Source organism: Manduca sexta, chromosome 1 (assembly GCF_014839805.1).
Source record: "Manduca sexta isolate Smith_Timp_Sample1 chromosome 1, JHU_Msex_v1.0, whole genome shotgun sequence".
Classification (NCBI taxonomy): domain Eukaryota; kingdom Metazoa; phylum Arthropoda; class Insecta; order Lepidoptera; family Sphingidae; genus Manduca; species Manduca sexta.
In genome coordinates this window covers 5,068,143-5,129,090 of record NC_051115.1, presented here as the reverse complement: position 1 = coordinate 5,129,090, position 60,948 = coordinate 5,068,143, and the positions used below count along the sequence as shown (strand labels likewise).

Genomic DNA, 60,948 nt, shown 5'->3' with positions numbered 1-60,948 from the left:
GTAAGCCCCAGGAAGCACCAGACAAAACCCTAAGTAAATTGAGATGTTTTTGCAATCTTTCAACTAAACAATTAATATACTGATTCCACCGCAAAGATCTATCCAACCATGTCCCTAAGTACTTGTAATTATCTACTACCTCTAATTTACAATTACCCAGCTTCAGCTCTATTTGCAATTTCCTAAATGTTCTATTAAAAATACATATTTTGGATTTAGATCCTGATAACTCCAATCCCATTTCATCCAAGATTTTACAAAATGTATTTAACGCTATCTGAAGTTGATTTTGGCTTTCATTAAGATCACTAGTTGAAGAATATAATACAAAGTCATCGGCATATTGGCAAATTGACACATTATCAATTTTGTGAGTTAATTTTGTTGTTAATATATTGAAGAGGATAGGGGAAATTGGATCACCCTGTGCTAATCCTTTATTTGTATGTCTTATAAAGTATTTGTTTTGTTTGGTTTCATCGAAATGCGAAAGTTTTTGAGGATGGATGTGTTTATTCCTGTTTCACGAAATAACGACTAAACGGATTTGGATGAAACTTTACAGTAATACTGGTTATACATCAGAATAACACAGACTACAATTTATTAATTTTGTGTAATTTGGTCATAATATAACGATACATATCTAGTCGGAAAAAAATGTATCCCCGAAAACTCCGTCACGCGGGCTAAGCCGCAAGCATAAGGTAGTACGTACATATATGCATAATATACAAAAAATACATACCTACATAAAAATATTAAAATATAAATTAGGTAGGTAGTTCAATCCGAACCAAGCCGAGATGCCTAGGTCGATTTCCAAGCCAAATACATTTGCATTAAGTTGGCACAATCTACTACCAACATAAGAGTTACCTATTGATCGGCAAACCGCGCAGACTCCGAAACAATTAATTTAGTCAAACTCTATCATCGGTTCATACCGGTGCCAATATCACAGGCACGTCGCGAGAAAATGCTTATGCCGTGAAATAATACCGAATTATTTTGTAATAAGCGTTTGGAGTTTGACAAAACGGCTTCAAAAGGAGATATAGTTAAAGCGAAACCAATGTATACAGCGGCTGAAGCCGTTCCTGATCGAAGTGCTCACCTCGGCTCCACGGAATCCGAAAACCAAGTACACATCAAATCATTACCGCCGGATATTGAAACATGTCTTTGCCACGAGAGTTTAATTTTAATCAGGTGAGTCTATATTTTGGCCTTTAAAGTATACTTAAAGTCCAGTAGATAGACATCATAGTACTCTAATCAGGTGAGTTTATATTTTGGCCTTTAACGTATACTCAAAGTCCAGTAGATAGATATCATAGTAATCTATACGCCTTTTCTCTAGTTAGGACTTTAAATATACACATACGTTTATTTTTGTTAGGTAAGGTTTTTAGGTGAGGAAACCTACGTTCCTGAGATTTCTTCGTAATCGAGCCGTCGTGGTGGACTGAGGCCTAAATTCTCCCGCAAGAGCATTCCCGTTTTCAGTAGTCTGATAGTACTAATATTTGCTTTTGCTGGGATTAATGTTTTTTTGATTTTTCGTCGTAATTGTTGGTTTATTTATGACCGTAAGAGCTATAATAACTTTCTATAAATTTCTCTTTAAATCTCTGAGGTGGACTTAAAAATAGATATTTATATCTATAGATTTATCTTAAATGTTGTAAGTTAAAAATAGTTAATAATCTTAGCAACCTATGCAGGTGCCTACGCAAAGATCCCTTTGGCATTATAAGCAAAGTCGCTACTAATTTTAGAACTATAGCCTACCTCAAAATTAACTCCTGTAACATCCAAATATTCAACTATGAATTGCATTATTAATTTTTAGATTTTAATAGGTATTTAAATGCGGTTTATTGTGAAACTAATATTTGGAATCATTGCTTAACTCAGGCAAGATAATATTTATAAATTCGTCAATATATTTCAGTTATGTTGCAATTTGAGTACGTCATGGCGATCGGGGCGCCATCTAGGGCGGAAGGAAGTGCGCTGATTCTGATAGTTGTACACCTGTGTGCCTCTGGTGTGATGTAGGTGTGTATAAATAGACTGGCAGGGACTTGGGCTTTGTTAACCAACAGGGCTAAGAATGCCTTAATACATATTATTTCTTTTTTCTTGTGATTCGAAATAGGCTTTATTATCTTTAACATCATTTTATTTCTTTCCCTGCCAGCCCGAGCTGGCTTCTTTGTTTACTATTTTTTCATTTATTTTACTTTCAATATAAATTATCTTTGTTTATATAGGCTAATTTAATTAAGTAATAATTAAATGTTCTCATGTTCCTTGACTTATCATAAGTGCAACTATGTTCGCCAACGCGATGAATAAAGCATTTTATTTTAACATATAAAAACTGTGTCTCACATAGGGTGAACGGGGGGCGCGAGGGTCCGCTATTTGATACATAATTCATCCCTCTCAAGATTATAGTATTGGAAATAAAAAAAATAATAATAACTCCGTTACGTTAGAATTAAATTACTTTTCGGATTTCATCGCGGTTTTTTATATTTTAGTTTTCTCTCGACGTTTCGAAGACTTAGCAGCCTTTATGGTCACAGGGGGGACTGAGGTGTTGTTCATCTGCAAAGTCAAAGTTACAATATCTTCCTACATTTTACAATTATACAACTTTTTAAAATTTTAGCTGTTGGTGGTCCGATCTACGCAGAATGAGCTCACAGTGTCTTGAAGTTCATTATGTATTGAAATGAATGTGTTTAGATAGTAGTGGTCGAAGTGTGCGTTCCGGGATGAGCCTGTGAGTATTCGGTTCCTATATTTCATAATTGTATCCACTAATATTAATATAATATCAGCCCTGTATTATATACTTGCCCACTGCTGACCACGGGCCTCCTCTACTACTGAGAGGGATTAGGCCTTAGTCCATCACGCTGGCCTAGTGCGGATTGGTAGACTTCACACACCTTCGAAATTCCTATAGAGAACTTCTCAGATGTGCAGGTTTCCTCACGATGTTTTCCTTCACCGTTAAAGCGAACGATAAATTCAAAAAGAATACACACATGATTTTAGAAAAGTCATAGGTGTGTGCCCTTGGGATTTGAATCTGCGAACATTCGTCTTGGCAGTCCGTTCCGCACCCAACTAGGCTATCGCCGTATTGTATCCACTGAGAAGTTAGTCCATTTTTTAAGCTTCCGTCGCGTGTGCAACCTTAATGGTTAAAGCTACACAGAAGTCATGTATGACGGAAATGTTCTCCTTAAAATTATATAAAAAATATCCTACGACAGCATATGTCTATCTTTTATGGTTGACTCACAATAACACCTGTAACTCCCGATAGCTTAGCAGTTCGAAGCTTTCTCATTATATTTGTCTACTCTTACGTTTAAAACACTCTCAGTCAACCCTAATTAAAAAAGCTAACATTATTAATCTATCTATACTTATAATAAATCTGTAGAGGACCACCTGCATACCACCATACATTAAAAAAACATCCCGACAAATTGAGCACCTCCTCCATTTTTGAAGTCCGAAATCCACGCGGGCGAAGCTGCGGGCGAAAGCTAGTAGTTACATAAAATGTAGGTGGTAGGTCCGTCTGGGTAGGTACCACCGCAATGTTTATTTCTACCGCCAGCAGCGTGTAGTCACTGTTGTGTTCCGGTTTGAAGGACATTTTAGCCAGTGTAACTACTGGACATAATAATTAACATCTCATGTCTCAGGATGGCGAGTACAGTGGAATACCAAACACTTTGCAACTCAAGGTGTCGGTGTTTCTACTGTTTATAGGTATTGCTTACCATCAGGCGAACGGCAAGCTCGTCTCGTCATTCAAAGCAATAAAATAAAAAGGTAGATATTTTAACTGACTTTTCAGACCACCAACACCTCAGTCTCTCCGTGACCAAAGGCAGTAAAGTCTTTGAAACTTCCGTGAAATTGTTTTGTTTCGATGGAAATACGCTTTTTTCTCATTTTCTAAGAATGGTAAGAGTGACGCAATAAAGTTCAAAGAAAACAAACTTTGAAACATTTGTGTTATTGGTTTATTGTAATATTACACAATATTACTTAACAACTTACGAAACGTACAAGCCTGATTAACTGTAGGTAATAATACCTTTCTACAAGTTTAAATAATAATCGCTAATTAGTTTGCTTGCTTTGAAACCTGCGTACCTGAGAAGTTCTCTATAAGAATTTTGAAGATGTGTGAAGTCTGCCCGCACTACAGCGTGGTGGACAATAATCCCTCTCAGTGGAGGCCCGTGTATCAGTGGGACAGTATATAATACAGGGCTCATATTACATATTTTTACTAGCTAACCCGACAAACGTTATCCCGTCTTAACTATGAATTTGCAGCGCGCATTCTGTCAATCGCTGACAGTTATTTCAAACAATTGACAGTTATATAAAATTCATATTTTGGTTAAGCTTTCTTAAATGTTCTAATTTTCCGCGCAATTTTTTGAATTTTTTCTTTCATAAGAACCTTCTCCTGACAATAACAAACAACAAAAAAAAAATTATTGAAATCGGTCCAGCCTTTCACGCGTGATGGCGTGACCAAGGGAAATAGGGATTCATTTTTATATATACAGAAAACTAGCTTATCTAGTTGTAAACGTCCCTATCCTTAAGGTTAAAACGCCTCCTTAGTTAATTATTTTGTCTCCCGCTTTGCTATGGAGAGAAGTGGACAATTAATATTTCCAACTCCCTATCTTTCTATTTGATTATTTTCGTTGCGGGATAATGACAAGTGTTCCCTGAGACTCGGCGAGCTTCACCGCTCGGTGTCACGCGTGCCGCTGCTGATCCTCACAGGAGTTGTAGTGGGTGTGAGGTCGGAAGTCTCTATCCCGATATTTGTGATTACTGACTATAGTTCTATTACGTGCGTGGTATGACTATCGCGCTGTCTTATTTATTTATTTGGGAAAATAACATTGTTACAATAAAATATAACTTAATAGTGTAACTTTATATAAATTAAATTAGCTAATGCAACAACCACAGCAATTTCCACGTATTATGTAAAGAATATTATAAATGATTATAACCGTAGCTATGTTTAAAACGTGTGTTATACAATCATACTATGTGATCTAAAATAATAATAAAATCAGCCCTGTATTATATACTTGCCCACTGCTGAGCACGGGCCTCCCCTACTACTGAGAGGGATTAGGCCTTAGTCCACCACACTGGCCTAGTGCGGGTTGGTAGACTTCACACACCTTCGAAATACCTATAGAGAACTTCTCAGATGTGCAGGTTTCCTCACGATATTTTCCTTCACCGTTAAAGCGAGGGATAAATTCACAAAGAATACACACACATGATTTTTTTAGAAAAGTCAGAGGTGCGTGCCCTTGGGATTTGAACCTGCGGACATTCGTCTTGGCAGTCCGTTCCACACCCAACTAGGCTATCGCCGCTTCATCTATGTGATCTGATTAAGCTTATTTATTATTTGTTTTTTAAATGTTAATTTTGATCCTGTGTAAATATCTACATCTGTTTTAATTTCAAATCCCGGGTCGAAATTAATATTAGGTTTTTCTTCTTTGAAATTTGAAATTAGACCTTAATTTATAGTCACTTCTTATCATAGAAAGGACTTAAAGACCAAAAGTGGAACTAGAATCGTCCCTGCCTACCCCTTCGGGTAACGTGTGTAATATTTTAACCAATATGCAGCATTAGACTCATGCAATAGCCTTCGGATACGACCTAGCAAAACTAGATCGTCCGATGACCTAAATACATTTGGTGCATTGTGATCTAGGTCGCTTGCGTACATTTTTGGTATTTTAACGGGGTTTTGTGGAGGAAATTAGAGCTGGGTTTTCGAGATCTTGAATCTCTATAATATTTCTTTACTATATGGAACATCAACAGTACATATATTCAACAATCTAATATACTTTACACAGGCTTAATAACTAATACTTGCACCGATTAAAGATGTACACAACATTGCTTGAGAAAATTGCATACTTAGCTTAACCGCGAATAACTGAGGAATACAATATAATATAAATGTTATAACAGCCATTAAAAAGAACTTCTACATTTTACATTTTATAATAGATAATATTAGCTCTGTTTATTTACTGTCCCACTGCTGGGCCTCCTCTACTGAGAGGGATTAGGCTTTAGTCTACCACGCTGTAGTGCGGGTAGACTTCACACACCCTCAAAATTCCTTATAACTATCTTCATGCCTTCTCCGAGGCAATTCTTATTCGCTCGGTCTCCACATGCTCGCCCGCACGGAGGGACATTTATCTCTCTAGGCACACAGTTCAGTGTGTATACCTCATGGTTGTACACATTGAGGCCTATAAGGGCGAATATTTCCTGGATTTCTTCCCTATTCCCATCCTAAGAGGTTTCCTTATCCTTCCCCCTCATTTTCTTCCTAGTGTTACGGTTGTGACAGACGATGCCCCGCCAAATCCTATATTATATTGACGTTCCCCTGCCGCCGAGTCCTGCAGCCATGGAGTGGGCAGAGCGTCAATAAAAGCCAGTCATGCTATTTTTTAGTCATACTGTCTTAAACAGTGATAACTGAAACTCTGCCCGAGTTTTATTCTTCCGTTACTAGCTATCACCTCTCTACTTTCCTCCAGGACCCTGTAGTTGCTAGACCGAGGGATTGCAGTATTCCCATCACAGGTTTCTTCCGATATTGACTGCGAGATCCGATACACAAAACAAAAAAATATCTCAATACAAATTTTCATCGGAATTCATTCGGCAGTAGTTTATCGCATTTTTAAAAATGGTGTTGGCGAGAGACTTTGTTTTATATAGGTTTACTAGCAACCCGCCCCGGCTTCGCACGGGTGCAATGCTGATACTAAGTACACTACAGAAAAACTGTGAACGTTGTATATAAAAACATAGCGGCCCGCTCTGGCTTCGCACGGGTATAACATAACAAAATAACAGTATTTCTCCTCTATTTAATGGATGTTATTATACATATATAAACCTTCCTCTTGAATCTATTAAAAAAAACCGCATCAAAATCCGTTGCGTAGTTTTAAAGATTTAAGCATACAAAGGGACATAGGGACAGAGAAAGCGACTTTGTTTTATACTATGTACTTAGTGATTATTTGTAAATATTAATATTATAGTAAGAAGTAAAATGACATCTTTGTCTTCTGTCAATTAACGTTGATAAATGCAATGACGTTTTACAAATAGACACGTCATAGACTAACAAAATTGCACATAAAAACAGTGTAATTAAAACATCTTAGGATAAATGCTTTTGAATAGCCAACGAAGCGTGATTTATTAAGTTCCCTTCTCGGAATACAGTTGTGTACCGATTCCGTCTGGCAGTATTGATCGTGACCTCTTTTTAGATCAATAACGGTGCAGTTGGTGCCATCTAATGTAAAATATAGATTATTGCACTGAAGGAATAGTAGATAAATTAGTTATTATAATGAGAAAGAGAGTTATAATATTGGAGTCATGATTATTATTAGATTTGAATTTCGAATGCATATCAAGAACAGAACGATTTGGATTTCGAATTGTAATTTTTGATGATTGATATCAATTTGAATTTCGAATGATTATCTTTTTAAATACGATAATTTCTATTTATCTTTAAAATGAGAAGGCTAAGGTTCTCAGCCATTCAACCTAGTCCGCCATTTCCTAGTCTTAAACAAAGGAATTAAAAATAGGAATGAGGATCGATGGAGAGTGTTGTTCAACTCATATTATGATTTAGTTTTAAATTTTGAATTTGGCTTACACTTTAGAAACCAAAGTGTCTATTAAGCCGAAAGTAGCTTGGCTTAGGGTAAAAAATAAAAAAAAAGCATTTATAAAGAAACTGTTTTTCTAAGTATGTAAGTATGTTTTTTTATACATCACATATAACGTACTTGCACGGCAAGTTTTTGTATTTGACAATTTTTTAGTTATTTTCTAAAATCTGTTTTATAAAAGAGGCACCAATTAATCGTTATAAATACTTTTCTATCAAAACAAAACACTTAACGGCCCAAAAAATAATTCATAAGCCTATTACATCGAGATCTTTGACCATTATCTGAAAAAAATACAAAAGATTTCAATTTAACTAAATATTAAAACGTTACTAGGCAGATATGAAAACGCTATGAAAGCAATTTTGTATCCATTCAATACATTAATAGTTCCAGGAGACCTTTGACCTTTCTCTTTTAATAACTTCCTTTGCTTTTAATATTTTTTGGATGCATTCAACTTTACAATTTTAAATATAGAACAGTATTTTTAACCGCTTCGCTCGCGTGTAATTTGTTTATTGAATATTAAAAGAAATATTGTATAATGATGAGAATAACATCTGAGAATAACATCGATATACATATTATGTACTACGTATTAGATTTGGCGTGCCGAACATTCACTGTGTTCAACTGAATTGTACTGTAATCCATTCAAACTGACTTTAGTATGGTGTCAATATTGATGCTTTTGCTTATGTACGGAGTGGCGCTCATAATATAAAAACGCGAGTTTGAGTGCAAACCTGGATGTGAATATAAATATTGGTCAAATAAGTAAAATTATTTGTTGTTAAAGTGAACAAATAAGTTATAACAGTGACGTTTTGCCATTTTACTTCAGATTATGAACAAATAATTTATATGAACTTTCGTGTCTATAGAATATACGTCAATGAAGAATAATGGATTGAAGCGGCGTTGACTCGTTGGAAGTGAAACGGACTGTTAAGAATATCCGCAGTTTAAAAACCCAAAGAAACCTCTAAATTTTCTAAGGTTATGTGTGTATTCTTTGTGAATTATCGCTTGCTTTAACGGTGAAGGCAAACATCGTGTGGAAACCTGCATACCTGAGAAGTTCTCTACAGGAATTTCGAGGGTGTGTGAAGTCTGCCCGCACTACAGCGTGGTGGACTAAGGCCTAATCCCTCTCAATAGTAGAGGTCTGTGCTCAGCAACGAGACGGTATATTTTATTACCTTATTTTTGAAATTGTATCAATGTTTTCTTTTTAATGAAATATCTTCTACCGAACTTTTCCATCTACGAAGTAAAAGGACCGAGGCCACAAAAATATGTAACTGAAGATAAAATAGTTGTCTCACTCTAGAGAGAGACAGAAAATTTTCAGAGACGACCGCCTTATTGAGGTTATTTGAGTTCACATTTTATTTTCATAGATGTTTAAGGTAAGGTTTTAAAAGCTTTAGACGGTCATGACAAAATGACGCCACTATACCTCATGGCAAGTGGAGTGCGGTCGATTGATGAGAGATGATTACCCCTTGACAGTGAACACAATTATGCCGGCCTGTTGGAACCAGATATACACAGTCTGATCCCGGAACGCGACACTTACGTGGACCACTATGGCGGGTTTTAATCCTTTTTTGTTTTTTTTTTCGCGTTTTTGCTACCACCCTTGGAGTAGAATGTTATTTTGGTTTCACCGGGCTTACGGCCCAATATCACTCGGGAGTATAGCATCCGAGCGAGCATTGGACCGAGTCCCTAACCCCTGTATACCACCAGCACCAACCAAAACCCGCGGTGACCTTCGGCGCATACGGGACGGCCTCAGGGTATCTTGTTGCACTGAGATAGCTGCTCGGAAACTACCCTGGGATTTTAACACCTTGTGTACGGTCGCTATCCGGGATATAAAATATATCCTACCACCAGCGACTGACGACAGATTACCGCTCGCTAGTCGACATAATTATGCCGGTCTGTTTCATAATTATGTCCACAGGTTGGTCCAGGAAAGATTACATCGACCACTATTCCGGTATTAACACAATCAGTCTTACTTATAAACTTGTTTTAGCGTTAAGAGGTGATTGAGAATCGCTTAAATAACTGTCAAAAACATCACCGGTTCCTAGTTTAAATTAAAAGACAAGATGGCGGGTGTTTACTTACAGCTGATCGAGTAAATGTTTTAACTAAGCATAGTGTTACGCGCCGCTATCCTAGTCGACGACATCGGGCGTTTCCGGAAGTATTCGGCTAATTATTATATACAGTAGTTACACTGGCTACAATGTTCAAACCGGAACACAACAGTGACTGGTCACTGGTGGCGGCAGAAATAGACATTGCGGTGGTACCTACCCAGGCGGACTCACATATGAGAGACCTACCACCAATAAAATAAAATATAAGTTGTCGGGTTCCATTTTAGAAAATTTAATTCTACGCCACTGATGCCTTTTATTTATTGATGATTCTCCAATGTAAAGGAATACCAAAGAGAATTATAATATATATGGAAAAGGAATACTAATATCGGATACAAAACAAAAAGAGACTAAAACATATCCTCGGTGTGACACGTTTCAATCATAGACAATGTGTATTGATTTATTCTATTTCAGGCGAAGGTCGTTACGTATTCCGCCATATCGATTAGGGTGTACGAATTAAATATATAACTAGCTTTTGCTCGCGGCTTCGCCCGCGTGAAGGAGTTTTCCGGGATTAAAGTCCCGCTAAAAAACGTATCCGATTTAATTATATTTATGGCTCACTATTTTGGTCATAGTGGCTTCCAAATAAAAGGTATATGCAGTCGTGTACTTTTATTTAGAACTTTTTTTTTAAAATCTTTATGGACCTTGGTATTTAGAACTATTTAAGACAAACAATCTTACCGTACATCATCTTTGTCTAACTCCAACGGTTTAGGCAGCGTACGCCAAGATAACATTTTTTCCGACTTGATATGTATTGTTATTCTGACCTAATTACACAAAATTATTATAAATTGTAGCCTATGTGTTATTCTGGTGTTATAACCAATATTACTGTAAAGTTACATCCAAATCCGTTTAGTAGTTTCTTCTTGAAAGAGGAACAAACATACATCCATCCTCACAAACTTTCGCATTTATTATATTAGTAGGACTTAAAAACTTCGATTGTGGATTGATAATAAAGACATTTCAATAGCAATTAATTAATTGCATAACGAATGTGTGGTTCTTTTTTCTTTTTTTGAAAAGTTTATAGCGGATATTGCGACACTTCATGTCTCTCCAACGTTTATTTATTTATTTATTTAAGGACCTCCAACAAAGGATACACGGCATATAATAAATACAATGTCGTAATATTGGTACAATTAACAATGTGACGTGCTTCTTCAATTATAGGAGACCACAGCATGCAAATTTATATATTAGTACAGCGACAAAAATAATAATATTTGTTACTAATATTATTTAGAATAACATGATACCTTAGTATGATTCATTGCTTAGTTAGTCATAGTGGCTAGCTTCTATGAGACGTTCTGTGAATCATTTATGATAATTCAGATTCCGCGAACTTCACTACGCCAGTCTGAATATTGTCGCTAGATATTTAATCAATAGGTTGCTTTGACGATGGTATTTAGATGCTATAAAGAGAAATGTGTTTGGAGTAACTCAAACATATAGCAATCTTTCAGCATATAAAGGACAATATGTTTTATATCATCGATATATATGTACTACGTACTAGATTTGACGTTCCGAACATTCACTGTGTTCAACTGAATTGAACTGCAATCCATTCAAACTGACTTTAGTATGGTCAAAACAGCTTGTGGTTGTGTACGGAGCGCTCATGATATAAGAACTCGAGTCTAACTGTAAACCTGGATTTGAATAAAAAATATTAGTCAGATAAGTAAAATTATTTGTTCAAGTGAATAAATAGGTTATAACAGTGACGTTTTGCCATTTTAGTTCAGATTTTGAACAAATAGTTTATATGGACGTTCGTGTCTATAGAATATACGTCAATGTCTTATATCTATTTTTTGTTACGGAAAAGTGACCCCACTGCATCTGATGGTAATAGAGTAGGGTATATTAATATTATTATTTAGGTATTATTTCCAACTCCTCCGTATCTTTCTATTTGATTAATTTCGTTGCGGGATAATGACAAGTGTTCCCTGAGACTCGACGCTTCACCGCTCGGTGTCATGCGTGCCACTGCTGATCCTCCAGGAGTTGTAGTGGTGGGTGTGAGGGCGGGAAAGTCTTGTAATAGAGTAGAGTTTAATAGAAAGTCGACTGACGAGAGATGAGATGAAAAATATAATTGTTAAATAGGTAGCTATTTTCTTTTTGGATCACCAAAAACTCAGTTTCTCCGTGACCAAGAGCATTGCTAGCCGATGGCCTAGGGGGTGCAAGTTGACATGAGTATTCAACGTCCCCTAAATACCATAATATAGAATTTGGAAACTTAAGTATATTGGTAAGCGAATCTTGACTTCGCCATTCAATTATTTATAGTTTTTATACAACACCATCTATTGGCGTATCTATGAGAATATTTATTCATAATTAAAATTAGTACATGATTGGACAATGAGGAATGAGAAAACTATGAATTGTAGGTTAAGTCGAGAGCACATGTTCCTCCCCTACTCCCTCTCGGCCGCTTTAACAAACAGAGCGTGATTGAGCGTACGGAATATTAGGAATGGAATTGGTGAATACATTCTAGTTTCGACGTACAGGAGTGATGGATCAAGCAAGTCAAGTAAAAGACTTAGAACATTGGTTACTTTATATTTGACAACTTTTTTAGAATCTCAGGGGGGGGGGGCGCTGCTCCTTGTGCCCTCCTTGGTGACGCCCTTGCCCGTGACTACGAAGGCTGCTGTCTTCGATATATTGGAAAAAAATTGAGATGAAAATTTGCTCACACATTTATTTATTTGTTTTTAACTTAATATTGTGTAAGAAGAAGCGGCGATAGCCTAGTTGGGTATGGAACGGACTGCCAAGACGAATGTCCGCAGGTTCAAATCACAAGGGCACACACCTTTGACTTCTAAAAATCATGTGTGTATTCTTTGTGAATTTGTCGTTCGCTTTAACGGTGAAGGAAAACATCGTGAGGAAAACTGCACATCTGAGAAGTTCTCTAGGAATTTCGAAAGTGTGTGAAGTCTACCAATCCGCACTAGGCCAGCGTGGTGGACTAAGGCCTAATTCCTCTCAGTAATAGAGGAGGCCCGTGCTCAGCAGTGGGCAAGTATATAATACAGGGCTGATATTATTATTATATATTATTATTAGTAATTAAGGTACATTGTGTTTGTTTATGCGACTGTGACTAATAAAACGGTTTTCTTTCTTTCTTTCTTTCACTTTCCACCATACCATGTTTTCTGTATTGCTAGGTCTGCCTCGGGAAGTAGCCCGTCTCCGCCTTCGACCGACGCGTTCTTCATCCATCTTGCATTCAGTTGAAGACCTGTCCAAGGACAGCACATGCGTTTACGTTCCGTATTCAACATAGCGATGTTTCACTCCTCGGCAATTCTTGTGCGCTCGGTCTCCCACCTCGTGCCCGCACGGGGGACATTTGTCGTTCTAGGCACACGGTTCAGTGTGTATACCTCATGGTTGTACACATTGAGGGCTATGAGGACACGCCAATATTTCCTGGCCTTCCATCCGCTCATCCTAAAACGGTTCCTTTGATCCCCCACAATTCCTTCCCATCTATCTCTTCCCGCTTTCCTCCAAGGTCATGCAGTCGCTAAGCTAAGGGGAACCAGTATGCTGTCCCACACGATTCCTTTCCAACTAACCCCCCCTCCAACTTTCCTCTGAGGCCCTGCAGTCATTAAGCCAGATTCCATTCGCAGGTTTTTCCCAGTGTTGACTCCGGGATCTTACACAAAAAAAAGATGGCGAGGTTAATTTTCTTGCCAAGCTATAATATTAATCGCGTTACTATGGCTTCGAGGTTTAGAATCCGTTCGAACTTGAACCGTAATGTTATGTAATACGAATTATGGATTATGATTCTAAACACTACTTTTGAATATATAGTGTCGTCATTGGGAAGATTGTTATATAAAAATTGCACGCTCTTGCGTTGGTTACTCAATCTATTGTGAAATAGCAAAACACCAATGTTAAATACTTAATATTTTTTTCCATATCGGGCACAATAGTGAATAACTAAAATGTTGGTTCAACTTCACCTATATAGGCAGATTATATTGATGGGGGTCGTAAGGCACGGTGACTCTAACATAACTGTCCAGACCGGCGAAGGCTGGACGTTCGTGGTAATGCACTTTCTCCGTGAAACTAAAAAAGGGTCCAATGGAACCAGCACAATGCTGAAAATGGTCTATGGGAAAACGAACCTTAGGAACCTCTGCTCTAAGGTATATGTTTAATTCTGTTTCAGGAGTTGTCGAAGCTGGACGGGCAGATCCTGGGCACGTCGGCCCCTCCAGGCTCCACGGCGCCGCTCTCCTGCTCTATCGACATACCTACAGATGCCATCACTGAGGTAACTCATTTATACTACTGTAAACTGACTTCAATGCACTTTTTTTTTCTATGAATGACGAGACGAGCTTGCCTTTCGATAGTAAGCGATACGACTGATAAACAGTAGAAACATCAACATCTTGAACTACAAAGTGTTTGGTATTCCACAGCGCTCGCCATCTTGAGATATAAGATGTTAAGTCTTATTATGTCTAGTAGTTACACTGGCTACAGCACTAGTACCTGTAAGCTTAGCACGTTTTTATGTTGCAGTACATTAAGTTATAGTTTTGTTTATATGATATTTTGTTCTCTTCTTACTAAAACCACGCGTGGTATGCGAAGTCACGGTTTGAAGTTTAAAACCATTACAATCCGAATCAAATAAATTTATTTACTTACCTTTGAGTTGTACTTCTTTAGCCTAATGATAATGTTAAAATAAACTTGTGGAAAAAAGTGTTGATTTTAAATATGTATGAAACAGGGATGATATTATAATTGCAAAAAGACGGATTCGCCCCTACAGACGGAAAAGGACTTCATAACCTCAAATAAAAATTAACAAGACCTTGTTAGCCAGCGATATGTAGAAAATGAACTATTAAGTTTGTTTTGCAGGCTTCCCTGTCTCCTGACAAGGCGGGTTCCTTGCTGTCGGTGCAGTCAGCACCTCCGGAGCAAAGGGAGCGGCCGGCCAGCCTCCTGCTTGAGTTGCCACTAGCTACGGTAAGTGGATCATGGGTTGGACTAGTATTTCTCAAATTAAGAGATAACGCCCTCCTTTGGGCGCTGGAGACTTTCAGGACGGTAAAAGGTCTAGAAGAAATTGGGGTTGATGAAGTGATACCAAACACCTAATTACGTCGAGTAAAAAATTGTTTTTTTTATATTAAAATTATTAGAATTATAATAGGGTAGTTGACTTATTTTTATTTATAACTTTTAGAAAATACGTCGTATAAATTTTAAAACGGAAGAAATTATTCAAATCTGGTGAAAAATATACAAGTTACTATTAGAATTTGGTTGTAGGGGTTAGTGTTAATAGAAAAGGGACGAAACACCTGCATGTGACGTCATCGGGAATAACGATGCGTGCGAAAGAAAGAGATGGAGCGATATCTCCACTTCGCACCCATTCCTGCACGCAGCAATATTTGAAATATGAATTACTGCCTCATTTCTTACCGAATTTTAATGCTGTTCTCACAGAAGGATTTCTTTTTTGTTTCCTTTTTGTACTTATTGCTGTTACTTATAAAAAAAGCACAAAATCAAACATAGTCAAATATCCTAAGAAACATAGTTTATAATGTGACTTTTGCATTTGATCGGATTATACATTTATGTCACAAGTAATGTTTACTTAGAAGTGGAATCAGGCCTAACCCTTCTCTCGCAGCAAGTAGGCGCGTATCTATCGGCGATGTCCCCGACGGAGCAGGAGGAGGACTCCCTCTTGACCCTCTCGTCGGTGACGGCGCGCCCGCTTCTCGCTGCTTCCAGGAAGCTGAGGCCGCAGCCGGAGTCCACAGAGTAAGTTTATATGTTTAAGTTGTCGGAGTGGATCGTGAGCTCAAACCGTGTGAGGTTAGGCATGAATGAAATGCTGTATTCATCACGTAAGCGAACATAATTACTTATGATAAGTCAAGGTGCATGATAATATTTAATTATTAAATAAAATAGCTTATACAGAGTCATTTTGACATTGCGTTACTAAATGAAACCACATACTCGTCTTCCTTTGCTGACATTGGTCCAAAAATCATCCATTAATAATGAATATTTTCACCAAAAACGTGGTTTTAGTTTTCTGATTTTTTTATCATTTTGTAGTTTAATGCGAATATGGCGTGTGTGTGAGTGTATTTCTGACTGAAAGTATGATGTTGCCGCTGCAACGAATTCTCTTAGAGTAGTAGTAGTGGCTTTAAGGCGCGTAAAATTAAAGTGACTTTTTATTAATATTTATTTTGTTCGTTACACTTTTTTATTTTACATCTACGGCTCAAGTAACTTATTGTAGTGTTATTTTCAAGTAGATAAGTATGTGGTTACATTTAGTAACGCAATGTCAAAATGACCCTGTATAAACCAAAGACAATTTATATTGAACATCAAATAAATGAAAGATTATAAAGTAAACAAATTCAGCTCGGGCTGGCAAGAAAGAAGAAATAAAATGATGGATATAATCTAATGAACGGTGAAGGAAAACATCGCGAGGAAACCTGCACATCTGAGAAGTTCTCTATAGGAATTTCGAAGGTGTGTGAAGTCTACCAATCCGCACTAGGCCAGCTTGGTGGACTAAGGTCTAATCCTTCTCAGTAGTAGAGGAGGCCCGCGCTCAACAGTAGGACAGTATAAAATACAGGGCTGATATTATTATTATTATTATATATAATCTTTATAAAGATAAAGGGAGGAACGCGCCGCGATCCTCACCGGACAATAGGAAAATGGATTTCAATTAAACTAAATTGTGATTTCATCGCAATTTATATATCGCATTCTTAATAAAATAATGACCCATTTCAAAATTACCAATTTGTGGAAATCGTCAAACAACCAATTTCTGTTTGCGACCTTTTAGTTTTTTCCCTTTTTCATGCTATAGGTTTCATTTTTTACCCATCTTTAATAAGCTCAATTTTATAGCAACTTCAAAAAAGGTAGCAAACAAAAATTTGTTTTCCGACGACTGCCACAAATTAACAATTTTGAAATAGGTCATTATTTTATTAAGAGTGCGATATTATGATTTTCTACCAACGTTTCGAGGACTGCAGCCTTCGTGGTCAAGCGGTTTCTCTACTCTTCCGTTTCTTCATTTTTATAATTGTAAAATGTAGGTTGATATTGTAACTTTTCGGATGTCCAACCAGGGCCGTAGCTAGACTTGAATTTAAGGTAGGGCAGCTGTTGTTACAAGTAGGGCGGAAGTAAAAATATTACTAGATCTGATCTGGTCAAACGATTTTTGTCTTTCTTGACTTGTGAACGTGAGTGACTCAGGTTAATACTTATGTAATTGTTAGGGTAATATACAGATTATAACAAAATTTCCTTAAATCTCGAAAAGTGGTTATTCCACCCATCAATACGAATAACTCTTACTATGGGCCCAACTTCAAAATCGTGAAATAAAAATCACGCTGCTCCATATATTTCGATTGAGTAGTTATGTAAAATTTTGTTGATTATTAAGGTAGGGCATTGCCCCACAATGCCCCCCTCTAGCTACGGCCCTGTGTCCAACACCTCAGTCCCCGTGATCATGAAGACTTTGAAATGTTGGCAGAAAATTATAATTAAAAAACCGCGATATAATCCGAAAAATAGTTTTATTTTAATACCAATTTTTGTCTAAATATAATGTTATATCTTCCCAGTGTGTTATTTGTTTTAAAGCCTTGTGAATAGTATTATAAAAATCCAATTCAGAACTCCTTTTGGAGGTTAGTTAAAAATATATCAGGCTATACTGCCGTGCTAAGCGCAAAAGCGGTATGTCAGGGAAACCTTATTTCGAGATAATCGAAGTTTTGTAAATATAGTTTTGTGTAAAACTGAGATAGAGAAACTCTTTAAGGTTTATTAATAAGTTCTAAACAAGATACCGTTATTTAGGTAAGTTCATTGGATGGGTATATTTTTAAGCTATCTGACGACATAAAAATCAAGATTTTGATTTTGTTGAGATACCGCTTCTGAGCTGGGGTCGTTCAAGTATTACTTAAAGCAATTTTTGAAGATTTTTGACCCTCCCACCCCCCATGTAACGCGCCCTAACGTTTTTCTGTACACCTATGCTCCCCGTCCAAAAGTTATGTAACTCTTAAGTTATTTTTTTTCTAATATTCACAATTATTTTACGCAAAAAACCGGAAAATCGCTAAAATATCTAATTTAAAATAAAAAAAAAACAATGTTACATAACGCGTTGTAACCCCCTCCCGCCCTTTGTAACGTATCGTAACATTTCACAACCCTTCCCCGCAAATTGCGTTACGTAACACTTGAACGGCCCCTTATCAGTATAGTAATTATATTTATTTTCCCAAATGATTCGAATAAGTACTTTTAATTATAGAAATTGGTGGATTTTTTTTTTTTATTTATTTATTTATTTCCACATACAACTATTTTACAGGTAATACTCAATACAATAGCGTAGTACAATAGTTATTATAATATTTTATTATTACTTACTATTACATAAGCGGCCGATGTGAATTCCGTCAAAGAGCATGAAAATATATCAATCTGGTTGGACAAAGCATTGAGCACACGCAGCGCGCGCGTCAATGGTGCATGCCGTAATTAGTTGGTGCGAGCTCGCGGCACCGAGAACAGTCTCACATAGAGGGGGGGGGGTTCCGCTATTTGATAAGTAATTCGTCCCCCCCTTTGTACAGAAGCATCAGCCCCCCAGACGGCGGATACGGTTGGGTTGTGGTATTCGGAGCGTTCATGGTCCAGTTTTGGGTGGCGGGTCTGTTCAAGTCGTACGGAGTGCTGTACGTAGAGATCATGGAGACGTTCCCGGACTCCTCGGAGTCTGTCGCGTCCTGGATACCAGCCGCGCTGTCCACACTTTGCCTTGCACTTGGTAAGTAACGCTAGGTAATAAATAAAATATTTTATTTATTTGCTTTAACGGTGAAGGAAAACATCGTGAGGAAACCTGCATACCTGAGAAATTCTCTATTAGGAAATTTCGAGGGTGTGTGAAGTCTACCAACCCGCACTAGGCCAGTGGGCAAGTATATAATACAGGGCTGATATTATTATTATTTGTTACTTTATTTATCACGTAGGCGAACAAAGTTGCACTTAGTATACGTCTAGACAATGTATAAGAATAATTATTATTTCTAACTAACAATTAAAATGACTTATATAACTATGGACATTTTAAAATAGGGATAAAATTTATAATGAAAACAAGGTACAAACTTAAGTAACCAGCTTGGGCTGGCTGTAGGGGGAAATAGAAGGATAACTTAATAATTAAAACAAAAACATTTACAGAAAATATGATAATATGCGCATTAATAACGTGCAAATCATGGTAAAAATTTGAAGTATTTTATATTGATGTTTTACTTCACAGTAGATTAAGTAACCGTCGCATGAATGTAAAATGTTTAATGGAAATCTCCCCAACGTCCGCTCTTTGTTATCTTAAACTCTTTGGTTTTACCTTTTTTTATTTATTGTTTTTTGCATTCTGTGTTTGCTTGTAATCGGTTGTGCAACTTATATTAAACTAGAGTGTATGTTTAGTATTTAATTGTTACAACTTGAAACAACCTAAAGGAAAAAAATAGAGAACTTTGCCCTATACCAGGGATGGCGAATCAATTGCCCGCGTGCCGTGGTGGCACGTGACATGGGCGCCAGGGGGAGGTGCAAATAGGGGCACGTGCACCCCCCTGCCCAGGAAATAAATCAAAAAAGTCATTGAATAAATCTGCAACACTAGAACTATCGATCAAAGGATTTTTAATAATAAAGTATTAAAATAATCCACGAGGTTTGAATTTAAAAAAAAATATTATGTAGGTGTAACTCCAGATGCACTTCCCTACGACTAATCTTCGCAGCCCCCCTGCACGTTACAAAATAATTCAGAAACACGAATAATATGCCAAACATTGTATACGATTTTTGGGCTTCACTTCGCTTAACATAATGCAGTGAAGCCAATACTCCGAGCACCAATAAAAAAAAAACATAGTTGGGTCATAAACGAGACACTTTGATAGATAAAACTGGTCCTAGATGACTCGTTATGGGTTGATTCTTTAAATAATACCACGTTAACCATTAAAGTTTTGCCATCCCTGCCTGTATGGTAAGTATTTGGGTGAATTTCAACAGGTCCATAAAAATCTTCATTTCCGTGGATTTTTTTATCTTTTAAGTTGTTTAAAAAATATTTCGAGTTTATTAAAGTTTTTTGATAATGTATGTATTATTGCTTAATATCCAGCAGAAAACTTAAATAACTAACGAGATATACCAGATGAAAAATTTCGTGCCACGGCGATGAAACGTGCGTGCACGGAAATGAAACAAGCGTCCACAGCAATGAAAAGTCTGTGCCATGGGAATGAAAGAACCAATCCACGGAAATCTCGTCGCTTTTGTTCGGCCAATCTTTTCCTCTCCTTTCTCTCCTTTTCAAATAATTTTGGCTTAGGCATCTTGGCATCCTAAAAATAAACAAATCATTATTAAAATCAGACTCTTGTATGGGTGTATGTATGTGGACGAGTGTTTGCGCATGTGTGTGAGTGTATATAAGTGTGATGGAGTACCAAATGTTACGTCATTTTGTAAGGTTAGTTGACTGTATGTAAAAAACTCAAAGTCTATCTTTAAGCTTTTATCGTATTGCAGAGGGTAAACTTAACGAGTTCTGTACTGTCAGTGTTCTATACTAGCTATATAGGTAAGATGTTTTCTTTGCCTAATTATACCTTGGCGATGAAAACATAAGTCACGGAAATGAAACACCTGGTCACGGCAATGAAACTAAATTGTGTTACTAGGCATGGCAATGAAAAAAATTTCATTGCCGTGTCTTTTTTTTCATTGCCATAGCAAATTTTGGCCACGGAAACCGTGGCAATGAAAGGACGGCGATGAAAATCAAGGCAAAAATATAACATAACAAAAAATCTATTAATTATTCGAAGTAATTAACACTTCACAAATAAACATAAGAGAAATGGCGTTCTATCTAATGCTTAATCAAGAGGACAAACTTTTTCAAATAGAAGTTACACCTATCCACGGCGATGAAATAAAAAATGTCCAGTAATATAAAAACGGAATACTTACATTTATTGCTCGAAATCGCAAGCATGTGCGTACATATTTTCACGTCGAGCACGTAGGCGGCACTATATGCAATGTTTAGCGCACAGCAAGGGGGGACGCATATCGTTAGATAAAACGATATTCTTAAATATGTTTAGACAACGGCGATGAAAGGTAGTTCTAGGACAAATGCATTTTTATTACCATTCGTTGTATTATTTAAATATCTGAATAAATGTATACCGTAACAATACTTTAACTATTCACGTATCAAATAAAATTCGATTTTAATATAAATAACCAATAGATTTTTATCAATGAGGTATAATATACATCGAGGTTACGTGTGGACAAACACGGTAATGAAAGATTTCGAGCTTTAACTTTTTTTTTTGAAGTACCTGCTAATCATATTAATAAAATAGTTTGTGCTACACATAGATTACTATTTCACCTAATCAGAAAAAAATGTTATAAAATTTTATCTATGTTTTTTATTACCGATTTCATCGATGCCACGCAATTTTTGGTCTCGGGAAATTCACCCATTTGTTTCGAAGATTCGGGATAGCCTCCGTTTCAAACTTTATTAAAGGTTTAATTAATTCATTTAATTAATTGATCAATTAATTTATCTTTAGTCTCTGCACCACCCAAAGGTTAACTGGTAGAAAATGCCTTTGGCATTAAGTCCGCCTTTATACTCTTTGTATAAAAAGTTACAAAAAAATAAAGTCTTAATGAAGTGACACGGCATTTGTTATTATTAACGAGGAACGAAGAGAAGAAACATTCCCGCTGCCCATTCTCATAGTGATATTGGGCAGTGTTACCTGCCAGTCGTACTATGAGGGTCGACAGAGGTAATGAATAGCAGCCAACCGCGAATCGAAGCGATCAAGAAAGAAGACATATTTGTTGAAGATAAATAGGGTATACATTATCCCCCTTATTCATAAACGTTATTTATCTAAGGACGGAGCATTGTGGTAACAAGTCAGTTTCTCAGCTTTGTTTATCTGACAGCCAACTAGATTCATATTCATATTCATCTCAATATTAGCCAATCACAACAGCCATATGTCTACGCACTGCGAAGGCTGCCATGCCGTCAGCACTGAGAAACAGACTTGTTATCACAGCAATGCTCCGTCCTTAGATAAATAACGTCTATGAATAAGGAGGCGTGATTTTACAGTCGTTTTGGGACCAAAAAATACTTAGAGCAATTTGCAGGACCAAAAAATTATAGTGAATTAATTGTTTTGTTTTTTCTGTTGATAATTAAAAACAATAGTTTTTCATAATATTTTTCACTCGGGCGAGTTTGACAATTATAGGAACGTCGCGACAATTATATTATGAATGGCACCGATCGTAGTGACCGTAGTAGTACGTGAGATTTAATTGCATTACCACGTGTTCTTATTTATTATTCGTAAACATTAATTAAATTTTTTATAAAAAATAAATATTATATTGGATTTTTTCAAATTGTAATATTTATACAGAATTTAAAATTTTCGGTTCAAAAGCGACTATATAATCACGGTGTATATTTGCGAATTTCTATGGAGGTTACTAACGAGTGACTGGCATTAGCTGGTGGTCGGATATATCCGCCCGAATAGCGACCATACAAAATGTGTTAAAACCCGCCATAGTGGCCCATATAAGTGTTTTAGGATCAGCCTGTGTATATCCGGTTCCAACATAATTGTGTCGACTGAGGGGTAATCATCTCTCGTCAGTCGAAATTCTATTGGACTCCACTTACCATCAGGTGCAGTGGGGTCACTTTGTCATGCCGTACAAAAAGCCAGTGATTTGTTAATTATAAACAACTTTTGCGAAGAATTGAAATGTTCAGAAAGCATGATAGCTTGATATGATTATATTATAGAATTGTCCCCGTTTTCATAGACGTTTTTTATCTAAGGACCGAGTAAAGCTGTGATAACAAGTCTGTTTTCAGTGCTGACATGGCAGCCTTCGCAGTGCGTAAACATAGGGCTGCTGTGATTGGCTAATATTGTTGTATTTGAATATTAGCCAATCACAACGGAATGCCACCACCTTAGCCTTCTCCTTTGGGCTGTAGCGGTTATGTGTTTGTTGTTTCCAAGACAATATGAAAGAATAATATGAAAAACTACTGATGATAGGTCTCTCATATGAGAGTACGTCAGGGTAGGTACCACCGCAATGTCTATTTCTATTTTTGCTGCCAAACAGTGTGTAGTCACTGTTGTGTTCCGGTTGGGCATTGTAGCCAGTGTAACTACTGGACATAATAAGACTTAACATCTCATGTCTCAGGATGGCCAGCACAGTGGAATACCAAACACTTTGTCATTCAAGGTGTTTGTGTTTCTACTGTTTATCGGTCGTATCGCTTACCATCAGGCGAACGGGAAGCTCGTCTCGTCATTCAAAGCAATATAAAAAGACTATGTGAAAAGTGACTACTACTCTAAAACTGATTTCTTTAACTACGATTTATGAACCTAACTTTGACAACTTACTTTAAAATATATACGTAATTCTGAGTATGCTAATGTTTGAATTAAATAAAATTACATTAAATTTACGTGCATGAAATAATAATACATTTTAATTCCACTATTTACAAACTATATCACATTTTTTATAAAGGTATACTTTCTCCCTTTCTTCTATGTTGCCATGTGCTACAGGATCCAAGATTATGTACTTTATAATTTGTAAAACCTATATTTTAATAACTGTGGTGTGCAATAAATTGAAACATGAATTTAAAATAATTTTGTGTTCCAATTTTTTTTTGTAATGTGGAGTGTCATCATGGGACAATGTTGCTGGCGATCCTCATAATGCCGCTGGCAGTCAATCTGCTACTGACAGTGTAACCCACCACTGTCAGCGTCACCTACGACTAGCAGTGCTTTCTGCCTGCAGCATTGTGAGGATCATTAGCGACATTGACGAACAACGACTCTTATGGAGACACGAAGCGAAGATCAAGAAAGAAGATGGAAGTAAGAAGAGTTAAATCCAAGGGCAACAGTATAGTAAGTTATAGACTGGATATTAGGACCAAATTTATGCTTAAAAACTTACAAAATGGTAATATTTCGTTGTCTTATTTGAAATATCAGTGTGACAAGATATCATAATGTTACCTTATTCATAGACGTTATTTATCTAAGGACGGAGCATTGCTGAGATAAGAAGTCAGATTCTTAGCTTTGTTTATCTGACGGCTTGCTGTTTGTTCAGCTTTGTTTATCTAACAGCCAACTAAATTCAAGTTGTATCTCAATATTAGCCAATCACAACGGCCCTATGTCTACGCACTGCGAAGGCTGCCATGCCGTCAGCACTGAGAAACAGACTTATCACAGCAATGTTCCGTCCTTAGATAAAAACGTCTATGAATAAGGGAGTTTGGTTTTAACACAAAAATGGAAAAAAAATGCGATCTGATTTTATAGTATCTTTTTGTTTTATATCTGCTATGATTACTCGACATTGGCAAAAGCACCGATAAATAAACTGTAGCAGCCATTATATAACAGAAGAAGAAAATATTTACAGAAAACATGCTAATTGCTAATATGATAAAGCGGCGATAGTCTAGTTGGGTGTGGAACGGACTGCCGAGACGAATGTCCGCAGGTTCAAACCCCAAGGGCACACACCTCTGACTTTTCTAAAAAATCATGGGTGTATTCTTTGTGAATTTATCGTTCGCTTTAACGATGAAGGAAAACATCGTGAGGAAACCTGTACATCTGAGAAGTTCTCTATAGGAATTTCGAAGGTGTGTGAAGTGTACCAATCCGCACTAGGCCAGCGTGGTGGACTAAGGCCTAATCCCTCTCAGTAGTAGAGGAGGCCCGTGCTCAGCAGTGGGCAAGTATATGATACAGGGCTGATATTATTATTATTATTATGCTAATATGAGTATTAAAAATGTGTAAATCACTATGTGGAAAAATATATTTTACATTGCTGTTTTGCTACTTCACAGTAGTTTGAGTAACCATCGCATGAGCGCAAAATTGTTGTATGACAATCTCCCTAATGTCCGCTCTATATAATTTTAGAATCAAGGGCGTCACCAAGGGGCCAGGGATAGGCAGCTGCCTAGAGATTCTTAAAAGTTGCCAAATGTAAAGCAACCACAGTCCTAATATTTGACTTTAGTTGCTTGATCCATCATTCCTGTACGTCGAAACTCGAATGAATTCACAAATTCCATTCCTAATATTCTGTACCCTCATGCTCTGCTCTGTGTTATTGTTAAAGCGGGAGAGTGAGTGGGGGAGGAAAATGTGCTCTCGAAATTAGCTATAATTCATACTTTTCTCAGTCTCCATATCAATTTGCCCCCAATGGGCCTTCGGCTGGCGACGCTCTTGTTTAGAACTGGTTTGTTTGTAATGTGGACTGTCATCATGGGACAATGTTGCTGGCGATCCTCATAATGCCGCTGGCAGTCAATCTGCTACTGACAGTGTAACCCACCACTGTCAGCGTCACCTACGACTAGCAGTGCTTTCTGCCTGCAGCATTGTGAGGATCATTAGCGACATTGACGAACATCGACTGTTATGAAGAAACGAAGCGAAGATCAAGGAAGAAGATGGAAGTGGGAAGAGTGACATCTAATAAGTATATATTATAAATGACGTTACGAAATTCAATTCACTGTTTTTTGAAAGAATAATTTAATTATTTATTTTAATAATTTATTACTGTTGATTGTTTTATTGCGGTTAATATTATATTGTATTTTGTTTTTATTTATTGCTTTGAATGACGAGACGAGCTTCCCGTTCGTCCGATGGTAAGCGATACGACCGATAAACAGCAGAAACACTAACACCTTGAATTACAAAGTATTTGGTATTCCACTGCGCTCGTCATCTTGAAACATGAGATGTTGTCTTATGTAGTAGATACACTGGCTACTTGTATGGTGGTTTGCAGTTATTTGCCTTATGTTCATTGCCATAGTTATGAATTTTTTTCTGGGGGTTCAATATGGCGAGTGCAAAAAATCTCGCCGAATTCAAGGAAAGGCCTGCATCGCTTGAGGCCAAGATTTTTCCAGAGTGGGCAAAGATGTTTCTAAGGTGACCACCTTCAATACATTTGTATAAGACTGAATATTCGATATCTTTACATATCGCCGTAACTTGTGTTCCGTGAATATATGGAACGAATCCTCAAGGTTATTTGCTCGAGGGAGTGCTTTAAGAGCCTATTTTATAATGTGCAAATAAATATTATTCGGCACTTAACGTATTTTTTTATACGAGCACGGCTAAATGACTCCATTGAACTTGATGGTTATTGCGGTCCAATAGAATGTCGACTGACGAGAGATGATTACCCCTCGACAGTCAACACAATTATGCCTGTTGGAACCGGATATTTTTTATTTTTATTTTGTAGAAGGCTTACAGATTAATAAACAAAATAAATGTATAATATCAAACATAACAACTATTGCTAATAACAAGCCTCCGCATTTCAATACAAATTAAATATGCACAAAGATTGTTGAATATCTTATCTCGTTAAATATAGAAAGAAAGAAAGAAAAGATTTTATTATTGCACACAAACAGTATAACGTGCACATAGTAACAAATAAAGAATAAAAACATAAAATTAAAAAAATATATTATACCTATTGTGCCAACAATGGGAACCCTCATTCAGCTTCTTGCTGCAGTACCAGTCTAATACTGCAGCGCTGATTTTCAATGAGGTACCCCGGGTGACATACGGACATATATATATTTATATTAGTTTTTGTTTTTTTTTAAATATACACAGGCTGATCCGGGAACGCAAAATACGTGTGCCACTATGGCGGGTTTTAACACCTTGTGTACGGTCGCTATTCGCAATATTAATTTATAAGACTGTTGATACGAATGTGGTCTTTGTTTATAATTTACTAGCGTTTCCCGCGGCTCCGCCCGCGTTATAAAGTTTTTCAGGCTAAAGTTTTCCGTTATGAAAGTAGTAGTTTCCCGGGACCCTATGTTCTTCCCCGGGTCTCACACTGTCTCCATACCAAATTTCATCTTAATACGTTGGGTAGTTTTTGAGTTCAACACGTTCAGGCAGACTGATCCATCGGGAGACTTTGTTTTATAATACATTTTTTAGAACTTTTTAAGAGGAACAATCCCGTCATACATCATTGTTGCATAACTTTAACCGTTTACGCAGCGCACGCAACGGAAGCTCTCAAAACTAATAAATTGTCCCCGTTTTTGCAACATGTTTCATTATTGCTCCGCTCCTATTGGTCATAGCGTGATGATATATAACTAAGAGCACTCCACAAACAAAGGGCTATTCAACACAAAAATAATCTTTCAGTTCGAATCGGTAGTTCCTGAGATTAGCCATTACTGCTCCGCTCCTATTGGGTATAGCGTGATGATATATAAGCTATAGCACTCCACGAAGAAAGGGCTATCCAACGCAAAAAGATTTTTTCAGTTTGGATTGGTAGTTCCTGAGATTAGCCATTACTGCTCCGCTCCTATTAGGTATAGCGTGATGATATATAGCCTATAGCACTCCACGAACAAAGGGCTATCCAACGTAAAAAGAATTTTTCAGTTTGGACCGGTAGTTCCTGATATCAGCCATTACTGCTCCGCTCCTATTGGGTATAGCGTGATGATATATAGCCTATAGCACTCCACGAACAAAGGGCTATCCAACGCAAAAAGAATTTTTCAGTTTGGACTGGTAATTCCTGAGATTAGCGCGTTCAAACAAACAAACAAACTCTTCAGCTTTATATAATAGTATAGATTGGGAACTTGAGTATTGTATTTGGTCATCGTATTCTATGTGATGATAAACGTGTATTCAAGGCTGTATTAATAGATGCAACAGTTTCGCTCTCAAGTGTGACATCAGCTGAGACGCTGTCAAATTAAAGTCAGCATCTTCAGGTCTCCACTATTTAATCAACATCTCAGATAATATCTTAAGTCGTTAATTGAGCGTGAAGAAGTAATTATGCAGGCCGGCATGACTGTGGCGACCGTCCGGAGATGCTTGTATCTTGTCGGTCGGCAGTTTCTTTGGACTTCACTTCTTTTAACATCAGATGCTGAGAAGCGACTTTGGCGAGCTTTTATATATAAAAAAATGGCGGATTTTGATAGCTGAGCTATGTTCATCAAAAGCTAACTCAGCTGACAACAATCTCTTAAGCGACATTAAGTTTTGTTTACCAAATAACTCAATAAATGACGTGTACTTGAGATTCTACTGAAAGATGAGTTTGATTAGTTAATACAATATATTGTATTTATAAGTAATTGATTTATTTATTTGATTTGTTAATAACTACAATATATTGAATTTATTATTTTATTCATAAATAGAGCCTTGTGACATAGTGTACATCTTAAGAAATTAAAAATATTGTAAGCATCTTATCCATAATTTCGTTAATGTATACATGGAGCGTAGAGGCAATGAACACCATCTCATATGGGGAAACAGTTGAAAGTGTTCAGCGGTAAGCAAATTACAACTCAAAAACCCTCCACAAAAGCGCTAGCGTCGCAAAAGGGTATGGCGTGAAGTTATCAGCTGTTACCGGAGTGTGAACAATTATCTCTGGTGACTAACTGTTGCACAAAATGTAAAACTAGTGTTTTAAACACAAAGAGAATTGATTAAACGTCAATTATAATATAATGGAAGCTTTTTCTTGTTTGTTTTAAAATTTTACTCTAATAACTTTTGGGTCTATGTTAAAATTTTACCTACTTGTTACCACCATGACGCTGTTCTACGGACACTTGTATGGTTTATGGAGCTCATGGGGTTTCCATATTATCATCAACTCCACGTTTAATAAAAACCTTGTCTTCCATATAATGACGTTAATTGGTTGAATCACAATCACAGGCAACAGTATTAATTTAATCAAGTCAAAACGTCGCGTGCCACGCGAGGTTCACATCTGACGCTCGAGCCTACGCCGAACCCCAATGTGTGCGCAGCGTAGGCTTGGGCGCGTAATTTGAATCGGTGATCGCCACAGGTTCTTTTGCCTCTACCCTCCCTGGTATTGAAATTGAAATGCTTTTTTGTGTACCCTGTTAATCTTTGCTGAATTTCGTTCATTTTAGAAATATATTTTAGAGTTAATTTGGACGTATAGAATGTATTTATGCTGTTCTAGGTACAAAACCCTTGACATGGTTCACCGCATAAGCCGCCACGCTGTAGGACTGAAATACTTCAGATACATTCAATTTTTTGTTGTTTCTTTGCTAACATGGTCGTGTATATTTTCGGAAACATAGCCTAAATTGAGACCTATTTCTAGCGCCGCTGTCGTCTGCCCTGTGTGAGAAGTATTCCTGCAGGCTCGTGGTGTTCATCGGAGGTCTCTTCTGCGCCACTGGACTCGCGCTGTCCTATTTCAGCACTGGATTGTTCCATCTACTGCTGAGTTTTGGAGTTATGACTGGTAAGCACTATAGTATCATTGGGAATCTTCGTCTACAACTGCTAGTAAATACTTCTCGGCTTGCCTTCAAAAGGAGAGTACGGCAGCTTTTGTTAAAAGAAGCAGAAGAGTTGTCACTTTAATTCTAAACTTTATATTATTAGAATGTACGAGTACATATTATATATTTATGTATTTATAATATTACTTATATTATGTTTGTATTTAATATAGTTATACATTATAGTTACTTTTATGTATGTTTATGTATTATTAAATATCCTTATGCACCTACCTTATTTATCTCTGCACCACCCTTAGGTTGACTGGGAGAGAATGCCTTTGGCATTAAGTCCGCCGATATACATATTATGTATATAAAGTGCAAATAAATAAATATTGACCCCGTATACATGATCCGGTTCCAACGGGCCGGCATAATTGTGTCGATTGCCGGGGAGTAATCATCTCTTGTCGATGCGAAGTGGGGTTCAATAGAATGTCGATTGATGAGAGATGACCTCTCGACAGTTAACACAATAGGGTAGTTTCGTATGTTTGATATAGTTTATTATTTTATATGTAACAGAACATAAAAAGATTTTTCGGTGAAATCAGCATCAAAATTGATTGAAAAATAAAGCAGTTATTCATATTTGAAATATTGTAAGCAAAAGTGGGGCGTGGTGGTGTTATCGCGCTGTCCTTTTCTCACTCACGCAGCATTATGGCCAGTGGCAAAGGGTGACGTCACATTTCACTATTACTATAATTTGACAGCTACCCTTTCCACCAAATTTCAAAGCTTAAATTATTTATTATTGCGTGAATTTTGAAAGTTCTTTTTCCGATTAAAAAAAAAGTCAACTACCCTATCACGCCTGTTGGAACAATACTAACCGACAAAACAAGTGCAACTGTAGGTTTTTTTTGTTTCCCAGGCATTGGTGGCGGCCTGTCAACTACACCGGGAATCGTCATCGTTTCTCAATATTTCGACAAGCACCGGTAAATTAACATTAAAGAACCAAGTTTGTATATTTGTATCTTTATTTAACGAAAGTTTATAGATTAGGCGCCGCGCACACGCTGTCCTTAACCTGAGGCTGAAAAGGTTACCTTTTTATCACTGTAGTCTTCGAAAAGTTAGTAAAACAGCGACAAAGTTGTTCTTCGAAATGTCGGGATAAAATAATGAAAAAAAAATAGCGATCAAATTCAATAGTTTTGTAACCATAACAGAGTGCGCGGCGTCTTAATGTGTCTGTATGTCATATATGTATACAGGGTGTAATTTAATTCACTGTTATTCCGATACATACGTCAGTTAGTCAGTAGCAAACCTAACCGACGCGTACGCAGGCTTTAGGCAAAACCAAATAATATGACGCAAAACCTCGAGCGAAGCAATGAAAGAACCCCGGTTTTAATAATTTTGTCAGTAAGATCGTAAAAAATAGTCCTCTAAGGCCTTGAGGGCTCACCTCCCCCAAAGGCAGCTTCTAATAGTAAATTATATCAAACTATACTTTAGCATTTAAAAAGCAAAATGAAAAAGATAAAGCAATCAGTGGAGCCATTTATTTAAGGGTTCTGTAGCCCAAAGGAACCCTTATAAGATCACTTTGTTCATCAGCAGAGGCGACTCGAGCTCATGTGCCGCCCGTGTGCAAAAAATTCCTTCGCGCCCTCTAGGAGACAATGTAATCTCTAATTTTGATAATATTAAATCAAAAGTTATTGTGTAAAGTAAAGAAGCCGCTCGCCGGCCTTAGCGCGGGCGCAGGTTGTTTGAGAGCGCCAGCGTCGCGAGCGACCATTAGGTGCTGTGGGATCACTTTGCCGTGCACATATAAAAAAAGGAAATCTTATACTTCCCGATGACGTAGCTTTAATCTTTTTTCGTATATAGCAATACTAGCGACCCGCCCCGGCTTCGCACGGGTGCAATGCTGATACTAAATACACTACAGAAAAACTGTGAACGTTGTATATAAAAACATAGCGGCCCGCTCTGGCTTCGCACGGGTATAACATAACAAAATAACAGTATTTCTCCACTATTTAATGGATGTTATTATACATATAAACCTTCCTCTTGAATCACTCTATCTATTAAAAAACCGCATCAAAATCCGTTGCGTAGTTTTAAAGATTTAAGCATACAAAGGGACATAGGGACAGAGAAAGCGACTTTGTTTTATACTATGTAGTGATACATCTTATATAGTCTGTTTAGAAAGAGAACAGTCGTGGTCGAAAAGTGAACTAACTTTTTAATTTTACATAGCAACCCTTCCCTGCCATTTGGTAAATGTTACACTAATTGTCATGTCGTATTGCTTTGTTATAAATGATCTTGCGTGTTGTTTTTAGGGATTTTTGTATAGAAACATACTGAAACTAAACAAAAGAGGTAACTAAGCACAGTAGCGACCTCAAATCCTACGACGGTTCTTGTTCTGAACAGAATATACTTCTCGTTGACATAGCTTTTTGAAAAAATAAAATACTTTATTTATCACGTAGGCGAACAAAGTTGCACTTATGATACGTCAAAACAAAGCATAAGAATAATTATTATTATTTCTAAACAACTATTAAAATTACTTATATAACTATGGACATTTTAAATTAGGGATAAAATTTATACAAAAGACAAGGTTCAAACCGAAGTAACCAGCTCGGGCTGGCAAGTAGGGGGAAATAGAAGGGTAACGCGTCGCGATCCTCACCGGCGAGGACATGAGCCCTAACCTAGCTAACCTACCAGCCTTTCACTAACTTTAATCTTTTTTCGTATGCATTATACATTTGTGACAGTGACTGAGTGCGTGTTTCGGAAAACAATGTATTATACCACCCTGTGTATATACTGTGTACATAATATATGTAGTTTTGCCAGAGACTTGATTTTTTTCTTAATATATAAACATCTATCATTATACAGCGTAATCTGGATTTTTTTTATCTTCTCGCTTACAAAGCTGGGGCAATATAGTTGTACCTCTGCCTACCAATAAAATGTAAACAGTAATAGCAAACTGTGACGTCACCGAGTGTAGACGCCATAACGCTGCGTGTGTGAGAAAGAGATAGCGCGATAACTCCACGCTCCTACATTCGCTCATAATATTTAAAATATGAATAACTGATTTATTTTTCAACTTAGATGACGAATTCACAGAAGAATTCTTTTTTCGTATCATTTTCTCACATACATCATGCATTTATCCCCGAAGGGTTATGCAGAGCAGGGATGTTGCGAATATTGGCATCCGCATCCGCATATGCGGAACATCCGCATCGATTTCGACATCCGCATCTGCATCCGCATCCGCATAAATCGGTGCGGAGCTAATGCGGATGCGGATGTGCAGCGAATTAATTTAAATGAGAGTCCTCTTAAATGGTGGAGTGTTAATCAAAGCGAGTTCAAACTGTTATCCAAAATAGCACGCAAATTCTTATTAGCTCCACTAGCCAGTGTTCCAAGTGAACAGTTATTTAGTAGCGCAGGATTAATATACGAACCCTTGCGAAACAGGCTGGAGTCCGAAAAAGCGGCCATTCTACTTTTCATTAAATATAATGCTCCAGTATTCAAATTTTATTACTAAAATCATTAATCAGTAATAGTAATTCACTCTACTACTCTATTTTTAAATAATGAAAGGATAAATATTACTGTCTTTTTTTTACTCTACCCCCACTTAAGTTTTTTGTACAGATCCGCATCCGCATCCGCGGATGTGAACCGCTTAAAATCCGCATCCGCATCCGCGTCCGCGGATGTGAAAAAATCTGCATCCGCAACATCCCTGATGCAGAGGCACAACTAAAGCAGCCAGTTTTCGTCAAATGTATTCCGTCCCATGATGTGATATTACGAGTCTATCAGGCCCAAATTCTAGACTCCAAGCTGTTCCTGAGTAGACAAATCTAATATCAATGCCAAACCTAGTCCATAATACATCTATAAGGCCTTACTCGTAAAAAATCTTAATTTGCAATTGATCTGTCTCTTTGTAGCGCGCTGGCGAACGGTATATGTGTGAGCGGGACGGCTGCTGGTAGTTTCGTGTTCCCGATGCTGATTGAGAAGCTGGTTGACATGTACGGATTGCATGGAACGGTGTTATTGCTGGGTACGTATATTCATATAAGGGGCCGTTCATGTGTTACGTAACTCAATTTGGGGGGGAGGGGGGTTATTGTAAAATGTTACGATGCGTTACAGGCGCGGGAGGGGGGTCTCGTACAAAGCGTTATGTAACATTGGATTTTTTATTTTAAAACAATAACAAAGGTATTTTAGCGACTTTCCGGTATTTTGCGTGAAATAATTGTGATTAGAAAAAAATTGTATCTTTAGAGTTACATAACTTTGGAGAGGGGGCGTACAGGAAAACGTTACGGCGCGTTACATGGAGGGAGGGGGGGGGGGGGGGGGCTTAAAAATCTTCAAAAATTGCGTTACGTAATACTTGATCGGCCCCTAATATGGATGCTGCCATCTAGCGGCACTATATAAACCTATTACCCTATATATGGTATAGTAAAATATTTATATTGAAGAAGTGAAAAATAACATTTATAATAAAGTGTAACTACTGGACATAATAATTAACATCTCATGTCTCAGCCGAGCGTTGAATACCAAACACTTTGTAATTCAAGGTGTTGGTGTTTCTGTTTATAGGTATACCTTACCATCAGGCGAACGGCAAGCTCGTCTCGACTAAAATGTCATAACTTTTGAACCTTTTTTTCTCAGTAACGCGTATAGGTATCAAGTTGAAAGTTATATCAAATACTATAGTCTACGGTCTCTTTCAGCTGTGAGCGATATTTAATACTATATACACTAATAATTTAAAAAAGCGGGTGCCTAGTTGGGTGTGGAACGGACTGCCGAGACGAATGTCCGCAGGTTCAAAACCCAAACACACACCTCTGAGTTTTCTAAATAATTATGTGTGTATTTGTGAATTATCGCTTGCTTTAACGGTGAAGGAAAACATCGTGAGGAAACCTGCATACATGAGAAGTTCTCTATAGGAATTTTGAGGGTATGTGACGTCTGCCCGCACTACAGCGTGGTGGACTAAGGCCTGATCCCTCTCAGTAGCAGAGGCTCGTGCAGAGGGACAATATAATACAGGGCTCATATTACACTAATAATTTGCTTGCAGGTGGCGGGATGCTGCACGTGTGTGTGTCCGCGACGTTGTACCGACCAGCGCCGGTTTGCACCACTGCTGGAGATCGCACCCCCGGCACCACGACTACCACCACCACTGAACACACCACGCTGTTACATGATATTACTGAAGGTAATGCTCTGGGCTTGAGGATAAGACGTATTTCTACAAGCCTTAATAAAAAAAAAAATTACGGGCACGGTAATGTGATCGATTCGCATCTTATGGCAGCCCCGGATCTAAGAGGGGGCTAGCCGGGGCCCATTCCCCGGGCGGCGAATTCAGAGGGCGGCAAATCCAAACTTGGCAGACGAATGCATAATTCATTATTAACGCAACTTTGATTACTGAGACATCTAGTACATTAATACTAAAATTATTTCTCGCTGGGCGCGAAATGATAATGTAGCGGCGTAAAGGTAGACACCGCTGTAGAGGAACAGATGGTTGCGTTCCTCTATGGAAGGGGAAGATTCCCAGTCAGGCAGATGTTTGTGACCGGCCGCGGGCCCTCCGACAGTTCCTATTCGGAGGTGGTATATATTCTGCACGTCGCTCAAATTGTGCAAGCGTGATTCAGGATCGATGTCGCCATCTATCGTGATATCACTGTAGTTGTGTCACTGCATCGATCCTCTTGCAGTTCCAGCGATGTTGACAAGATGGCGGTGTAAGCATCGATTGTACCGCCACAATTATGATGACAAAGGTAAAAATATAGGTGGGTGGGGGCGGTATTTTCCAAATTTTGCCCCATCTCGAAAAAATCAAGATCCGGGACTGTCTTATCAATTAAATTAAAGTTAAAATACTTTATTTATCACGTAGGCGAAAGTTGCACTTATGATACGTCCAAACAATGTATAGGAATACTATTATTTCGAGATAACAATTAAATTACTTATATAACTATGGTCATTTTTAAATTAGGGCTAAAATTTGCAAGGAATAATAAGGTACAAACCGAAGTAACCAGCTCGGGCTGGCAAGTAGGGGATATAAAAGGATAACGCGTCGCGATCCTCACCGGCGATTACATAAGCCCTAACCTAGCTAACCTACCAATATTTGAAATATTAATTACTGCTTCATTTCTTATCGAATTTCGATGTTCTTTTCACAGAAAGATTTCTTTTTTGTATTAATTGCGGTTACATATTTAAAAATACACAAAATTAAATATAGTTAATTACCCTATTTGTCTTCCCTCTGCTTATAATTAGGTAACAGTGGCGAAGCGTCCATACAAACCGGTCTCTTTTGAATGCAGCATACTGCACCTTGAGATAACGCTTCTTACAAATTATTTTGAATCATTGTTTAAAAGTACCAACTCATTACCGTATACTACGAATCCCACAGTAGGGTCCAATACCACAAGTGTCCCACAGTAGGAAAATAATGATATACCTTATAATAATATCAGCCCTGTATTATATACTGCTCCACTGCTGCACGGGCCTCCTCTACTACTGAGAGGGATTAAGCCTTAGTCCTCCATGCTGGCCTAGTGCGGATTGGTAGACTTCACACACCCTCAAAACTCTTATAGAGAACTTCTAAGGTATAGATTTCTACCGGCTTCCTTTTTAGGTTTATTTACTTCTGCCGTAGTATTTTTTTTTTGTTAAATTGGCCGTGATATGTAAACTAGGGCAATTTTCTTTGCCTCGGGTTACCTTTTGAAAAACTTCACCCTTCGCCACTGTTAGGTAAAGGTTAAAGAAGGCATCAGGGTCACATAACTTGGTGATAGCCCTTCTTCAGTCACAATATCTTGATGATTGCCTTCCTGCCAGGTAAAACGGACCCGGGCAAGGACAACCGGCTCCAGAACTTGTTCAACCCGGACGGAGAGCTCGCGCTGAACCAGAAGAACGCGCAGCTGGACGACAAACGCACCAACTTGTTCTCGGAGATCATGCACCCGAGCCTCATTGAGGTGAGGCCATCCATTATTTATTGCTAGAATGACGAGACGAGCTTGCCGTTCCTGAGGGTCTACTTCGAAAACGAACGTCGAAACGTCGGTCCGAAACGAAAAAACGAACTTCGGATTTAACTTTACTACCAAATTACTTCTACTCTTGTAGCTTACCTTAGTGGTAGGATTAATTCCACGTATATTTTAGGAGAAAGCAGTGGAACTTTATCCTTGCAGATGGTTTTAAAATTAGTATAAGTTGTTACAAATTCCGTGTCTGAAATATTGCGAGGAAAGGATCGGATCCGTAACACTTCGTAGTAACAAAATGTTCAATCCGTCATCCGAAACTACGGGTTTCGTTTTAAGAAGTAGAACCTCTGATGGTAAGCGATACGACCGATAAACAGTGGAAATTTTAACACCTTGAAAATGACATCTAAAATGAGGACTATGAATTCAAAAGGTGGTCCAAATTGCTTAACTGTATGGGATAAGGTTTATGTTCAATTCTTTGCTCACTGCTGGCTCAATAAAAGTTTTTTCTCTTTTTCTATCTTCTTTCACCAGTTCTCCACTACATAATCGCTATTTGCCAGTAATCTATACTATTATATAAAGCTGAAGAGTTTGTTTGTTTGTTTGAACGCGCTAATCTCAGGAACTACTGGTCCAAACCGAAAAATTCTTTTTGCGTTGGATAGCCCTTTGTTCGTGGAGTGCTATGGCTATATATCATCACGCTATGACCAATAGGAGCGGAGCAGTAATGAAACATGTTGCAAAAACGGGGAAACTTATAAGTTTTGAGAGCTTCCGTTGCGTGCGCTGCGTAAACGGTTAAAGTTATGCAACAATGATGTATGACGGGATTGTTCCACTTTAAAAGTTCTAAAAAATATATTATAAAACAAAGTCCCCGCTGCATCTGTCTGTCTGAACGTGTTAAACTCAAAACTACCCAACGTATTAAGATGAAATTTGGTATGGAGACAGTATGAGACCCTTGGAAGAACATAGGCTCCCGGGAAACTACTACATTTATAACGGAAAACTTTAGCCTGAAAAACTTTATAACGCGGGCGGAGCCGCGGGCAAAAGCTAGTGTTTAACTAAAACAAATTGTCCTGTATTCGCAGGTAGCTCGGCAGCAGCTGCCGGCACAGCAGTCTGAATCCGAAGACTCCGAAGGACTGGACGTGCTTGGAGTTGTTGGTATGTGTACTGATGAATAGCTCATTTCTCGAGGAAGGCTACAGGCTATACAGGGTCATTTTGGCATCGCGTTACTAAATGAAACCACATACTTATCTACTTTAATAACACTACAATAAGTTACTTGAGCTGTAGACGTAAAATCGACGCAATAGGGGACCGGCCTGTGTTCGATTTTGTACATTATTCTATATGAAATGGTTGATAATACGAAAAAGAAACCCTCCTGCGAAAACTGCATTAAAATTGGTAAAAAATGAGCCAGTAATTCATATTTCAAATATTACTATGTGCCGAAGTGGGGATATCGCTTCATCTCTTTCTTTCGCACGCGTCGTAATGCCCGATGACGTCACACGTGGGTATTGCGCCTCTTTTCTGTTTCTTGTTACTTACCCCTTCTACCGAAATTAAAAGACTTATAACTTGATGATTTTTTACCGGATTTAAATAATTCTTTCTGTGTTATAATTTATATAACGTAATTATTTGATAATAATAAAGAACAAAAATGAGTCCGGTCACCTATTATGCCCGTTGGAACCGGATATTCACAGACCCTGGAACGCGACATAAATGGGTCACTATGACGGGTTTATACTCCTCGTATGATCGCTATCCGTGCGGATATATACCCAAAATTTGGAAATACGAATGACCGCTTTTCTCGTTTATTGGCTAGTTTAACGCCCGTTGAAGGTGACTACTGAAAAACAGCGTTGTGATGTGGTTCGCACCACAATTATACTGAGAGCACCTACCGCTCACAGCCTCGACCAGCCATTTTTAATTATTATTTGTAATTGAAGCGGCGATAGCCTAGTTGGGTGTGGAACGGACTGCCAAGACGAATGTTCGCAGGTTCAAATCACAAGGACACACACCTCTGACTTTTCTAAACTCATGTGTGTATTCTTTGTGAATTTATCGTTCGCTTTAACGGTGAAGGAAAACCTACACATCTGAGAAGTTCTCTATAGGAATTTCGAATGTGTGAAGTCTACCAATCCGCACTACAGCGTGGTGGACTAAGGCCTAATCCCTCTCAGTAGTAGAGGAGGCCCATGCTCAGCAGTAGGACAGTATATAATACAGGGCTGATATTATTATTAGTAATTAAGGTACATTGTGTTTGTTTATGCGACTGTGACTAATAAAACGGTTTTCTTTCTTCTTTCTTTCTTTCACTTCCCACCATACCATGTTTTCTATTGCCAGGTCTGCCTCGGGAAGTAGCCCGTCTCCGCCTTCGACCGACGCGTTCTTCATCCATCTTGCATTCAGTTGAAGACCTGTCCACGGACAGCACATGCGTTTACAAGGCTTCTAGACGGAAACTTAGTCGGTGAGTGCTTAGTGAAAACCAGGGGGGGGGGCGGGGAAGTCGCCAAAGGGGGTTAGGGTGGGACTGCTGCACGCCACTGCTATGGCCTTAGGGTCTAAATAGAGTCCACGATTTGCGTATGCGCATTGATAGATACAACGCGAGTCTTGAACTTATTTTAAACTAGCTGATCCGACAGACGTTGTCCCGTCTTAACTATGTATGCACGCGCGCATTCTGTCAATCGCTGCCAGTTATTTCAAACAATTGACAGTTATATAAAGTTAATATTTTCGTTAAGTTTTCTTAAATCTTCTAATTTTCCGCGCATCTTTTTGAATTTTTTCTTTCATAAGAAACTTCTCCTGACAATAACAAACACTACAAAAAAAAAAAATAGTGAATTCGGTCCAGCCGTTCACGCGTGATGGCGTGACCAAGGGAAATAGGGATTCATTTTTATATATATATATATTGTAAATAACAATGATTAATAGTTCTATGTTCATGTTTAGCAAAAACGAAACGCAACAATGACAATATCTGAGGGTGTTGCCAAGGGGGGGGGGGGGGGACAGCTATGTATTTGTGTTTTTCATTTGAGGACGAAGTTACACTATTTGATACGCTACCCTAATACAGAAGCTACATTATAGCCTTGGTGCAACAGTAGATAAGGGGTCGTTCAAGTATTACGTAACGCAATTTTTGAAGATTTTGAGCCCCCCACCTCCCTATGTAACGCGGTGAATATTGAAAAACATATACATTTGAAAAATAGAGGCTGGAGAGGCCTCGCGACGCCTCTAAGTGCGAATAGTGGTTGCTATATTTCTCTGCCTAACCCCTCTGGGATCCCCCCCGAGGCAATTCTTGTGCGCTCGGTCTCCACACCTCATGCTCGCACGGGGGGACATTTGTCGCTCTAGGCACACAGTTCAGTGTGTATACCTCATGGTTGTACACATTGAGGGCTATGAGGGTTTTCGAACAGTTCCTAGCCTTCCCTCCTCTCAAACAAACAGGTTTCCTTATTCTTCCGCCACACTCCTTCCCAGTTGGGAGGGAGTGTGGCCATCCATATATCCCATCCTTACAGGGTTCCTTCCCCTTCACCAACAATTTCTTCCAAGCTATGCCCTCCCAACTTTCCTCCAGGACCCTGCAGTCGCTAAGCGAGGGGATTCCAGCATCTCATTCGCGAGATTCCTCTGGTGTTGACTGCGGGGTCCAATACCCAAAAACAGAAGACATGTTTTAGTTGCTCAAGATCGACTATTATAATGCTATTACAGTAGTAAAAAGTAGAATACAGTAACCTATTTGAAGACGGTTATAAATATATCCCTCAGATCTCTATACATACGACCTCCTCTACCCAGTCGGTTAATCCAGAATAAGCTGGCTGAGCCGGTCCCGATCAAGCCGGAACAGGAAGCGAAGACGGAAGACGTTGTAGAAGAAAAGAAGAAGGGATGTGTTGAGAAGATTTCGCGGTGAGTATATCTTTTTGCCACGGCATTGATATGCACTTGATGGTAAGTGAAATGGGGTCCAATAGAATGTCGACTGATGTGAAATGATTACCTCTCGGCAGTCGACACAATTATGCCGGCATGTTAGAACAAGATGGCTGATCCCAGAACGTGACACTTACGTGGGCCACTATGACGGCAATGACCTCACTGCACCTGATGGTAAGTGAAGTGGTGTCCAAATAGAGTCGACTGACGATAATTATGCCGGCCTGTTGGAGCCGGATATGCACAGGCTTCTGTGGGCCACTATGGTGGGTTTTAGACATTGTGTACGGTCGCTATCCGGGTGGTAACAAATATCTTATCCGTTTCAAACACGCCGGTATGTGTCTACTGTTAAGGTAACTTTTGTGAGTTGACATTCTATCTGGACCTCATTCCAATTACTATCAGGTGCAATGAAAATTGACCTCTAATGTAGTGAAAGAAAGCTCATGGAAAATGTCGAAAAGCGAGAGACACTGTATCCCTTGATAATAGGCTCAATTATACCGGCCTGCCTAGCTCAATAATACCAGCCTGCCTAGCTCAATTATACCGGCCCACCTAGCTCAAATATTCCGGCGTATCTAGCTCAATTATACCGGCCCACCTAGCTCAAATATACCGGCCTATCTAGCTCAATTATACCGGCCCACCTAGCTCAATTATACCGGCCTATCTAGCTCAAGCCTGCCTCAACTGCATCTTTATTTCCAGATACCTAGACGTATCCCTGCTGAAGTCGTGGCGGTTTGGGTTGCTGTGCGCGTCAGTAGCTCTAATGTCTTGCGGTTCTCCGTACGCGCTGTATTATCTCCCGGCGTACACTGTCGCCGTTGGACACAGCAAGTCCGCCGCAGGTATGATAAGCTAATCAGGCCATGGAAGACGGGAGGGGGGAGCAAGGGGTTGCGTGCACCTGTCCGGTACAAATCACAATAATAACTGAATGACAATGGGAACTATCAACCATAGAGGTTTTATTATGGTTTAGTATATGGAAATACCTGCGATATATATTTGAAAAAAAAAATTGAATTTAATGATGTTATGTAATACCTAATTATGCAAATGGTGGTGTGATACTCCCATGCTTCGGAATAGCACGTAAAGCCGTTGGTCCTTCTGATCTCAATGATTTTTATTGTGAAAGAATTTTATTGTGAAATTAATGATACAATATCTAAATTATAAAAAAATTGAAACTACCAAAATCAAGATAACATATTGTAGAAATTTACCCCCTTATTCATAGACGTTTTTCTATATTCGTTTATCTAATATTGTTTCTCAATATTAGCCAATCACAACGGCTCTATGTCTACGCACTGCGAAGGCTGCCGTGCCGTCAGCACTGAGGAACAGACTTGTTATCACAGCTTTACTCCGTCCTTAGATAAATAAAGTCTATGAATAAGGGGGATAATGTTTAATTTTAATTTTAGGTCATCTAGTAGCAATCAGCGCTGTGCTGGACCTGTGTGGACGGCTTGGACTGGGCTGGCTCTGTGACCTGCATCTCTTCTGCAGAAGAAAGGCCTACATACTCAGGTATGTATGGTCTTCAAATTAAAGCCGTTGGTCCTGATCTCTCCGGTCATGTCTCACCTCACCGCACTATGAGAAGGAACAGAGAGTGCTTGTGTACACACACTCGTGCTATAATAGGTTTGACTATTTTTTTTATAACTTGTAAAACAGAAATCATTGAAATCTGATGAAAAATCTACAAGTTATAAGCCGTTGAAATTTGGAAGTAGGTGTGAGTGTCCAAAGACAGCAAACAGACGAAAGCTTGCATGTGACGTCAGCGGGCATTAGGACGCGTGCAAAAGAGATGGAGCGATATCCCCACTCCACGCCCTCCTGCATTTTGCTATATTTGAAATTTTAATTACTGCCTCATTTCTTATCGTTAATGCTGTTTTCGCAGAAGGATTTATTTTTTGTACTAATTGCTGTTACATATTAAAAAATGCACAAAATGAAACATAGTCAAATACCCTATCACACCTATTTGTTTCCAGCATCCTGGTGGCCGGGATTGCGGTTCTAACGCTTCCCAGTTTGACGTCCTGGTGGGCATTGGCTATTGCGTCAGGTAAGTGTTCTGCAAAATTATTTATACATGCGCGGTAAACTGATCCCACTGTTACCTGGACCTGATGGTAAGTGTAGGTCCAATAGAATGTCGACTGACGAGAGATGATTACCCCTCAGTCGACACAATTATGCCGGCCTGTTTGTAATACAGACTGATCCCGGAACGCTTACGTGGGGTACTATGTCGGATTTTATCCCTGGTATGATGCCAGTCAATTATTTTTTTTTACGAATGACCCCACGGCATCTGATGATAAGTAGTGTGGGGTCCTATAGATGTCGACTGATGAGAGATGATTACTCCTCAACAGTCGACATAATTATGTCGGCATTGACACTGGATATACAAAGGCTGATACTGGAACGCGATATACGTGGATTACTATGGCGGGTACATTGTGTGATGGTGTAAATTTTATTTTAATTGCAGGCGCATATGGTCTCTGTCTCGGCTGCTGGTTCCTCCTGGTGCCAGTACTCCTGGCAGATGCCTTCGGGACGGCCAGGATCGCCTCCTCCTACGGCCTGGTGAGGATGTTCCAGAGTCTTGCTGCTGTTTCTGTACCCCCTACTGCTGGTAAGATTATGGGTTTATTAAAAGAGCTACTTCTTTTTTTTATTGTTTGATTGACGAGCCGAGCTTGCCGTTCGTCTGATGGTAAGCGATATCTATAAAGGGTAGAAACACCATCCTGAATTACAAAGTGTTGTGTATTCCACTGCGCTCGCCATCCTGAGACTTGAGATGTTAAGTCTTATGTCCAATAGTTACACTGGCTACAATGTTCAAATCGGAACACAACAGTGACTACACTGCTGGCTGCAGAAATAGACATTGCGGTGGTACCTACCCAGGTGGACTTTCACATATGAGAGATCTACCACCAGTAATATAGAAATATTGTCTTCAACATGTACCGGGTTCAATATCTTAGTTACTTATTACAATTGAAATATTACCTTTTACCAAAGATGGACATAGAACTATTAAATCTAATACATATGTTATTTTTAATCATTTAAACTCTCGTGTTGTTGCTATTCCATTCGCAAATCGTGGACTCTTTTTCTATTTGATTGAAAACGCAAACGACATCTTAAATAATATAACCTTAAAATCATCATTGAAATTTCTTTCTAGGTTTAGTTCGTGACGTCACTGGAGGATACTCCTGGTGTTTCTACGGGATGGGCTCCTGTATGGTCTTAGGCACGATTCCCGTCATCGCCTTCCACATAAGCACCAAGAACGAAGACTCCGACTCCTCTGTAGACTGAAGGATATCAGTAAAATAAGGTTTTATCATTGGCAACACCCAGGTTTTACACCAGGGTACGTTTTGGGGTAAAATTTCTATAACAATACTTTTTATAGTAAAAGGAGGGTATCTCCTTGTGTGTGATGCTGCCCTAGTACTTGCGACGTCCAAACAATGTCTTTACATGCTATCCTGGTATTTGCAACGTCCAAAATATATGTGTTATGATCTCCTGGTACTTATGCTATCCTGGTATTTGCAACGTTCAAAGTATATGTTATGATCTCCTGGTACTTACGTCCAATTGAATTTATTTTTACGCGATACCCTTACATTCTATGTTGCCCTGGTACTTAGTGACCATCGCCTTACCTGCTTAGGCATCAAGTGGTAGGCTTTCTGGGCTGGTAAGTGCTGATGGTAGGTCTTATGGTAGGCCTGACGGTAAGTTATAACCGGATAGCTAATCAATGTTTATTCACAATTTTTTTACTTATATTATTTCGTCGGTCCAAGCAATGGCGGCCATTTTGAATTCTAAACAGCCTTATTTAGTGTTGTGGAAATTTTATTACGTACTTATTTATTTATTTATTATTAACGGACTGCTAAAGGAGTTTACACTTCAATTTAAATCCACATATTTATATAGTAGCAGTCTCTTATGTAATTGTAACTAAGTATTGTAAATACATATTACTTTTGAAGTGTGTAATGCATTTGAATTGGGGTAAATGGTAAATAAATGATGTGGTTAACGAGAATGAGGTATTTAATAAATATATTAGTATTTATGTGACATATTTATACATAGAGCTCGACTTTATTTGAATTTCTAATATCTATTAGATACAATTGACACGAGTTATTAATTTCAAAATTTGTGTGAGAAATTTGCTTTTGATATTAAAATATAGATGCATATGACTGCAATGTTGAGGTTTTGGGTCCGATCTTCGGTTGGGCAAAGGTATTGGGTTCTCTACTTAGTATAATCTAAAATGTGTGCCCGTCACATTATGAGGAATACAAAGGCAATGCACCAGTTGCTACTCTACCTACCCCTTTCCGCATGAAAGCGTGTGTGAATATATCTATACATTTATATTTTTCATCTTATTAATTGATTGCACAGAGCTGACTAAGTATGATATTGATTTAAAAAAATAAATGAATGCTAAGTGATATTATAAAGTGCTTTTAAGAATGTATTTCTTTGAAAGAAGTATTTCAGTTGACGGTACAGACAAAATGAATTTTTAGCTTATATGATATAATAGCCCTGTATTATATACCGTCCCACTGCTGGGCCTCCTCTACTACTGAGAGGGATTAGGCCTTAGTCTACCACGCTGCAGACTTCGCACACCCTCAAAAACTTAGAGAATTTCTCTTAGGTTTCCTCACGATGTTTTCCTTCACCGTTAAAGCAAGCGATAATTCACAAAGAATACACAATATTTTTTTTAAAAGTCAGAGGTGTGTGCCCTTGGCATTTGAACCTGCGGACATTCGTCTTGGCAGTCCGTTCCACACCCAACTAGGCTATCGCCGCTTGAAATGGGATTTAAACAAAGGTTTCCTTTATACTTATCATGAAACGGTTCATGATTGTCAAGTTGACTGGGCCAGTGGTTCCCTTATAACTTTTGTCTCATTAAATTGAAGCTATCGTATTTGAAAAGCGACGAATTCATTATTGGTTGAGTTCGTTTCTGTCTTCACCTAGTTAATGAATCCTTCATTGTTGAGTGACCTTTATCGCCATTATTTTGAATTCGAAAGTCTTTATTGCCTTCGCAGGCATACGAGCAAGCAGTTCGCCTGATGGTAAACAGCATCCGATGCCCATGGACTCAGAAATGCTAGAGGCTATCACGCCGTTGCCTACCTGTGCAAAGGTTCTTACAAACAACGTTGTCAACACAAATATTTTATTGTTTAAACATCTTGTAGTTCCTCTTTATTTATTTTTAGGAAGATTTACAGACACCCGTGGGTGTCCATATTTGTAGATCTAAATTATAATGATACCAACTATTGTACCATGAATCTCATAATAAAGATTTGAGTTGACTTGACAAATTACATCCGTAGAGGTTAAACACAAAATATAGTTTTAAGCCAATTACAAATCTTTGTCAGTAAAAAAGTCAAATACAAAATTGAGTGATGAATGGACTTAGAAGCCAATCTACACTAAGATATTTTGTGATATTTGCTTAGTTTTAGGTTAAATTAAAGTCTCGCAACACAATATCTAGAATCCCTGATACATACATAAAGTACACAGCTTGTATGATCTTTCTTGAACTTCAGGTAATACATAAACGAAACAGCTTGTATGATCTTTCTTGAACTTCAGGTAATACATAAACGAAACAGCTTGTATGATCTTTCATGAACTTCAGGTAATACATAAACGAAACAGCTTGTATGATCTTTCTTGAACTTCAGGTAATACATAAACGAAACAGCTTGTATGATCTTTCTTGAACTTCAGGTAATACATAAACGAAACAGCTTGTATGATCTTTCTTGAACTTCAGGTAATACATAAACGAAACAGCTTGTATGATCTTTCTTTTCTCCTAAAGTATAGATCAAACTCTCACGTATAGGCTTATAAAAACTGTTGTAGAGAGCATAAAACAGTGTGTTCATTGTTTCTTTATGTGTGCGTTTATAGCAACACAAATAGCTATAGTATAAATGTGTGTTGCACTTTATATGTAGTAGTTAATAAATAAATAAAAGCAGTTACTGAAAGTGACAGAATTTTGTGTTCGCGCCAATAAGCACATGGCGCGTTTCTAAATGTTTCTAAGGCAATCATAATGGTCCTATTGTAGGACTATTTTGTGAGGTATTTTCTTACTTTTGATCAGTAATAGTGTCGTACTCATCGATCCAATCTGAATCGAATAATCATTTATTGTGATATATATTTACTGTCAACTTTTATCTGAGCTAGCCCGAGTGAAAGAGGTTTTGAAAAATATCCAATTTTATGTTATGCCGGGATAAAAAGTAAGTGTCCTTCCCAGGGTCTCAAACCATCTGTATAGCAAATTCCATTGGAATCCGTTCGGTAGTTTTTGAGTTTGTCGCGTTCAAACAAAGGCGGCGGAGGAGTTTGTTTTTTAATATGTAAGGGTATAGGAATTCATTGGATGCAGACTGCTTTTGACAGATTGGTCAGGCGATGTACAGGCGATATTTATGTTCAATGGACATCCTGAACTGAAGATGAAAATAATATCTTATCATTCTATAAATTAAAGTCTTTATTTTGTCTCCCGCTTTGCTGTGGAGGGAAGTGGACAATTAATATTTCCTACTCCTCCCTATCCTTCTATTTGATTAATTTCGTTGCGGGATAATGACAAGTGTTCCCTGAGACTTGAGCTTCACCGCTCGGTGTCATCCGTGCCACTGCTGATCCTTACAGGAGTTGTAGTGGGGGTGGGAAAGTCTCCCGCGCCTGTCTGAATGCGACAAACTTAAAAACTATCAAACGGATTTTTATAGGGTTTTTACTAATGGCCGGAGTGATTCAAGAGGAAGGTTTGAGTATAATTCATTAATATTTTGTACAAAGAAATGGGCGCATTTATACTTTGCTACCAATGCGAAGCCAAGACGGGTCGATAGTTGAATATAAAACTGCGTGTATTAGGAATCAAGTCGAAACCCCGAGCATACAACATGTGATTTGGCTGAACGCGTGGATTGTGACGCCATATATGACGCGACTGTTGCTCGAACTGTTCTGTCAAATAACCGAGATCGTAATTCGATGTTCGGATTTTCTTAAGCATCAATCAGACAATTACAGATATGCCAGCCTTTATTTACAATTATGGACTTTATAGACTGCCTTGGTGGCGTAGTTGTACTGCATGTGAGGGCTCTGAGGTCCTGGGTTCGAATCATCGGGCAAAATAATATCTGGTCTGCCCAGCATCAGCCCGCAGTCTGGAAATTGTGCCCGAAATGGCGATAGGCTCGCACCCTATCACATCATGGGACGGAACACACTTGGCGAAAAATGGGTGCCCTATTTGCGCCTCTGCATACCCCTTCGGGGATAAATGCGACATGTGTTTGGACTTTAAGGCCATACACGACGCGACAGTTGCTCGGACTGTTCTGTCGACTAACACAAAATCATTTCAATGTTTGAATATCTTAGGTTGGGGCAATTATGTAAATTTGTTCACCCCAAATAAAAATTAACCTTTAAATTTAGCTGTGATTTGTTAAGTAAATTAATTTGCTAAGCCCCTAAAGGGGTATTCAGTATTCAATGCTGAATAAAAAATTGTAATACGCAGAAAATAAATGAGCTTATTATATTTCGCTTCGGGACCCTATAAGGTAATGGGGTTATGGGTAATCCGTAAAAAAAACTTAAATTATTTCTTAAGGGGTTAAGAATTCATAATTATAGTGACTGTGTTCTTTTCAAGCCTCGTTTTATTATTGGTAAGACCTGTTAAAATTTTACATTGATTCGTATGTCACGACTTTAAAAAGGTTAAAGAATTTTATTCTCAAAAATGACAAATATTTACAAAAATGAGAATAATATAACAAAACATAAGTAACAATTGGGTATAAAATAAGCTATTATGGTGGATTTAATTTATTCTTTTATATGTAACAGAAAATAATATGAAAAATAAATGAAAACTAAAGCAGTTAATCATATTTGAAATATTGCGAGCAAAAGTGGGTGCGTGGTAGGGTTATCGCGCTGTCCTTTTCTCACTCACGCAGCATTATAGCCGGTGACGTCACATTTTACTATTACTGTAATTTGACAGCTTCCCTTCCACCAAATTTCAAAACTTTATAACTAATTTATTACTGCGTGGACATTAAAAATTCTTATTCCAATAGATTTTGGATGAAATACATTTTTGATAAATGTATTTATAAAAAAACTCACCAACTACCCTATTGAAAAAGATATCAATGGTTTAATTTGTTGCTAAATGACCCTGTGTCAGATGTAGGGTTCCAATGTTTTAATTTCCACACTGAATGTGTTAATTAGTATGCGTGTAAATATAGTTTATTAGTAAGATATCAAAAAAAGGATAAAAAATATTCCTTTAAATTGTCAACAAATAACAACATTAAAATCTTCTTTCTAAATTCGAAGTCGATTCCATGATATTCAAAGAAGGCGTTTATAGTTTCAAATTGGAATGACATAAAAATCAGAACTGCAATTTTAATTCAAGTTTCTACGCATATAAAAAATATTTATTTTAAATTAAATAATTAGTCTGTTTAAATATAATGCCCTGTTAAAGATGCTAAGCTATGAGCATCGGCAGATGAGGCGGGGGTGCCGCTGAACCCTTACTTATATATATTTATATTTGCTTTGCTTCCCACTTCCTTGGATCAAAAATTCTACATTCTCCTGAATTGAAATCTTGCTACGCCATTAATATGTTATTTTGGGTTTGTAAATAAGCCCTACGTAAAGGAATTTGAGTGAGATTTAACCATTATTATTAATATTTTGTCCCTTTCTCTCAAATCATTTAATGTAAGGAAAAAGGGACAAAAATTACGATAAAAGAATAATTCTTTTAAGGACAATGTATTATTATTTATAAGTTAATATTAAAAGAAAACTTTACTTCAGATTTTATCGTGGTTTTAATATTATAATTTTTTTCCCACGTTTCGAAAACTGCAGCCTTCATGGTCACGGCGGACTGAGGCGTTGGTCATCCGCAAAGTTAAAGTTACAATATCTGCCTACATTTTACAATTATACAACTTTTAAAATTTTTAGCTGTTAACTGTTGCTGCTGTGTTTGTGTCTTGAAGTCTGGCAGCCGGTCTTTTGAAACGTTGGATGAAAATAATAATATAAAATTCGTAAAATAGTTTAATTTTAATGTCTAACATTCGCGTAAACATAAGAAATGTTGATATAAGAAAATATTTCGCAGACGCGGCTTGATCTTTCTTTTCTACCAAAGTATAAGATCAAGTGCTTATACATACGTTTGCGACTAGGTGATCATATTGTTTTATATGCAACAGAAAATAGCACGAAAAAGATCTGTGCAAATTGCATTAATATTGGTTAGGAAATGAGGAAGTAATTAGTATTGCAATGTTCAGGATTGGGCATAGCGGGGATATCGCTACATCTAACTCTGGAGTTTTCCCGGCGTTTTTGGCACAATACACTAGAAATATTGTAGTTTACAATATTTTCGAGGACTTTAAAGTCAATGATCCGTGAAATTTTGCCCAAGATGCCTCTTTATTATTAATGTACTTACAACCAGCCACAAAACTAATTAAACAAAATTGCAACATTTATTCTGTGTGTGAAATAACGTAAACGTTTTATTTTATTTTTGTTAATAAAAAAAATATTACAAAAAAAATGTATAGGCGATTTGATTTCGTACAACTACTTATGAGGGTGACTAAATAAGCAACACAAAACATAGTTCATAGATATTTGTTTATATTTCTGGAACTGAGATGACTATGTTTGGCACCGGTCTGAAGTTAGTTACAGATTGTTACAAATGTCACTCTTTCTGAAAAATATTGGTTCACTAACTCCAAAGATTGTATGCTAATGATATACATGGGGTAAGAGTATCGTAAAACAAGTCGATTGCAACTCAACGGTGTAGAAAAGGAACGACATTTTGGTCGAAATATTAAAAAGCAATTTGAACAGTCGAATTCCTTTTCTATTTCGCATCGAGTCAATCAATTCCAATCATAATCATTGATACGGTTTCAAGAATAAATCAAACTATTTTTGCATAACGTAAAAATACCCCGCTCTAATTGATTAGTTATTGCGATGGATCGAAAATGCGATTGCAGCTGTTTATCGAAAACAGCGGATAGATTACATATAAGTTGCCATATATTTTTCTGAATATTATTTGGTTATAAATTTCGTTCATTCTTACCCCTTTAGTTCAAGTTACCCCGTTCAACTTGTAACATAATCTGTATTATATATAATGTCAACTATCAGATTTACTTTATAGTGTCTGTGTTATTAAAAAAAAAAGCGCTCTTCCTCGCTGGTCAACATGGAATTTAGATTCATTCCAAACTATCCAATTGTAGTGTGTATTGAATATTGTTTGCGCACATATTTTGTAAATATTAATTTTAGTTATCTCTTTTATTAGGTGTCAATATGGGGTATTGTAGAATAAGCTATTTGATTATGTTTATGCGTTTTTTAAATATGTTACATGAATTAGTACAAAAAATAAATCCTGTGAAAACATTAAAATTCGATAAGAAATGAGGCAGTAATTCAAATATCAAATATTGCTACGTGCAGGAGTGGGCGTGGAGCGGAGATATCGCTCCATCTCTTTCTCTCGCACGCATCGTAATAGCCGCTAACGTCACATGCGTGTATTTCGTCTCTTTTCTGTTTTTTGACACTAAACCCTACTACCAAATTTCAATGGCTTATAACTTGTGTATTTTCATCATAATTCAATGATTTCTTCTGTTTTAGAATTTATACAATGTTCATATTTCATAAGTTATAAAAAAATAAGTATTCCTTCGCAGTCCGCATATCTCTTTATTTTAAACGTAAATGTATTATAAATATTTACAAAGCGATATCGTAACTTATCATTGAGTTTTCGGTGGACTTTTGTTAAATGTATTCATTAGCCTTTTCCGGAATTTATAAACGCAACTAACTTTTAAAATAATTTAATTGTAAAATATACAGCGTCATTTTGACATTGCGTTAATAAATGAAACCATATACTTATCTTGAAAATAACATTACAATAAGTTATTTGAACAAAATAAATATTATTAAAAAGTAATTTTAATTTTACCCTCCTTAATGTCACTACTACTATAAGAGAATTCGTAACATCGACATCACACTTTCACTCAGAAATACACTCACGCACACGCCATATTCGCACTAAAATACAAATTTTAAACAATATCATAAAAGATGACCGTTTTTTTCTTGTTAGAATATCCAATATGCATCAATATTTTTTTGCATAATGTTAGCAGAAAGATGAGTATGTGGTTTCATTTATTAACGCAATGTCAAATGACCTTACTGTACTTATGTAGTAATCATTCTCTCCAGTCATGTCGTCTCACCAAACTATAAGAGTGAAGGAACAGAGAGTGCTTGTGTATTGCACACATTTATACACTTCAACAGGGATGGCGAACCAGTGGCACGTGATAAAATAATTCGGGCACGCGAATAATATGCCAAATATTGTATATATATCTTTCTTTACTTCATTTCACTGAACAGGTGCAGTGAAGCTAATTTGCCGCGCTCCGATAAAATAAAACATAGTTGATCATAAGAAAAGGCGCTAAAAAGAGGCAGTCGGATAGATAAAACCAGTCCTGAATAGCACATATTTTTTTTAAAATAAATTATGCCACGTCAACCAATAAACGTTCGCCATCCCTGCACTATATCTCCTGCGTGGCTGGTCAGCTGAGATTGGGCGCCATGGCCAAAATTGGGCAAGGAGGTATTCATTTAACCATAAACCTAATTTCTAGTCAATAATTAAATGTGTTCAACTTAGTACAGGTAATTGTTGAGACGGTTCAGAAAAATGAAGAACAGGCTGGACAGGATAGTAATAACTTATCATTACTGATTGGTGTCTCGTATGCGAGGGGCCGTCTGGGTAGATATCACCGCAAAGTGACCTCACTGCACCTGATGGTAAGGAATGGGGTCCAATTGAATGTCGATTGACAAGAGATTTCCCCTTGACAGTCGACACAATTATGCCTGTTGGAACCAGATATATGCAAGTTGATCCCTGAACGCGACGCACTTACGTGTGCCACAATGGCGGGTTTAAGGTGGTCGCTATTCGGGTGGATATAAAATATACCCTACCAACAATTTAATATCCCTTTGGCAAGTAATGTGCGTGGACTGTTATATTCGGTTTGAAGGACATTTTGCAATTAATGGACATTATGAAACTTAACATCTCATGTCTTATAACAAACGTAGTACATTAAAGTTACTGTTTATGGATCGTGTCACTTACACCTTGAGAGAACGTTGTGTTGACTACAAACTGCAGTACAATAACAGATTGAATAATAGTTATTGCTATGCTGGCTTTGGTTGTTACGGAGACAGGATATGTACTTAGTTTATTGTAAAAGTACCCCAAAAGTACCTAAGTAACCAAGAGGTACCCAAGCCAAAGGTACCTTTTCACCAACAGTAGTTTATTATAATATTTAAGCAACTGATTCGGTGATGGTAAAATGAGTGGAGGTTAGATTTAAGATTTTTATTTCTTTCTTAAATTCGTATCTCTAATGTGGTTTCAGTTTATTGTATTAAAAGATATTGAGAAATAAACTTTTAAGTTATAAAATCGATGTTAACCAGATTGGGAAAATAAAAACCTACTTTGTGGTCCCCAGTTTGGTTTTTCTTTTTAAAGTTAACCTTGTCATAATAAGAAATTAGTTTCATATTTATCATGGTTTTTATTTTCCTGGTCAAGTTTTATTGTTTAATAATGTGTAGTGTAACCTCAGATTTATAAATGTAAAATTTGTTTTTGAAATACAAGGGTAAGCAAATGATTAATAGTGTGATTCAGAAATGGGCTGTATTGTCCAAATGGCGGTTAAAATAATTTCGGGTTTTGTTGTACAAATCCCTCGCAAAACACAAGACTTGTATAGCATGTGATAGTAATTAATTTTATGTAGACACAAGTACCATAATTACCAATTAAGAGTACCCCATTAGCTATGAGTACCCAATTAGATACCAAAGTGAACAATATTGTGTTAGGATACATAATTTTTTACAAAAAAATTAGAGTACCCAATTACAAAGAGTACCCCTAACACCAACAAAGGTACCCAAGTCTCTTCTTCATTTTTATGTCCACATATCCTGGTGTAGTCTTAAATATCAATATTTATAAGTATTAGATGCTTTTGTTGTATTATAATAAATGAAATAACCAATTTTACGTGTTTTATTTACAATCCATGCTCGTGTTGTGGCATTATATGGTATTACTACTACTGGACGTAATAACAATATAATAATATCAGCCCTGTTTTATATATTGTCCTACTGTTGGGCACGGGCCTCTTCTACTACTGAGAGGGATTAGGCCTTAGTCCACCACGCTGGCCTAGTGCGGGTTGGTAGACTTCACACGGCCTCGAAAATTCTTATAGAAAATTTCTCAGGTATGCAGTTTCCTCACGCTGTTTTCCTTCACCGTTAAAGCAAGCGATAATTCACAAAGAATACACACATAATTTTTTTGAAAAGTCAGAGGTGTGTACATTCGTCTCGGCAGTCCTTTCCACAACTCAGTAGGCTATTGCTAACTACAACTGGATGTAATAGGACTTAACATCTCATGTCTCATGGCGAGCGCAGTGGAATACCAAACAAATAGTAATTCAAGGTGTTAGAGTTTCTACTGCTTATCGGTCGTATCGCTTACCATTAGGCGAACGGCAAGCTCGTCTCGTCATTCAAAGTAATAAAAAAAATCTTATACAACAGTTTTCAATGACCGATCCCAATCTCAACCTTCAAGTTTCGATTCCGAGAATGAACCAATTAAAATAACTCATTTGTAATGTCAAAAATACTTTGTTCTGATTGGCCCATTTTGAGATAAATCGAATGCGGACATTAAACAATATAGTTAGTTATAGACCGGACATCAGGACCAAATTTTTGCTCCAAGTTATTACCAATTGGTAAGTCACTGTCTTATTTGAAATTTCCGTGTGACATATCACAGCGTCCTTATGTATTGATACAAAAATATGTTAATATTCGCATTAAAAACGTATAAAGCGTGATACGGAAAAAATATGAAGTACTAGTTAACCCGACAGACGTTGTCCCGTCTTAACTATGAATTTGCAGCGCGCATTCTGTCAATCGCTGACAGTTATTTCAAACAAGTGACAGTTATATAAAAATAATATTTTCGTTAAGTTTTCTAATTTTCCGCGCATTTTTTTTATTTTTTCTTTCATAAGAACCTTCTACTGACAATAACAAACACAACAAAAACAATTGTGAACTCGGTCCAGCCGTGCACGCGTGATGGCGAGACCAAGGGAAATAGGGATTCATTTTTATACATATATAGATATTACATTGATGTTTTGCTATTTCACGGTAGATTGAGTAACCATCACATAAGCGCAACATTTTTGTATGACAATCCCCTTAATGTCCACTCTATGTTTAAAACTGTGTTGTAATCTGTCTGTAAGAGGCGGGAGTAAACCCATTACAGACATTGGTTGGAAATCGTACCCGAGAACTCAGCAATAGTTTCACGTAAAACAACTACGCGATGAGCTAAAAGTTTTTATTCTAAGGTAAACGTAAGGTAACGTAATGTATACGTCTCAAGTGATAATGAAAAAAATCACTTTAATTTTCGGAATCTTTTTGTATTTAGGTAAATGATTAAATTTTGTTAGAATTTAATGAACGCATCCATTGCGATCTCCATATAAATGGCAAAAAAAAACTAGTCTCTTTAGTCTAACTTGTCATGCCTTTGTGATATTAATTGATTATAGCTTTTTATACACAAACTCTGTTTAATTCCTACAAATTTGAAGGGCCGCAGGTTGTGTATAGCATTTCGTCAGAGGAAGCCAAGAGAGGAAGAGTGCCACCGCGGAATTTCAGTTGGTATGCCGTGCATTGTATATAGGTTAGGGACTCGGACCGGCGGTCGCCTGAAGGTCAACATCAATCATTATGTCCAGTAGTTAACTGGCTACAATGTCCTTCAAACCGGGACACAACAATGACTACACATTGCTTGGTAGAAACAGACATTGCGGTGGTACTTACCCAGGCGGACTCTCACAAAGAGACCTACCACCAGTTACCACTTTCCCCGCAAAACCAACAAAAAGGTTGTGTATAGAATAAAAAAACAAAGAACTTAAATTTTTTTATTAATCAAACACCAACAACTAAATAGTACAAAATAAATAAAAATAACTTAAAGCTTTAGATCATTATATTATAAGATCTATCCCTATATAGACGGTGAATATTTCAAACATTGACGTATATTCTATAGACACGAACGTCCATACAAACTATTTGTTCAAAATCTGAAGGAAAATGGCAAAACGTCACTGTTATAGCCTATTTATTCATTTGAACAACAAACAATTTTACTTATTTGACTATTATTTTTTAATCAAATCCAGGTTTACACTTAGACTCGAGTTCTTATATCATGACTCCGTACACAACCACAAGCTGTCAATATTGACCATACTAAAGTCAGTTTGAATGGATTGCAGTTCAATTCAGTAGAACACAGTGAATGTTCGGAACGCCAAATCTAGTACGTAATACATATCAATGAATTCAAACTAGCTCAGAAGCGTCGCCATCCGATGGATTGAAAAAAATCTCATCTTCTTAAGTAGTGTAATTATTTATATTGAATATGCAATTTGTAAAAAAGCACATGACTGAAAATATTAAAAGTTCAGGAAGTGCTAAGTTTCTAAAGTAGTATAAAAGAAATAAAAATTGTGTAACAATTTGGATTCAGTTAGTAATAAAAAATTACAGAAGTTTTGTTGTTATTTGTTATTATATACCTATATATATATTTTATATTTATGAAATATGCCATTATCGAATAGTTCATTTATACAGTGCAAACCTGCTATAGCGCCATCGAATCACCTAATCTGTACGCTATATTCAATAGTCGTTATAACCAATGTTTCGCTATAAACAGAGTCGTTATAACCGGGATCTACTGTACTTGCAAAGCGATTCATGACATTGCGAGGTGCTTTATTTACCTCGCTATACATTAGGCAACACCGAACCTATATCCACCATTCACCTCATTTATAGACCATAACCAATGTTTTACAAGAAAACGCGTCATACACTAACAAAATGGCATATAAAAACGGCGCACTATTTGCTATATTCACGTACCTGTATATATAATTACAAATTGGCTCGAAGAAGGAATAAAAAGATGCATACATTCGTTAGAAAAGGATATATATACATCGACATTTATGTAGCAACGTTAGTGCCGCACGCTCATTGGCCGTCAAGTCGGGCAATTACCTTACTTTCGTCTTGCCAGTATTGAGCTCGGACAACGTATCTATGTAATAAAAACATCTTAGCTCATAACCTTAAGTTTGACATCCTCTATAGTATAGATATATATATAGAGTCTATACCTTTCTGAAAACATACTTTTGCCACTCTTCGATCCTACACACTACAGGTCCTATGAGGGTTCGCAAAAATCACCCATCTCCTCCGTGCATCCAAGGTAGCTAGCTTAGCCTAGCTAGGCTAGGGCTCAAGTCCTCACCGGTGAGGATCGCGACAGGTAAGCCCTCTATTTCCCCCTACTTGCTAGCCCGAGCTGGCTACTTTGTTACGCAGTACGCTGCCTAATCCGTTGGAGTTAGGCCGTTCAAGTATTACGTAACGCATTTTTTTTAAGATTCTGAGACCCCCCCCTCCTCTTAAAAAGTTACGTAACTCTAAAGTGTAATTTTTTTCTAACATTCACAACTATGCCACGCGAATTCCCGGAAAGTCGCTGAAATACCTTTTGTTGGGCCACACACTTGTGCAGCTATGGAAGTGCACGTGCGCAGTTGTGCGGGAACGATGTCACACCATACCTCCCTTATACGGTTAAAGAAACTTTATTATCTCATAAGAATTCGATTCACTTACATGAACAAAAGCAATGTACGCCTTCGTTTAATTAGTACGTATTACGATTTGTTACTGTTACCATCTAAGCACGCCACTGTGTATTAAACGTACTCTGGAGTTTTGAAATACATAATACATTCAGTGCCATCTTTGGAGTTTCATTACAACTAGAGTTGCGACTCCTATACATTACCATCACAAACACAATAAACTTTACACCTTTGTTATTCATAAAAAAAAACAATGTTACGTAACGCTTTGTACGAACCCCGCCTCCCGCGCCTGTAACGTATTGTAACGTTTTACAAGACTCCGCAGGGCTCTTATTCTGTACGATAGTGTAAACGCGTAACGCGGCCGTGTCATGTTATTTTCGAGAAATGTGCGTGGAATGGTATTCTGTAAGCCAAATTTCTATAGTCCTAAACATGACGCGTTGTGTTACGTGCTTGTTACGCACTGTTAAAATAACGTGCGGGATAGAGAATAAGGCCCCTAGCCTTCAAATTGTGTTACGTAATACTTGGAAAGCTCCTTAGACAAAGATGATGTACCGTAGGATTGTTGTCTTAAATAGTTCTAAATAAAAGTCCGCGACAGCATATACCTTTTATGCGGAAGCCACTATGACTAAAATAGTGAGCCATAAATATAATTAAATTGGATACTTTTTTAGCGGGACTTTTATTTTATATAACACTCCTTTACCTAGCCTTTCATATATAAGGACATGATATATTTATTTAATAATAATGTGGAACGACTCCATGAGTCTACGGTTAAGGCTCCCCCAACAAAACGACACCAATCATATTTTAAAAAGCTATCTACTCGAAATTTATAAAACATTGAAAAAAATTAACCATCGTATTTCTACAATGTTATCTTAACTTTGGTAGTTTTTAGTTTTTAATAGGGAACATTTTGGTAGTTTCAAATTTTCAAAAAGACCTAAACTTAATTTTTTACGAAATTATTCATAAATCTTAGCATATTTCCGCTGTACTTTAATGCGTGAAACGAATGCTCAAGGCCATTTGCTTGGAGGAGGCTTAACACACCCCCTAATTCCCTAATCACCCCCCTAAACTTTACAGCAAGGCTTGACATTCTCCTTATGTTTTTGGCAGCATCTCTTCTCTTCAACCCTTCGCCCTTTACCCGCTAGGGGTCGATCCCTCTCGTCCCACACCACTACACCGTCGCACGCGCATATCCGCTTCGGATTTTGGAATACGCCGGCCGAACGGGCTATGATGCCGCAGGCCACACTGGAAAGAACAAACATTTAACCTGTATAATATAATACAAATACCCACTTATTCATAGACGTTATTTATCTAAGGACGGAGCATTGCTGTGATAACAAGTCTGTTTCTCAGCTTTGTTTATCTGACAGCCAACTAGATTAGTTGTATTTTAATATTAGCCAATCATAACGGCCCTATGTCTACGCACTGTGAAGGCTGCCATACCGTCAGCACTGAGAAACAGACTTGTTATCACAGCAATGCTCCGTCCTTAGATAAATAACGTTTATGAACAAGGGGCTTAGTGTACACACCGCCATCTCGTCAACATCAATTGAACTACGAGAAGACCGATATTTGACATAATTGTAATAATAAGGCACAAACATCTCGCTAGATGGCGATAGACGATACTGACTTGCGATAGCAGATGCGCGACGCAGCAGCATGCAGGTGCACTTGCACCTACTACACATGAACTAGACTATCGCCGGTTTAATTTATTCCCAGCACTAAGCATATGGTGCCTTCCTATTAAGTGGTCGGGGTCTTTGTAAATGACTCACTCATAGACTCGGAAACGAATAGGACTTTATTATACAGGCTCATGTTGACATCGCGTTACTAAATGAAACCACATACTCATCTACTTGGAAATAACACTACAATAAGTTACTTGAGCCGTAGAAGTGAAATAAAAAAGTGTAATTCCAACGAAATTAATATTAATAAAAAGTAATTTTAATTTTACTCGCCCTAATGCCACTACTACTACTCTAAGAGAATTTGTCGCAGCGACATCATACTTTCAGTCAGAAATACACTCGAACGCCATATTCGCATTAAACTACAAAATGATAAAAAAAATCACAAAACTAAAACCAGTATTTTTGATGAAAATACTCGTTATTAATGTATGATTTTTGGCACAATGTCAGCAAAGGTGGAGACGAGTATATGGCTTCATTCAGTAACGCAATGTCAAAATGACCCTGTATGATGTTTGAGACAATGACAATAGACAACCACGAACTACGTTACAGTGCAGTGTTGCCTATTGTTGCTATATTTAATACTTCCTAGATGAAAGCCTTTGTGTACTCACGGGCGGCCGCTATCCCCGTCGTCTTCTGAAGTTGGGGTCGACCCCCTGCCCAAATCGTCCCTTCTCTCTGTCACCGCCACTGACCTGCCGATGATGTCCCACACCTGGAAAAGATTTTAGATTATGTTTGTTAGAAGTATACGCAGAAATCACTGAACGAATTTAGATATAATTCACTTGGTAGCCACTCGCCTGTCCCTCGTCTATCCAGATTATATAACCGACTAGTTGACCCAACAGACGTTGTCTCGTCTTAACTATGAACTTGCAGCGCGCGTTCTGTCAATCGCTGACAGTTATTTCAAACAATTGACAGTTATATAAAATTAATATTGTCGTTAAGTTTTCCTAAATTTTCTAATTTTCTGCGCACGTTTTTGAATTTTTTCTTTCATAAGATCTTACTCCTGACAATAATAAACATAACAACAAAAAAATAGTGAAATCGGTCCAGCCGTTCACGCGCGATGGCGTGACCAAGGGAAATAGGGATTCATTTTTATATATATAATAGATGTGTAGAAAAATGTGATTGTATTGACATATTTAATGACTCGCTTCCTATATTCAAAAAGGAAATATTG

At 37.6% G+C, this 60,948-nt stretch overlaps 2 protein-coding genes across 2 annotated transcripts in view; one reads left to right on the top strand and one right to left on the bottom strand.

Moving 5' to 3' along the window:
* The first annotated feature begins 928 nt into the window (after positions 1–928).
* LOC115451758 (monocarboxylate transporter 12) lies at positions 929–46,140 on the top strand. Its single transcript, XM_037436519.1, has 18 exons — positions 929–1,212; positions 14,262–14,366; positions 14,969–15,076; positions 15,753–15,886; positions 18,775–18,968; positions 29,552–29,695; positions 30,616–30,682; positions 33,707–33,822; positions 34,870–35,010; positions 36,678–36,820; positions 37,942–38,017; positions 39,236–39,362; positions 40,694–40,837; positions 41,579–41,721; positions 42,307–42,412; positions 42,889–42,962; positions 43,395–43,541; positions 44,106–46,140. The coding sequence occupies exons 1-18, from the start codon at positions 1,180–1,182 to the stop codon at positions 44,240–44,242; spliced, it is 2,139 nt and encodes a 712-aa protein (XP_037292416.1). The 5' UTR covers positions 929–1,179; the 3' UTR covers positions 44,243–46,140.
* Positions 46,141–58,058: 11,918 nt separating this feature from the next.
* LOC115451761 (copper chaperone for superoxide dismutase) overlaps positions 58,059–60,948 on the bottom strand; it is a 13,169-nt gene continuing 10,279 nt past the window's right edge. The window contains exons 6-7 of the mRNA XM_030180138.2: positions 60,365–60,468; positions 58,059–59,280 (exon numbers count right to left, since the gene is read on the bottom strand). Coding sequence (XP_030035998.1) covers positions 59,094–59,280; positions 60,365–60,468 — 291 coding nt within the window. The 3' untranslated portion in view covers positions 58,059–59,093. The remainder of the gene's footprint in view (positions 59,281–60,364; positions 60,469–60,948) is intronic.

Coding starts and splice junctions, on each gene's coding strand:
- LOC115451758 (XM_037436519.1), top strand. CDS start 1,180: ATGTCTTTGCCACGAGAGTTTAATTTTAATCAG. Junction 18,969..29,551: donor CACACTTTGCCTTGCACTTG/GTAAGTAACGCT, acceptor ACCTATTTCTAG/CGCCGCTGTCGTCTGCCCTG. Junction 41,722..42,306: donor ACACAGCAAGTCCGCCGCAG/GTATGATAAGCT, acceptor TTTTAATTTTAG/GTCATCTAGTAGCAATCAGC.